Genomic DNA, 71294 nt, shown 5'->3' on the forward strand with positions numbered 1-71294 from the left:
ACCGGGACTGCTGCCCACTCCCAGCCCAGAGCGACTTTTCCAGGTCTCCTTAGGCCATCTCTTCTCGCCTCTTGTGACATCCCCTCTGCCCCAGACAAACACATTCTTGTCTTGGGAGCACTGGTTCAAGAAATGCAAAGAAGTTACAGAGCTTGCATTTTGCAAGCCTTGCTGCTTTCTTGTCCACCAGAAGAAATCCCCACTCAGCACAGTCTGGGGACTATGAAAATTAAGAAAGGGAAATTCCTGTGCCTCTGTTCTGTTCCGTTTCTGATGAAGATCACAGATCTGGGACAGTCTGCGAATGGTCAACTGTGGACCTGCCTCTGCAGCTGCCATTAGGATCTGGGCCCTGCAGGAAGGGGAGAAGAAATTTAATCCTTCAACCCACGCCCTGTTTCATGAAACAAACTGGGTCCCCTCCCTGCACTTTTGTGGTGGAAAGGCTGTCAAGTTGCAGCCGACTTATGGCAGCCCTGTAGTGTCTTCCAGGCATGATGAGACAAACAGAGGTGGTTTGCCATTGCCTGCCTCCGTGTTGCTGTTGGAGTGGGCGGCTCAGCATGCCTGGCCTGGCCATTAGGGGGCACTACATCAGTCTAAGAGTGTATAGGTGTTATCTCCTTGAACGGGGATGCCTCTCCTTTGTCTTAAACTGGGAGCTGCCCTCTGACCCCTCCTCCTTTCTCACTTTGTCCTCTCACTTTCGGTACATGGCCTTCCATGGAGGCACGTTACTCCTCATTAGATTAGGCTTCTTTCTCTTCTCTTGACTGCGACCTGGGTATGAAGCAATTGGAACTAAATCTACGTGAATAAATGTAAGTTTACCCTTTTTTTGCACTATACTTCTTGAGCGATTTATTTACTGCTCTCAGTATCACGCTCCTATGACTGGGCAAACTCTGGCGAAATAGAGGAAGAATTATACATGAAACAGCCACCAGGGTTTACAAATGAAAAGAATAAACATCTAGTCTGTAAACTTCAAAAAGTGCTTTATGGGCTTAAACAAGGTGACCAAGATGCTACTCAGTCAGGATTTCAGAAAAGGTGAAGCTGACCTTGTGTGGTAGACACAAAGATGGAAGATGGACATTTATTTTTGACCAATATTGATGATCTGATTATTTGCCATGAAAATCAAAATCATATAGGACTTAACATCACATAAGCCTTCAAATATTTCTCAAATGTACATCAATATTCAATACGTGAAATACATACAACTGCAATAAATAGGCTGGAGATTTAAAGCAATATCTAACATTTACTATTTGACACTCCCAAAAGAAAGATTTCACAGATTCTCAGTTCACAGTTTCAATGGACTGCAAAATATAATCTTCAAATGTCCATCAAGCAAGTACATCCACTTCTTAAGTAGAACAATATTAAACAATATAAAGTATGTTGTAAACAGCATGTTGTAAACAGCAAGTAGATCCAGTCCTTAAGACTTGAGACAAACAATAAGAAACAGGCTGCAGTCAACTCATCTTCCAGATGAGTTTTCGATGCCTTCATCAGGACTGCAGATGGGGACTCCCAGAGAGGCACAGCCACAGGAACTTCTCAGCCAAAAATGCCTCCAAACTGTCTTATTGTACAGCAATAGCTCAAAACTGCCTTATTTTCCTTTGTTCATGATGGATACGTGTAACCTGATTCTAAAGGTATTCTTCCATCTCAATGAATGTAAAGATGTTAAGTCATATATGATCCATATTTGTTCATCCATGTCCTTAAATTACTGTTAGTTATGAAAGTCAAAATGGCTGTGCTGAGATTATATCCCAACTAAACAAGGACATGGGAGAACCTGAACACTGTGAACCTCAATGGTATACAGAGCTGAGAGGGAGTGTTGGAGTGAGCAACTCAGCATGCCTGGACATTTGGAGGCACTGTATCAGTTTAAGTGTGTATAGGTGTCATCTCCTTGAATGGGGTGCCTCTCTTTGTTTTAACCTGGGAGCTGCCCTCTGACCCCTCCTCTCTCCCTTTGTCCTCTCACTTATTACACATGGCCTTTCATGGAGACAAATGTCTCTGCAGGTCTCTCCTGTGGCTACAGTGCCTTCATACTCCCACACACATGATACTGGCCATTTGCGACAGGGAAATTACTCTTTGGATTAGGCTTCTTTCTCTTCTTTTGACTGCCACCTGAATGTGAACTGAATCTACTTGAATAAATGTAAGTTTACCTTCTTTGCAATATACTTCTTGGGAGATTTATTTACTACACTCGGTACCATGCTTCTATGACTGGGCACACTCTGCTGTATTAACCAAATATCCCAGTAGTAGCAACCCTGGACTCCCTTGGTGGTCCCCCATCCGAATACTAACCAGGGCTGACCCTGCTTAGTTTCCAAGAAGTCAGAGGTCGATTCGGGGGGATCGCAGTTCCCTCAGGTGAGGTGCGGGGGCGGGGCACACGACGAAGCCCCACCCCCTGCTTCCGGCCGCCCCCCTTCCGGCCCTCATTCAGCCAGGAGGAGGCAGGAGAAGAGGGAGGGTAAGTTGCTTCCTCCCTGCCTCTCCCCACCCCTGCCTGCCTGGGGCCAGGGAGGGCCTTGGCGGGGCTTCCTTGCACTCCCGCCGGCCTTGCAGGTCCACCGCCGGGCCCCTGATGTCAGGGGGTGTGGCATATGCTAATGAGTTATGCTAATGAGTTCCCCTAGCTCTTTTTCTACGAAACAACCCCTGCAAGAAGTGATGAGATCAATCTAGTCCGGGCCATCTGGGTCATGGCCCAGCTCCTCTTTGCGGTGGGAGAAGGAGAACAGAGGGCAGAGCTTTGTCCTATGGCAACATTCGTTCCAAGAGGTTCAGATCATTCCCAGGCACCAGTGGTGGCCCTTGCGCCACCTTTACTAGCATTTTAAAGGAGAAAAAAAGACAGCTTTCCCCCAAAGGCATGTGGTTACTGTAGATGCTGGCCACCAGTCCAGGGTATGTATCTAGACTTCCAGCCATTAGGCATTTTCAGGCTCTTCTATGTTCCAGAGTAAATGTGCACCATGTTTCCATTTTCTATGTGTTGTGGAAGCACTCTAGAGATTTGGGGTGTGGTCTTGCCAGGGGCAGAGTAAATCCAGGTTTCATTGTGCGAGCACAGAGATGTTTCAAGCTGCCGAATAATGTTTCCCTTCCACGCGGCCAAGGACTGTTAAATTTTTTGGAGCCAACCCTCCTTTCTCGTGCATGTCGCAGTGTCCGGTTTCCAGGCTTGAGGTCCTCTTGGCCACTCTGCCCCAGTTAATGTGGTGAAAAAGGAATGGGATTCTCACAACCAAACCTTCTATTCCATGTGTGGCTTTTGGCACCTTATTCTGGGCTGAAAGCCTGGCCTTCATTCTTAGGTATAAAGCCTTGCCTTGATTTTTGGCCATCAGATATACAAACATCACTTGTTTCAGGTTTTGTTGGTAATCTGGGTTTCTTGGACTACCTGTATCTGAGCTTGTCAAATGGGGTCGAAGCATTTTGGAGGCATGTTTTGGGATTCCACAGTAAAAGTGAAAGGGGAAGGCAATTCCATTTTTTAAAAAACTTGGCTCAATAGTGCCTATTTTTGTAGACAAACCAGTGATTAAAATAAGGGGATGGAGGGGTAATGAGTCCCTGCAAAGCTGCAGATGATCAGATGAGATTTTAAAACCAGAATTGACATGCTCCTTTTTTCTATGCCTCAGGACATACAGTTGCACAGGTAGGGTTCAGCTGTAGTGCGAATGTTTGTGAAGGAGAAGATTCGCATCACATCTTTTTGCCACTGTCCGAACGGTCTTCACACTTGCCCTTTTCAGGTGCCAAGAAAATAAGCAGTGTTGGCAGGTTGGTGATCTTGGGGGCTTAGGGGCTGGGGCTGCCCAACGCTCTTCTGAAAGTCTGGGTGGTCGCAGAAGCATCATCTCTCCCCTGGCAGCCAGCAGTGGGAAGGCCTCTGCCCTATTCGCCTCCTACGGCTGGAATATGTTTTTGACATTTTCTAAGCTGTTCGGCGTAGCTGACAATTTTTAATGTACTAACTGCCTGGTCCAGTGAGCTGATTAATTGGTGCTGGGGAGATCAATACAAAACACAAAATTAAAACAATTTTAAAGTGATTAAGTAGTTTAACACCTGTCTGCCATGCCGTCAGCGCAAGAAGAAAAATTCAGCAGGTGGCAAAGGGGCCTCATGCAGCCGGGGGGAATGACAAATGGCATCTGAAGGGCTGGCTGGCCCAGCCTGGCCCCTGTTTCCCAGTGGCACAGAGAAAAAAGGCTGGCTCTCCCCACACTGTCCTCCATAGCCAATAAATAGCCCACTTCGGGGTTACTGTGGGGTAAACCCCTGAGGATGTGCCTACTTGCCGGCTATTTTAGATTCCCAAAGCAAGAAGGAAACCAAGCAGGGAGATCAGACCGTTTGCAGCAACTGTCTCTGGAACGTGGGGGAGGACAGATACACATTGTGTTTTCAAAGCACAGCTTCAAAAGGAGAGAGAGAATGCAGCATATGGTTACAAATGCAAGAAGCATGCAGCCAGGACAGCCAGCTAAGGTTGCCAACCCTGGGTTGGGAAATTCCTGGGGATTTGGGGCGGTGTGTGGAAAGGGTAGAATTTGGGAAGGGGCCTCAGTGACATAATGCCACGGAGGCCACCCTCCAGAGCAGCTCTTTTCTCCAGGGATGCTGATCTCTGTAGTCTGGAGATCAGTTGTAATTCCCGGGGATCTCCAGATCACACCTGGAGGTTGGCAACACAAGGGTCAGTGTGGGCATCAGCACTCCACTGTGAGGAAGCTGGGGGATAGGGGGGACCTGATGTTTGCTGTTAAAGAACAAGTGAAAGGACCCCAACCCACCCCAAGAGCTATCAGTTCAAAACACTGCCAACTTAGGTGTCCAAGAGAGTTGCCAGCAAGCTGCATGGCTGCAGCCCCTTGTACACACACACACACACACACACACACACCTTGTTTCCAGGTTGGCAACTGGAGGCCAGATACACACACACACCTTGTTTCCAGGTTGGCAACTGGAGGCCAGATAATGCCTCCCAGGCAGTTGGAGCCGGCCCGTGGGTCATCAGTTTCTGACAGCCTAAAACAAGATGCTGCTGCTGTAAACCTGTGCCCCATCAAGCCAGCGTAATTTCCAACAAGGTCCCAAAGCAGTTGTTATAATTTCTGCAGACTCAAAGCTGGGGGTGGAGTGGGGCTTTTTAATTCAGCAGCCTTGGGTGTTTGGGCCAAGGCTTTAGCATCTCTCTTTTCTAAGATTATTTTCTTCTGATTTTAACGCCGCAGCTGGTTTTCCATTCTGGACCTATGAGCAGAGGCTTCACACACAAATACCTGAGGTGAAGACTGAACCGCCAGCTTATGGTGCCTGCTGAAGAGCTTTGTGTGTTTCTAAAGTCTGTATTCTCTTACATTGTCCCAACTATTTGCACTGCAGGCATTGGAGCAGCACAAAACTCCCCACCTGAGCATGGGAAGGTACTTTTGCTTACTGAACTCTCTTTGCAGGGCGAGACAAAGTTTAGCTACACTGGAAAGGGAAGGTTTGGTTCTCGTTGTGGGTGGTGCGAGCTGAGCGGACAGCCAAAGGGGGTGCGAGAGAAGGAAGGTGGCAGCCGGATGGATGGCGTCTCCATTTCAATTCCACATTCCTTTTCTCCCAGACAAACCCCGTCGGATTTTCATAAATCAAAGCACCACACTCTTTAATAAAAATTTATTGACTTACAAGTGATTATTTATCAAAAGGCCATTAATAGCGGATCCTGGAATGATGGGCTATTGGGTGGTGCAGGGAGACTAATAGGAAATCAATGCCCACAGCAGGGCAGAATGCAGATGAGGGGCTCCCGCGTCCCCCACCAGCCCCGTGGCAGCTCCAGCCGGCCTCTGCTTCGCCTGCCGTCCGTGGAGCCCTCTATTTATATATCATTTACAAATGAAATGATCGATACTTTTAATCTAGAGCTAAATTTATTAACTTTCCCATCGGAGAGAGAGATGTATTGACTGGGTTGTGGGGGGGGGGGCACGGTGGGCAACAGGAGAGTAGGACATCCAGGCCAAGATGGATGCTTTTGTAGTCACCTGTGTGGCCTTGTAGAGTAGACGCCCCTTACCCAAACCGGCCAGCTTTCTGCTTGCTCATTCTCTGGGCATTCTTCAGAGATCGTAGGGTGCTTATCTGAGAGGAGGCGGGAAGGATGTGCTGATACTCATCCAGCTTCTTTGAGGATTGGGCCCTTGTCAACCAAGAAAAGGATGCAGAAGATGGGCAGCAAAACCCATGCAATGAAACAAGGCACTGCAGACAGGCAGTGTTCCCTCTAAGCTGAGTTAGTGTGAGCTAGCGCACAGTTTTTTAGCCTCCAGCTCACACATTGTTTTCTTAGCTTAGGAAGGATGGCTCCAGAGCAACCTAATTTATGCAGCAGCCAAATCACTCACTACTTTAATGCCATTAGCTCACAAAGCAGAATTTTTGCTCATAAAGACTCCACAGCTTAGAAGGAGCATTGACTGCGGGTTAGGGTTTGACCGCCTGTCATGGCTGCCAAACGGATGCTGCTGTAGCAATAGAAGTTCCTCTTACCAAAACTCTCCATGCTGTAACTGTTACCCTTACAATGGCCAATAGCTGGGGTGTGTGTGTGTGTTATATAAAGGACTGCAATGGCCGTGAACCTCAAGGGTGTGTTTACTAGTCTTCATTCTCAAGGAATTCTGGGATTTTCTGGCCATTGAAATAATAATTGGGAACTGCGTTTGCAAAGCGGGTTTTGAGTTTCACAGAACTCTCTCTCAAAATTGATTTTTTTTAAAAAAGGGGGGAGATGAAGGTGCCAGTTCTTCAGTGACGGGCGTAGCATTGGTTGAGTCATCAAAGGGTCATGCCAGGACCAAGGACCCCTTCAATCAAATGCCTTCTGCCATGGGCTCTTTTTGTAGCAGGAACTCCTTTGCATATTAGGCCACACACCCCTAATGTAGCCAATCCTCAATAGCTGGGGTGTGTGTGTGTGTTATATAAAGGACTGCAATGGCCGTGAACCTCAAGGGTGTGTTTACTAGTCTTCATTCTCAAGGAATTCTGGGATTTTCTGGCCATTGAAATAATAATTGGGAACTGCGTTTGCAATGCGGGTTTTGAGTTTCACAGAACTCTCTCTCAAAATGGATTTTTTTTAAAAAAGGGGGGAGATGAAGCTCAGCGAATGGCCTTGAGACAGTTACTCTGTCCTTCCGCCTAGTCTACTTCACAAAGCTGTTGTGACAGATAAACTGGAGGGGAGAACTATGTATGCAGTTCCAAATTTCCCAGAGGAAGTGTGGGATAAAATATGGCAGGCAGAGGAAAATTGTACAGCCGCACTGGAAGGCAAATCTGATTGCAACTGGAACCATTTCACCCATGTCCCATCTCGAGCACATTCAGGGTGAGAATGCCTGATCCAGTCCCAAATTCAACTGACACCTGCCTCAGGATTTTCCCTTCCTGCACCACCCTCTATGGGCTTCGGATGTCACTGAGAACCAGGTGAGCTTTGCTAAAATATTGTCACTGGTCTTCTGGCCACTGCTGTTCCCAGAGAACTCTGGCAGCGGACACAGTTTGTCAAAATACTTGGAACTCTGCAAAAGAAAGTATTGCTAAAAAACCTAAAGCGACAAGGTGAGTGGAGTCACATGGAGGGGGAATGAGGACCCACCTCAGACGAAGAAGGCAGGCTGAACTCTGGAGGGCTGCAAAGCACTTCTGATACCGTGGCAAGCCCATGTGCAAAGCTCATGCCCCTCCACTGCTGCAACTGCACGCATAACAGTGTGCATCATTCTGCCCCCTCTCCCCAAGAACGATTTCAGATGTGTAAAAACGGGCCAGGGCAAGCATTAGAAAAAAACAACAACCCATGGTTCCAAGCCTTTTCCTCTTCCCCCAAGGTCCTATTTGTGAGAATTCAGAAACCGGAGACCTGACCATATTATCTCATGCAGTTGCAGCGATCATGTTGTTGATATATGTGAGGCACACTTTACTAGTGGAATCCAGATCCTTCATTTGTAGAGGACTTCAAAGGATTAAATACATTCTGGAGTGACCGCCTTTTGCTGTTGCTGTTCAGTCGCACAGTTGAGTCTGACTCTTCGTGACCCCAGGACCACATCACGCCAGGCCCTCCTGTCTTCCGCTGTCCTCTGGAGTTTGCTCAATTTCATGTTTGTTGCATTGATAACACTGTCTAACCATCTCATCCTTTGCCGTCCCCATCTTCTTTGACCTTCAATATTTCCCAGCATCAGGGTCTTGTCCAGTGAGTGCTCCCTTCTCACTTGGTGGCCAAAGTATTTGAGCTTCAGCTTCAGTATCTGTCCTTCCAGGGAACAGTCAGGGTTGAATTCCTTTAGGATTAACTGATTTGATCTCCTTGCAGTCCAGGGACAAGCTTCCTAATAGCTATTATAGTTAAATGGAACCTCTATGTGCAATTTGTTGTTCCACGTGTGTGTGGGAGGGGGAATAGCAGGAGCTGGCTGTTGCCTCCGTGCTCTGCTTCTGGGCTTCCTGGAGGCATCTAGGCATGCTGGGTGAGATGGACCTCAAGTCTGATGCAGAAGAGCTCTCCTTCTGTTCTCAAACAACCCTGATGGGAGTGCTTAATGCTGCTGGCCTTCGTTTATGGAATGCAGCTCAGATGCTTTCCTCCCTTCTACAAGAGCACCCTCCACCCATTGACCAAAAGTCAGTGCTGGAGAACATTCCTTTCCCAGCCTGTTTACCTTGTGGGACAATGGGAGATGCCAAGGAACTGGGTGTGGGGGTTATGCTGAACTGCCCCTTGAAGAAGCAAGTTTCCCCTTATCAGCTCTGGGCAAAGTTCAGGGCTGAGTACACACAGGAGGGAATAAACAGGCTGGGCTGTTCCCCAGAGTGGTCCTGGACAGAGTTCTCTTCCTGTCTCCAGGAAGTGGCAACCAAGCCAGAACCTGCTGTGGGTACAGGGAAGACCTTTGCCCCATCCTTGGGAAAGCATATTCAAAAGAGGCACAGCCCACCACCACAGAGACCAGAGAGACAGAAATTTTGATGAGAATAATCTGCAAGCAACAAGAGAAAGGCAACAATTTGGGTGCATGGCTGACTCAAGGACTGGGGGAGGGCACAGTTGTTGCAAGCCATCTTTGGCGATCTTCTTTACCTCAGAAAAGGCCAGGCATACTAATTAAGGCTGCTCCCACTTTGCTTCAAACTTTTTTGAGCGGGCTACAGAAAGCAAGAATGACGGTACTGTTGAAAAGTGGACCCTCGACCAGTGAGAGCTCAGCTTCATCATGTTCAGCTGTCCGCCCCAGGGGGGCAGAGCCCACCTTCAAAGACACTACAGGCATGAACTAAAACCTGAGTTTGCCTCCACTCAACAGGACCCAGAAGGATGCTGCTGAAAAGGACTGGGAAATTCAGCACGTCAGACAACTTCCCATCCAATGAGGTAAGGAAAACCTAGCTCTGCCTGATCGCTACCTGTATACAGGGAAATAGGAAGGGCAAGGCAGTTCAGACTGGGGTTGGTGTTTTACATCTCAGGCTCACCATTAGGGATGTGCATTCGGTTCATCCGAACCGAATGCACCCCAAAAATTGCTCATTCGGGCTCCTTTCAGGCTGCTGTGGGCCAATTCAGATTCTCTGATCTGAATTGGCTTGCCACCGAAATTCGGCAGCAATTCGGCCTCATTATATCCTATGGGCCATTGAAGTCAATGGTGAAAACATAGGGTATTCTGGGGGCTGGAGGGAAGGGAGGGGGTTTGAGGGAGAGTCTGACTGCTGGGTGCTGCCTGCTTGCCTGCCTTAAATGCTGCTGGCTGAGTTTCCCCATTGGAAACAATGGAGGTAATGGGGGTAACCTGTTTGGGTGCCCATAGAACTGAGCCCACTGGTCCAATTGCTTTGGGACATGGGGGTTTATGTGGGGAGAGGCTCCCAAAGCTACCCTGAAAATTTGGAGCCTCTCCCTCAAACCCCCTCCCCCCCAGAGCCACTAACAGCATCATGGGAAAAAGTAACTTTTCCCCCACCATAGAGAACAATGGAGGGGATGGGGGCAACCTGTTTGGGGGCCCGTAGAATTGGACCCCCTGGTCCAATGTTCTTAAAACGTGGTGGGTATCTTGGGGAGAGGCTCCAGCAGCTACCCTGCAAGTTCGGAGCCTCACCCTCAAACCCCCTCCCCTCCAGCCCCCAGAATATACCCTAGGTTTTCGCTATTGACTTCAATGGCCCATAGGATATAATGGGGCTGAAATTGACATTCGTCTGGCCAAAGACTCCCAAATCTCCTACTGACGAAACTGACATGTGGGAGTCTTACTGCCCCCGAAATTGATTCTGCCTGATTCAGCCAAATCCGAATCCGCCAATTTTTTTTTTTTGCACACCCCTACTCACCAGAGGTATGCAAAACCAGCACAGCTCTGAGCTGAGCACTTGTGTGTGCTGGCTGCCCTACATGAGGCAGCAGCCTTGCGTGTGGGATCTGCCTATCATAGTCATTCACTGGACAACATTTGAAGCTCACCCAGAAAAGTAAACAAACTCATTCAAAAATCTACAGGGCTGCAGTCACCAAATCTAGCAATCACTGCAGAATCCTGAGATTCCCCCCTCCTTTAAATGCCAAGCTTCTAGGCGACACGGATGTAGAATAACATTCTTTTTGCTATATGCTTAAAAATAAATGACCTGGTAGATTTTACAACGTTTCAGGAGCATTTCTGCATTTCCACTAACCTTCTGCATTTCACCTTGGTTCCTAGAGCTCATAGGCCTCCTCTCACATTATACAGTGACAGATGGTAAATGTACTTGGGGATAAATCTAACCCAAACCCTGAAAAAAACATGATGAAACAGGCTCTGTGTCCTAGCTGAAGCTGGCTGTGCCAGGGAAAATGACAAGTAACTCCTGCTACAGCAGAGGCATGCATACAGTTGGGAGAGCCACTGCCAGAAGATACAGTACTGCGCAGGGTAGACCACCAATCTAACTCCCTGCAAGGCAGTATCTTCAGCTCAATACCCTTTTCTGTGTTTGGGTAGAAAGTGCAATGCCTTGAAAAATGACAGCACCTTCCTCTCACTTTTATTCCAAGTAAGTATTTCATTTTTTGTCTAGATGGTTCAAATGAACCCAGGAACAAAAGCTGAGATGGCTGTGGGTGCATTCATTTTGATCTGCTTCTGCTTCGAGGGGTTTTAGTGTCTTCTTTCTATTGTGCCCAACTCTGGACTGAAGAAATGGGTTAGCTTAGAACGGTATAAGTATCAGGCTTGGGGAAAGGCTGAGAAGAAGCAACTTTTAAGTGGGGGAAGGTGGAGACACCAACACCAGCTGCCAAGATCTTCCTCACCTTTGGACACCTTAAGGTGGCATTTATTTATGGTTGCCTCTCCCAGATGGAGGGCATCTACCACATTTTCCAAATTCACTGCTACATCTTGCTTTGTGGCCAGGCCACAATGACACACAGCAGTGTGGGGAGGGAGCCCTCCAGCCCACTAAAGAACTGGACAGGGCTAAAGACCAGAAAAGCCCCATCTAACATGCCTAGCTGTGCTTCTTTTACGGGAGAGCTCTTCCTGCTATGAGCAGCATAGTTTTGTTCCAAAGACACCAAGGAACATTCAACACAAGGCTTCTGTTCATATTGTTTAATTATAAAATGCAAAGTGTATCCATGCATCCACTGTCAGTTGGGGGGGGGCAGGGGAAGGAAAGGGAGAGAAAGGAGGCAAAAAGGTTTTTGTGCCTTTCCCCGAGACTGCAACAGGGGGAAATCTGCAGGAGGCATCTGTCACTGGCAGTAGGGGCTTGACTAGTCCAGCTGTGCTCCAAGCCACACTGGAGAAGCCTGCACACGCTCACACACACACATTATATAGATATATACACACAGGCATCCTCCAGCATGCACACACACACACAAATACGGGCAGCCCAAACATGGCAAAGAATCCTTCGATGCTGCTGTTTGGGCAACAATGTTTAAGACAAGGCCTCTTTCTCCATGGCCCCTAAGCAGGACCACTGGGGGGCTGCTGAAGTCAAAGACAGCCAGAGCCTGAAGAAGAACCTGCTGCTCCAGGGGGGCCCTGGAAAGACAGGGCTGGAAGGAGTTCTGAGGCAGTGGGTTACGTAGCCAACCATCGGCCAGGATGCTCAGGAGCGGCTTCGGTCCTCGTGGTTGCCCACAATCATCTTGCTGTAGAGCTTCTGCTGCTCCTCCTTGAATGTGTCCTTCACCTTCTCCCTCTTTAGACCTCCATCCCTAGAAAGGAGCGGGGTGGGAGGGGGACAACGGAGAACAATGAAATCCTGGATAGAAAATTCACTCAAACTCTGTTGGGAGAGGCAGGCAGGGTCAACACTCCACCCTCCAGCCCAATAAAAAATGTGGCAAGGACAGACAGAGAGGAGGAGCTTGCACTTCACTCCCATGGCCCAGCTGGTTTCAAAAAGGTCTCCTCCCACTGTGAGAATCATAGCTCTACAGCATCTTTGAGCGGTACAGCTGAGCCGGCCAAGAACACTGGCACAAGAGGAGGGGTGGGTTATTTGTGAACGAGAAATAGTAAAGAAATATCCAGGGGAAGCTGGGGTGGGTGGGGCGGAGGGAAGAAGCAGAGATGCTGAAAGAGGAGAATGGGGAACAAAGACCTTCCAGCCAAATTTTAATGTCTACACAATGGCAAGATCTCATTCGAACAGTAATTTCATTTTATCCACCCCGTACATGAACCTCATGCATGCATTTTCACCTCTGATGACATGGGATTTATGGGCTGTGTACATGTACACTGCAATCAGGCAGAGATGGCACGAGGGGGGGGCGGTGAGGGGGGGGGGGGGGGGAGATGGGCGGACCATGTGCGTGATTAGAGTACAGGTTCTCTATTTCTTCCATGCCCGACAATATCTTCCATGTAGAAAAAGTATTCAGGTGCAAAGCAATCTGCAGCCTTCAAGCTTCAATGTGGTATTCAGGCCAGAGACTTGTCCTAGTGGCTGTTCCCATTAACAGATTACAGTTGAATTCCAGCTCCTGAACACCAGAAGCTGCACCATATTTAAACCCCCTAGGTTTGGTGAAGGGTAGAAAGAAATGGCCTCCTAGATGCCACTGGCAACTCTCTTACCTTTCCAAGTTTAAAACTACATTTAGTGGTGGTGGTGTTTCTAAAGCCCCAAAGCAGGCTGCATCCAAACAGAAGAAATGTATTTAGGAAGAGGCTGCAGAATACTTTGTCCTCCTGTCTTTTTTCCCTCAGAATTTGCCTCCCTAAGCTATTTTCCCACCTGCAGGGGGGAAGGGGAGATGCCGGGTTCCAGTCGCTTCCCTGTAGCACTCCCCACCCACCCACTATGGGGGGGGGGGAAGAAACTTGGGGAAGATAACTTTGAACTGAAATAACTCGAGAACAAAAAGTTCAGCAGACTTTTTCCTACCCGAATTTTGTTTGCTCAGACACAGCCTGGTTTGGGTTTAAAAAGAAATGCAGAAGAAGCAAAGAAACCCTCCGGATGTGTGATATGAACAGGAGGATGCCACAGGCCTAGGGTTGTGCTGACCCAACAAAACTATGGGATGGCTGTGGCTCAGAGGCACAGCACTTCCTTGGCATGGAGAAGATGAATAGGTATAAACACAGGAATGAATGGACCAATACTCTGATGGAGCAAGCAGCCCAAGGACTAGGAGTTCAGGGAACCTGCCCCCTTCCAGCCTCCTCCCCAGAGAACAGTCACAAGACAGCTTTGCTTGAGGACTCACCATAAGAGATCCACAAGGCCCCCCTGCTGAGCAATGGCAGACTTCACCCGGTTGGCAAACTGCACAGCATCCTCATCAGCCTGAGGGAGAAGAGAGTCAGTCAGCACTGGAAAAGGGGGGGGGGGGGAAGGGCATGGTTGCCAAGCCACCTGCTCACCCACCATCAGCCCAATCCCAGCCCAGTTCGCTCACCTGCCGGGTCATCGGGGGCAAGTACCAGACACTGCAGACAACTGCCCAGCTGCTCATCATCCTGAGCAAATAGGTCACCATGCCATATTTGCTGCTATTAAAAAAGGCGTCTCCAAACTGGGGGTCATACTGAAGGACAGAAATAGGGGGAGCAAGACAGTGAAACATTCTGACACCGACCAGGGCCACGCCCAAGCCGAAAGCACCATCAAAGCTAGAGGGATTCTACACCTCCCATCCTCTATGGCCTACAGAATGCAACAAGAAACATCCCGTTAGCAACTGCCTAAAAGAAAGCGTTCCAATCGATGTATTTGAGGTATCTGATGTGTACTGTACCCTTTCTTCAAGGAGCTCAGGGCAGCAGACCCTATTTACCCCACTGTAGCTTCACAACAACCCTGTGAGGTAGGTAAAAGCCAGCTGCACAGAATGCTGATTGCTGGATCCCTAGGGCAACTTTGACGCCCCTACCCCTGAGCAATGCTTCAGTTTAAAAAACAACCCAGATCAGTGGAGGTGCATTAAGGGCATCACATCGACATTTATCTGTTTAAACACGATGGGCACCTGAAAAGGGTAAAAAAAGAACACCCAGGCCCGTCCAAACCATGGAGAGGCAGAAATATGTGCTGTAGCCAGAGAGGGGTATGTGGGTCAGCAGAGGAGCAGGAAGAGTGAGAACAAAAGTTCACCCTCCAGCCTCCCCCCCCCTCCAGCTCCTGGAGGCAGACACGCCCCCATCTAGGATCCACACCCATCTGCCCACTGTTCTTGAAGAATCTGAAATGGCAAATCAGAGCCATGTTTTTCGAGGCATGTCTACTACCATGAAAGACAAAAGTGTACTTTATTTTAAGTGGAAGCTGAGATTACACACACACACACACACACACACACAAGTATGGAAGGCAAACAGTTCTTGAACAGAACTAAAGGCTGTGGAAATCTGCCCAACCATCCGCACCTAAGATCGGCACACAATCTTTCTTAAAAATCCCAGGACTCTCTCCTAAATGTTACATATCTAGGCTTGTGTGGCTAGAGATAATATTTTAAAATAGAAAGCTGAGATCTGGGCAGGTTTCTGGTGACTCAGGAGACATCAGAAAAGCACAACATGAAAGGCAAGGAAAGGATTTATTGAACAGCTCAACACAGTTCAAGGTGTTTAAAGAAATCTTTGGGGTAAACTCAGCTAAGGGAGGGGCAGGGACCTCTTCTAAGATTGTACTTGTACAGCAAAGTGAAACTGCTGATTACCCACTCCCCATGCACCATCCTGAGCACGTCATTCTGCCCTCAGGGATTTATCTCCACCCCTCCTTCTAGTGTTTTCGCATTCATCTGAAGTACTTCCACAAACTATTCGCTCTTGTGTGGCTCCCATTCATTTTGACAGGGCTCTTGCAACAGAACTTCCCAATGGTTTGTGTACTTATGCTGGTCGATTTTCAGCTTCACATAATTTGATTCTTCAGAGTACCAGGGCCTGGGTTTCATACTACAGCATTCTAGAACCCTTGCCCGTAAGACTGCATGATTTCTCCATGCTGGCCTCAGAGAGATTCTGCTCTCCAGCTCTACCCAGCAAACTTCAGGATGCTTTGCTAAAGGGTGACTGTTTCTCACCTTGATGGCAACAGGATAAACTGTGGCACCGATCTCAAAGCTCCCTTTCTTGAACATCATTACGGATGTGTTGTTGATGCAGGTGCCTGTCGAGAGAAACAGTGTCACTGCAAGACCCGTTATCATTGGTGCAGCACAGCACGGAACAGAATGAGTCCTCAAAGCTATCAATAGCAGGGAGTGTTTGCATGAAGGCAATTTAAGTCCAGGGGTGCCAGTCTCGATGCAGTCTGACTGGCATCTTTGGTTGCAAAGGGCTTTCACCCTAGAGGTGTGGCTCTCCCAAACTCCATCATGGTCAGGTTTGAATGCAATACCCAAAAAATCAGGGTTGTGAATTCATTCAGTTCTAGGCTTTAAATTCCCAACTCCCATTTCCATCCATCCATAAACTGGAACACCATGGCAACATGGAATGGAGCCTCACAGGAGTGACTTGTCTGCTTCAGTTCCTGCTTACCTTCTGGGAAAATCAGGATGGGTAATTTGCTTTTATCCTGAGCATGCTCCGACAGTCTGCAGGCAGAAAGAGAGAGACTCAGTCTGTGCGCATGTTACCAATTACCACATCTTTGGCTGCTTCAAAGGGAGATTCCACCAGTGAGCCTACAAGGTCCTCCCACCAACCAGTCATCTTTATTTAGAAGCCCACCACCCACACCCTGAAAGCGCCATCTTCCTGCAAGTGTTCGCTAACAATTCCCTCTACCTAGACCGAGCACAGGGGGGACTGTGCCCATACCTTCTGGCTACTAGATGACGATCCTTAACCTCAGAGCGTTCAAACCACACATGGGGACATGCCTTCACCATGGCCCTCTGGATCATCCCCATGAGTCCTCCGTGAACCTGGCCCACCTAAGTCAGAGAAAAGATTGTAGTGCTAGACGGAAGATGAAGAGACAGCCTCTTGCCTTCATGGGCAGCTTTAGCCCCCCCCCCCCCCCATTAAGACAGCCTTCCCAAACAAGAAGTATTTTAACTTACAAAGAGGTTCATGCATCTTTAATTGCATAAAAACATGCCAGGTTGCAGGGCATGGGACAAGAGGGTTAACTTTTGTCACCACCTCAGTGGTTGGGGTGCCGGTCTCACAGAAAACGGAGGGACTCCCCCCTTCCTTCTTCATCTGCAGGCATGGGGGAGGGGAGGCCCCAGACAGCACTGAGAAAGAACACAGTCTTCCTTTGACCCATGTGATGTCAAGACAGCAAACTGTTCAAGTGTGCGTCCTCCTCCAGAGAGTGGGAAGGGGCGGAGAAGCTCAGTGAACCTCAAGGAGCATCACCCCCACCCCATAAGACTGAGAGTGTGTCCCTGCACTCACCATGGCATAGTAGCCATCACTGGCCAGAATTATGACATCAATAGGAGATGTATGGTTAGCCACACAGATCCCTCCATTGCGGGGTCGGTTTTCCCTGAAGATGGGAGGAAAAGAAATTAGCATGAAAGACCAAAGGTCAAATGCCATTGGCTCTGGAAGAGAATTAGAGAGAGGTTCTCTCTCAGGTGCCACCCCTTCCTAAGCATCCACCTTCCCATGAGCAATAACCCTTCATGTCCAGTAATACAGATGGTGACCCAGTTAACATACCAAAGGCATGCCTGTGTGCAGTTTGCACAAAACTGACATTACATTCACATTGCTTAATTCTGTGACCTGTGATATGAAAATCAAACTGACTGCATTTTTTCTTGGGTGGAGGAAGGAGTTATTTGGAGCACTGAAGCCCCACCCTTTGAACCCTGAAACCTGATCCATTCACTCTGAAGTATGTGAGTTTTCACTACTACTGCCCACACAGTTCTGTGTGTTGCTTTGCAAACATAAAGGACTACACACTAGAAATTAAAAAGAAGAAGCTAAGATACCTACAAATGTGTCCAATATACCATATTTTGCAGGGTTTCCCATGGAATGCACAAGACTAATCAGTGTCAACAATTATCTTCCTCGGGAAAATCAACCATACCCTCCCACCCAATCCCCTGCATACCGGTGGTGGTAGGTGATGATTGCTGTGAGGGCTCGCACACAGATCCGATAGCACATCAGGTGGACATGCCTGCTCAAAAACTCTTTGCACCTGAAACGGCAAGGCAATCACCTTGATAGGTAGCCTCAATCTGAGGAATAAATTCCTTATAAGTTTAAGAAAAAGATGAAAAGCCAGGCCACATCGCAGGCAACTTCTAGTGGTTCTGGGAGCACTCCACAGGACAAGTGAACTTTACAATGACCACTGCTGGGGTCTCTCTTCCCAGCCCATCAGGAGAATGGCTCTGAAACAGAAAGCCTCTTTCCAGGTGATCTGGTCACAAGGAATGACTCCGAGTCCAACCTGCTGATACCCAACAGTAGAGATGTAAAATTTCCGGAAATTTTGAAGCTCGGAAAAAAACCCGGGGTTTTTTCCGGTTTTTTCTGGGGGAAAACGGAAATTTTAGGAAAAATTGAAAAAATGCTACATTAGCATTTCTTTTGTCTTTTCTAGATTGAAAGTCATTCTGTTACTTTGGGAACATAAAATATGACTATGGACATTTTTACTTGGCATGAAATTATCACAATTAGCATATTAAAAATATAGTGTATCCAAACAATTATTTCAAACAGAAAAGCAAAACTGAAACTTTTTTATTTTCTTCTGACAATCACACCTCCTAAAGGAAGAAATGCATCTTGTTCTTGCATTGGAGGGTTCAGTTTGTAACCTAGGACTTGCTTGTCCTCAGTGCACAGAAATTAGATCAATCTGATACCATATATATATATTTTAGAAATGATTTGAAAAATATTTGAACACCTTGTCTTAAAATATTTTATTCATCATGTTAAAATAAAACGTTCCATAATCAATTTTTTTTCTTTTTTCAATTTTTCCAATTTTTCGGGAAAAAACAAAAAAATTTTCCGTTTTTTTTCCGGGCCTTCACATCTCTACCCAGCAGACTCCAGTCCTTTTTCAAGCAGATTTCATAGTAGGATCAGGAAGGAGGATTCTGTGCTTTCCTGGGATGGCACCTCCTGTGTGAAGTGGCCAAGTACAACCCTTCCTTGACAACAACCCTGTCAGGTAGGTTAGGCTGAGAGGTCACCCAAGTAATGGTCACATCTGAGAAGGGAGGGGGATCTTTGCAGCAGTCCAAAGGCTGAGAACTCACCTTCCATTGGGCAAGTAGCCCACCACTGTAGTGCTGGTTATCAAGAGGCTAATGCCAGTGAAAGCCAGGGCTACCCTGCACAAGGGAGAAAAAGACAGGGAAATGAAGCACAAATTTCAGAGGAGATGGAGGAGGGAGGACTGCCACTGCACTGGTCCCCAGACATATCAAACAGTGGAATGATTACTATGATAAAATACTGCCCACTTCTGCTCTCCAGCTCCTAGCCTTGTTCTCCTACCAGGGCAGAGAATGGGTAACACAAAATGCCTGACCTGGTTTTTCCACACACCTTTAATGACCTGGTCATTCCACAGATCTTTATTGGTGTTTCTATTGGGAGGCCCTAAGCAATGCTGGATCTTACCGGAGTGGCAGCAAAAAGCAGTAGCGGATGATGACGCCCAGCCCCCAGAGGACTGTGAGCCGCAGGCTGATGTAATGGAAGTTGTAGTTGGTCCTGCTCAGCAGATTCCAGGACGCCAGCTCTTCAGCCGAGAAGCGCTTGGTCACCTCGTCATCCATGATCGTCTCCATGCCCTTGCGGCAGAAGTAGAAGATGTCGGAAAGCTCAAACTCGGAGGCATCCAGGGCCTTGTTGCTATTGCTCCGTCGGATCTCCTTGATCTCCTCCTCCAGTGAAGTGGGCTCCTTTTCAATGATACCTAAAGCAAAACACACCCTGGGAGTTCCAGCCAGACACAGTGAAGGGACGAGGGACCCAGTCTGCATCCCTCCTTACCCCGGGAGAAGGTGACATCTTACCATTGGCATAGGGCTTGTAAAGTGGATGGTTCTTCTCTTTGGCACCCCGCTCAATCCTCAGTGTTGCCCACTGCAAAAGATGAGAAACTAGATCCTAACACACAATAAACTTCTGTTACCTCTCAAAAAGTGCCCTTCTTAGTCTGTGTCAATGCCAGGAATAAAATAAGCCCCGAGCACTGATCCATGGAGGAAGTTTCCAGAAATGATTTGAAGTGTCTTGGGCTCTAAAGGCAGACTCAAGACTTGTAACACCCCATTTCCTGTACAACTACTTCATAAGGACCCACTGAGCCCAACTGCTCTTCCTTCCCTCCTCAATGACAAAGGCCTCAAATCATCCCAAACTCAGTAATCTCCCATTCAGTTTACAACACGGTATTATTTGCCCTGAAAAACTTTACTGCACCTCACTTCCTGACAGGAGTGAGTGCAACAGAGTGTACGACTCCTTCCTTGGCTCGACAACTCTCAACAAGCACTCTGGGGTCCAATATAAGAACCGGTAATGACCTTTAACACCATAAGCGGACTGGGGCTTGTGTACCTGATGGAGCAACTCCTCAGGAAAGGGACAGAGCTCAGCAGCAGAGCATCTGCTTTTCACATACCAGGTCCCAGGTTCAATCCTTGGCATTTCCAGTTGGCAGGACCTCAGGCTGGGATAACCTTCTGCTTTTCAGACCTCAGAAAGCCACAGCCAGTTTCAAGAAGACAGTGAGTCAAGAAGCCCATGGTCTAACTCTGCGTAGGGCAACTTCATGTGCGCTTTTCCTTTTTTTTCTCAGGCCCACGGGGGAAATCCTGCTCGGCATCCTTTTGAAAGCACTGAACGTACAGAGCTGGGCTTGCACCCATGCTATAGCATAACTTACCTAGTGGGGTCTCATTCAGCCCCTACTCTGCCAGCTTTTCAGTGTCAAGCAAAAACCTGCCCCTTTCAAAAGGCTTTCTCTGCTGGCTAATTGGAGGGTTTCATCTGCTGCTATATTTATTAATTCTTTTCTCTTGCAATGGGTGATTTATTTATTACAAAGGGTATGCTGGGGTTGTTCTTGACTTTTCTGATTTCAGATTATTTTTGTTTCCCCACTTTGGATAACGTCCACCAGAAACACAGTCTCCATATGCTTAAATAAGTAACAGAAGCTTCTCAGTCTAATCATAAGGAAGGACGTGGGATTTTACTGAGAAAACAACTTCAGGATCTGGATTATAAAAACCAGTAGCTTGATTTCCAGCCTGACAGACAATAGCTCTGCAAAACAGGAAAGGGCTGGCCAAGCCTGAGAAAGACCTCTGGAAAGCTTTGGTGGAACAGAGTTGCCAATCTGTGGAGGCTTAGGAGAAAGAACAGCCCCCCCCCCCTCACTGTCTCGAACTGACCTTCAGGTGACACAATAACTGGCAGGAATCCCCTAAACAAGGCCAAGGGCAAAGCTCTTTTTTTCTTTGCCAGATGTTCTTGCTGCCAGTATATTGGCTTTTGCCTGCCTAACCTTTGTCTCTCGCAGGAGACAGGCAGGGGGGCTCTGCTGAAGCTGGGCGGAGGGCCCTGGGGCTGCTGGTCCTGACGTGATTAGAAGCAGAAGATAAATTTTGAGTTTGCTCATACAGCCCAGCTGGGGCAAAGCTCCGCCCCCACCCTGCCCCCACCACAATAGCTGTTGCTTCCTTTGGCTCAAATTGTTTATCTAGCTGTCATCAGTGGTATTTTCCAACCCCACCATATAATCCAGAAGGATCTCCAAAGCTGCTCACATAAAATAACAAAATATTATAATTGAAACTGGGGCTACCTCCATTCTCCCCAACATACTACTTTGCCTTGGGGAGGCAGCCCCTCCACCCGATTATCCTTCATCCCACCTCCCTCTCCCTAACTGCTGGCACTTGGGTAGTCTGTCGCCTGGCCAGCTGCCCAGCCATGCACTCCTGGCTCCCTTCCCCAGAGGGCTGCAGGTCTTTTGACTATCCCAAGGCAACAGGGGACGCTGCCGGGGACAACAGCTGAGATGCTGAGCAACAGACTATCCGTGCCACTTTCAGGCAGTATGCCAAGGGCCAGGCTTGCCTCCACAGTACGCTAAGGTCAGCTTCTTCTCTCAAGGGCACAGCACACAGGCTTGTTTTCAGATAAATTGGCTTATCTCTCTCTCTCTCTCTCTCTCTGACAGCCAGTGTAACACGGGCTTCCACAACAGACTCCTAAGCAGGGATGAACACATGATGCAATTTTGTGGAAGTTCCTAACGTGGTGTGAGGCAGCGTTCAGCACCCAAGGAAAGAAAAAACAAACAAAACCAAGTCTCTATCCCTTATGACTGTGAAGACTTGCTTGAATACATGTGGGCAATGCCTGGTGAAGCCTGAGAGTGTGTGCACATGTATGAGAGTTCCAGGATGCAGGGCTTCAACACCTCACATGATTTCTTGTCTTCTTTCTATGATAGTGAAATCATAATACATCTTGTAAAGCTGTACAAGATAAACAGGGCACCTGAAGTTGCTCAATTTGTGTAATTTATACTGATGAGAGCTGAGCTTGTTTGGGAGGACAAAGCACAAGGTCTGTTTGCAAAGACAATGTAAGGACAGCTCCTCCTCTCTCAGTGTCAGTCAGACAGAACAGCCCAGGGGAAGGCAGAGGACAGGAGAAAAAACTGAAAGAGGACTGAAGTTTTGCTCCTCTCCTTAAAATGACTTCTAGCATTGCCAAGTTGTAAAATCTATGGGAGCTCAACTGAAAGCTGCCAAGGAGAAACCAACTCCCACTAACAAAGACAGCTTGGCTTGCTTTGGGATAGGAACATTTGACAGAAGTCGCTACACCTGCAGCGTGCAGGCACATAGGAGACCTTGTTTGGTTAGCAACTGGCCAAGGGAGAACATAGACAAGTTTCGTACATTTGCATGGCAGGGCCAAACTCCCTCATCATGCAGCTGCTCTCTTTGCTTATCTCCAATGGAGGAAGCAAACCACAGTGCTTGCCCTTATCGGAACAGCATGGCACAGATGGATGGTTTACTTTCCCCAATGCTCTAAAAACAGGAATTCTAAAGCTTGACTATGACACGTTTTTCCAAGATCCAGAAAACATAGTTTAAAGCTCTCCAAGTGAAGCTGAGATAAAGTCTGGACAGTGATGCTCATTCAAAATGGGGTGAATGTGTTTGTAAACCAACCCAGAAGCAGGGTATGCACTCGTCCTGCCTTCCCACTGCCCCGTCCCTTTTACCTGTAAATCAAGCATTTTATAAAACCCACTTGGGTCCATGGAGAATTAACTTGGTAGTAATGGAACCAAGTTCTCAAAAGTGGATCAAGGAAAGCTCCTGTGCTTGTTTTAAACCAGGTTCAGAACCTGGCTCCAATACTACCAAGTTAATTTCCCTTCATTCCCCTGTTCCTTCTCTGTTTTTTATTGCTTATTAGAGTGTATACCTGCAAGAAGGGCCCACCTTTGATGTCATCTGACTTGTAACTCTTTGATATGAAAGCCCTTCTTTTAAAAATATTGTTATTATTCTTATTGTAATCCAGGTTGGTGACAAACCCTTGCAGGAAGGGGAAATTCACACACCATTCCCAAAAAGCCACTCATCTACATGTCTGTACCACCCCTCAGGAAAGAGCCTGAGAGATAAATAAACAGAGGGGAAACTGGTTCACAAAGGCCCATTGCAGGCTTTCAGGTTGCTAGGAAGGCTGACCTTAAACAATCACAGAAAGGTAAAAGCATGATCCCCCCCCACACACACACACACTTTCAATAAACACAAGACACAGTGTAAGAAGCATGCTTGTACTTCTCCCGGTGCCTGCACTTTCCTAGGAAGGTAGATCCCATCCTCGCCCTTTTTATAAAAACACGATCTTACAAACTCCCAGTTCTCAGAATCTAGATGATTCCAACGTAAAGTCTATCTGGAACTGCTACTCCCTGATCTGGAAGCCCACCGCCCTCCATCTCTGGCATGTGGGAAATCTCCGTAGTTATTTATTCAATAGTAAAAGCACACTTTGCATCAGCTCAGGATCACCTTCTTTTGTTCTTCAGCTAGGCCTCAGCAGTTGAAACAGATGGCAGAACAAAATACAAGTCTACTAACACCTTAGAGCAGTGTTCCCTCTAAGCTGAGTTAGTGTGAGCCAGCTCACAGTTTTTTAGCCTCCAGCTCACACATTTTTGTCTTTGCTTAGGAAGGATGGCACCAGAGCAAACTAATTTATGCAGTTGCCAAATCGCTCACTCACAACTTTAACACCAGTAGCTCACAAAGTAGAAGTTTTGCTCACAAGACTCCACAGCTTAGAGGGAACATTGCCTTAGAGACCAACCCCCCCCCCCCATAAGCTTTTGAGAGTCAAACCTCTCTTTGTCAGAAGCGAAATGAAAGCTTATGCCCGGGAAAATTCCGTTGGGACTCTTAAGCCACTACTGGGCTCAAATCTTGTTCTACTAACACGGCTGCCTCCCTGAAAAGACGCTAGAACGGAACCCTACTACAAATTAGGCCTGGAGCAAGACACATCTGAAGCTGAAATAAGCACCTACACACACACACACCTAGCAGGGCCAGTTGTTCAGAAGCTCTTTAGGGCTGTGATTCATTGCTTCAGCTCTGCTACCGACAGAGCCCACACCCCAAAGTACATTCCCCCACAATAACATTAAGTAGCCTGACTCACCTGGAATATCTGCAACAGGGTTTTCATATAAAGCCTACGGATGCCAAAGGAAACCCCAAAGATGGCTGGCACGATAATGAAAATCAACAGCAGAGTGAAGAGGACAGTCAGGGAAATGCCCAGCAGGTTAACCACCAGGCTGTCAAAGGGCAGGAGTGGAAACATGATGAGGGGGAGGGGGACAGGCAAGGCCAGCACTTTGCAAGACCCTGAGGCAGGCAGGAAGAGGCTGCCTGGGGCAGTTAGCCAGTTCTCCTGTTAATCAGCAGCCTTGTGCATATAGGTCCCTGGCCTATTATAGGCTCCATTTCTAAGTTCACACCTTTCCCACAGAGGGCATGGAGTGGCCAAGAACTCCCATGATCCAGACTGGAAACAGGCCACAGCACAAACAGAAACGGTGAGGGCAGGCAAGCTACACAGTAATGGTTGCCCGAAGAATACCAGATTAAGGAAGCAGAGAAGGGCTTGTGCACAGCTTCTGGAAAACCAGGATGATAAAGTCTCTCTGAGTTGTCAAGTGCATAAAATTCTGAGTTGAACTCCGTTATCTTGCCCTGTGTTTGAGCAAAACTCAACTGCCTGCAGCACTACAGTCTTTTCTGGGACAGAAGGACCAGCTCCAAGTCTCTCATGCTGCTGGCACCAAGTGTTGCTCTGAAGGTCTCCAGTTCTTGTCTGCAGAGCTAAGACAGGTACCCACTTGGTAGATTCTCTGGAGAGCAAGGGAATCACATGTCTCAAGTGCTAGGGTAAGAAAGAGAAAGAGTCAGGTATACTATTTATTCATTTAGAAAAGTTCTTGGCCAGCTATCCAGCAAATCTGCCTTGAGGCAGCTTACAAAATAAAACTTTGGTAATAAATAAAGCATTATGGAAGGTTTAATTAAAATCCAGCATTAAACACCCAGCACAAGTATAAAAGACAGAACACACAGAGCAGCTTAACAGCATTTATTTATTTATCAGACTTATGCCCTGCCCTCCCAGCAACGGCTTAAACATTTATCAGGCTAAAAACAGACTACAAAAAGATGTTTTCTAAAAATCAACCCCTTAATTAAAAACATGAGTAGAAAGAAACGTTTTGGCCAGGTTTGTAAAAGGGAATAGTGAGGGTGCCAGGTGAGCCTCGGGTGGATGGGAATTCTACAGGTGAAGTGCCACAGCTGAAAAGCTCTGATTCTCAGTACCACCCACCTCACTTCTGAGAGTAGGTGAGCAGAGAGAAAAGGCTTGTGAGGAAGATTTTAGCTGACAGGCTGAACAGTACCTCCAAGCTACAACCCTGCTCTTTCAGAGGAAGCAGACCCCCTCCACAACAGGCTGACTCTGCTATCCTTGAGCAGATTCTCCACTGATCAACAGCACCTCAGTCGTGTCCAGATTTCCTGTTTTGGGCCTGTTCAGGACTTCCGCCAGCCCACCTGAGTCAGCTTTTAAAGAGAAATAGAGCTGGGCATCATTGATTGGACCTTACTCCAAATTCCCTGAAGATCTCTCCCAGCAGTTTCAAGTAGATGTTAGACAGCAAGGGGGACAAGATGGATCCCCGCAGGTCCCCACAGCATAAATGTAGTAGTCCCCCAGCACCACTTTCTGGAATTGTTCAGTCAAAGAAATGCAGAACTACCGTAGCATGGCATACTTTACTCCCATCCCAGTCAGTTTCTCCAAAAGAATATGACCGATGGTATTGAAAGCTACAAAGAGATCCATCTGAGAATCAACAGGGACAAACTCCCCCATCACTTCCAGTGAAGGTCATCAGACAGGGCGGCCAAGGCCATTTGTCCTTGGTCTGAATGCAGATTTAAATTGATCCAGATAATCCATCTCCTTCAAGGCTGCCTGAAGTTGTATAGCCACCATCTCCTTAAGCACCTTGCGCAAAAAGGAACGTTGGCCCCTGCGCAGCAACTGTTCGCGTCAGTGGGGTTCAGAGATACCTCCTTCAGGAGAGGTTTCATGATGGCCTCTTTCAAAGCCACTGGAACTACACCATCTTGCGGAGAGGCATTTATTACTTGTCAGACTCACTTGGCCAGCCCAGCCAGGCTGGGCATATCTAACCAGTGACAACAAAATAGGGAGGACTGTTAGCTCTAGGACAGCAGAAGAGCACATGCTTTGTATGCCAGTGGCCCCACATTCAACTCCTGGTGTCTCCAGATAAAGGACATCAGGCAGCACATACCGGAAGAGATGCTTCTCTGCCTGAGTCCTTCAAGAAACACGGTCAGCCAGAGAAGATGATACTGAGCTAGATGGACCAATAGTCTGACTTGGTAATACTGGAGAAGTCCCCAAAAATGGAGAGAGGGAGAAAACCAACTCATCCTGCTATAACAGTTCACAATTTTTCTCAGCCAGCCAGCCTGCCCACATGTACCTATCATTTTTTTTACCTTCAAAGAATTTTTTCTAAAGCCCTGAAATCTTCTCTGCTGGCTGTTTAGAGGCACAATGTTCTTTACAAGCCTGGCATATCAACGTGTTTTATACTAACTTTTTAAACAAAAACCTATGACAAAGAGTATCAATTTAAAAAGCAACTCCAGAGCCTATGAACAGTCTAGAGAATCAGACTGTATTGCCAATTTTAAGGCATGTGGAACACCAGGAAACCCAGGCAACCTCCTCCAAGCTTTTCCAAAAGCACAAAGCACACATACATACTAGGGGTCGAGGTCTCTCCCCCCCCCCCAAGCCTTGAGTGAGGCCTTGGGTTTGCCACTGTTCTTGTCCTCCCTCGTTTTAGATTGGAATCTGATTTACCACAAGCAGCCTGGTCAAAGGTGCTTCTTGCCTAGGATCCCCTCTGGGCAGGAGCTAGGAGACCCAGAATGGCCCTCCCTATCTGGAACCCATTTTTACTAAACAGGAGCCCAGAGGAAAATAGCTACTTACAAGCCTGGTCAATGCCATGAAACATTACCCCCAGGTTCTGCAGAGACTAGAATTCTCTCAGAATTCTTGCTAGATCCAGACAAGGCTTTGTTGCTTTCCCCACATATTACTCACTGTAAGCAGAAGCTGAGTGAAATCAAGCAGGCAAGCAGGAAAGAACCGCAGCTGTAACCTACGAGACGTTCTGTTATGTTCTAGATAAGCAGGGAGAAAGCCTGAACAAGAGGACGGAACTCCCACTGCTCTCAGACAGATCTCAGCCCCGGCAGCCCCAGCCTTGCATCACCACTGGAATGAAGCAGGAGTTGAGTGTGTGTAACCCTGTTGGGATGTTTAATCACTACAACATGTTCCAAAAGATTCCAGCATTCATGCTGGAAATGATGAATCAGCTTCCTCCACGTGGGAAGCAACATGTCAAAGTCATGAGAAGCCACTGCCTGAGGGCACCAACCTGATTCTGAGGAGCAGTCCATATTCCAGAGCAGCTGCCTAGTCCCCAAAACCAGCAAATGAAGCAGAACTTTGCACGTAACATAAGCAGGCCTGGAATTTTCCAACAAACACATGACTACAATGTTATTACTCATAAGACAGCCAAGCTTCATAATTCCAAAGACAGAAGAATCAAGGAAAATAATTAGGTTTCCAAAACTTGACTTAGGTTTTACAAGTACAGAACTCTTCCACAAGCAGGTACTGTAAAAATTCTGTGTAATTCAAAAGCTAACAAAAAAAGAGAGTAAACAAGACAGTCAAAATGCTAGGGGGAACATCTCAGAATGTTTGTACAGAAAGAACAAAATATGCAATTAAGTAAATTAACACAAGCAGATTCCCTTCAACCATAATTTAAATTTTGGGTGAGCGTGATTGGATTGTTTTATAGCAATGCATGCTATAACATTTATTGGGTTTTTTTAATATCACTATCTAGAGGATGCACTGCAGTCATAACATGCTATGTTGGCACGATGCTGCATCCAGGATGCAATCAGAACTCATTAAAATAATAGTTATGGTAAGTACAACTACCGTGGTTGTATGACATGTCTGATGCAGATAACCTACCATGTACTGAGTTCCTTATCACTGTACCCATCAAAGGAAGCCTTTTAAGTGATAAAATTATTATTTGAAAGTTAATGCAACATTTGATTATGTTAACTGGCCTCAACATAAGCAAGACAAGGTTGGTACTGCCTGACAACAGATTCAGGTCAGATGAAAGGAAGTGCTTCCTCATACTATGGCTAATTAACTCATGGCACTCACTATCACAAGATGTGGTTACGGCCACCAGACGACTGTAAAACAGGACTAGACAAATGCATACAGAATAGTTGTATTTGTGGCTGTTAGGCATGACAGCTAAATGGAAAATCTTCACATTCAGCAGGGCATATATGTTATTTGAGAAGAACTATTGTGACTATTGTTCCTTCTTCACAGACCTTGGGTTGAAGCTAACATAACAGCAGCTTGCCAAATTTAAGGCCAACTAGTTTGGTCCTAGAAGAGGTAACATCCAAACTAGGGATCTTCCTGCTTTACATCTCCATTTTTTAACAGTCAGAAGAATGAATCAAATGTTCTGTCCTACTTCATCAGAGCCCTGGGCCCTTACTCAGATAATTCCAGAGCACTCTAATACGGTATATAAAGCAAGCTATGTGCATTGTGCATCTTCCCGTTTAACAAGAGTTAATTCTCTAACACGGAATGTTAGTAAAATGTGTGGTGTTAGGGGGACATGAAGTGTAAGTACCTTAAGTACTGCGAGGACTCCTTGGGTACACACCCCCTGCAGGTTCACTGTCAGTGAAAACAAATCACTCACTGTTAGCAACTTTTTTTGCTCTCACTGCACAAGTGTCCCTAGTGCAGCATGGTATTTCCCACAGCAGTGAACAGTACCACTTACTTATATGGGAGAATTTAAGGGGCGGACCCCATGACACTACAAAGGCAGGAGCTAAAGTGCCTCCTGTCACTGGTGACCCCAGTCACTGAGCTTCAACCCTGCTCCACCTGCACAGCCTCATCTTGGGTTTGGCTTTCTGGTCATGTTAAAGTGAGACAGAACTTCATTTTTACACTTACACAAGTCAGTAAGTATGCTGTGTTTCTGCTTTATTTTTAACCCGCAACAGGAAAACCCAGGCTGCAAAGAAGGAAAAGATAAAACAAAACTGGAAGTGTGCATAGGCAGCCCACACACTAGGAATTTTAAATATTGTTACAGATTTGTTCCGGATTAGCATCTGATGTGGGTACATTAAGAATCTGAAATATTTTTCCTAGTCCCACAAAAGGGGACTGTATGGGGTTTCCAGTGAACTGCAGCCAGTTTGTCTGCATGTTCCTGCACTCTTTCCTCCCTCAAGCTCTTCTCCTTTACACTTTCTCCACCTCTCCACTCCCTTCTTTAAAAAAGAAAATCTGCCCCACTTTATATGAGGAATCCAGGATACTGGTCTAGGGGAGTTTTTGTTTTGTGTTTATGACACTGACCAACGAAATTTCAGAATTACCGAAGTGAAGTTATCCAAGCCCCAAAACTTCAGCAGAATGGCCACCAAACTCCCTCATTTTAAAAAATCTATAGTCTACAGAACACGCATGTTAATGAGAAAAAGTTCATTTATTTATTGAAACAGTTTACTTAGAATTTCGGGACTGCTGGAAATCTTTCAACACAGAAACCCAGAAAACCCTTGATTATGAGGCAGATGTCCTTCTGGATACCTCTGCTTCAGCCAGTATTTCTGGGCTTAAATTCAATGGTACATAATTGGAGAACCTGATTTAGATAATCTGCTCATCCTTAGAATTTCTTGGATTCTACGCTTGCCATTTCCCAGCAGCAACTCCTACTGGCTATTAATGGTTAGCTGCTGCTACAATGATATAAACTTTAACTAGAGTTTTTTTCTTCATCCAGAAATCATTGACAGCAGGGGAAAATCCTTGTTTGAAGAACCACCACAGCTAGAACATTGCAAATTCCAGATTCATTCAGCTTTTCAGGTAAATACATAACAAAAGTATACAGCTGTATGTGGTCTCCAAGATACCCAAGGACTAAGATACTCTGGACTGGCTACCAAACCAACACATGGAGCGCATAACGTAAAGAGTTGCAGCCACACAAGCTGGGCCTATCAGGGAATCTCCATATGTTTGTCATGGAATCTCTGAATACTATAGAGGAACCGGGGAACTGTTCTGGTATGTACAGTTTACATGAGACACAAGATGGCCTTCACTATTACAAAGTGTAAGCTCACAGTGTGAACCAGAACATTATGACTCAATAATGCCTGGGCCCCTTACAGGAGACACTCTGTCTTTCAGGAAGAGCATTTGCTATTATTGAGTTTTCCACTGAGAAACTCTTCCAAGGAATCCCAGAGTTCCCTGAAGTATGGTTTGAAGACTACTGATTTTCTTAAGTGACTGAAAATGAGATATAGGCTTCCTTTGGACAATGGCTGCAACACTCAGATGTACAAAAATGAGCCAGGGACAGAAACATGTACAAGATTCGTTTTGTAATTCAAGAAGAAAGAGTCATTCTTCAAATGCTGTGAGCACAGGCAACAAGCTGCTTCAGCCCAGCTTCTAAATGTTCCAGGTATTCAAGAGGCCTGAGCATTCCAGTGCAGTTCTGAAATATCAACGGGAACTCTCCTTCTTTGGAGGTTTTTAAGCAGAGGCTAGATGGCCATCTGACAGCAATGCTGATTCTGTGAACTTAGGCAAATCATGAAAGGGAGGGCAGGGAGGGTTGCTTCAGTGCTTAGTTCTCGTGGCCCTTTCTTACATGTCCAGGGAAATGCCAATCATCACTTTGGGGTAAGGAAGCAATTTTCTCCAAGCCAGTTTGCCCAGGGATCCTGGATGTTGTTGTTTTTTGAGGTCATCTTCTGGGCATGGAGCAGGGGTTACTGGACATGTGGAGGAGGAGGTAGTTGTGAATTTCCTGCATTGTGCAGGGGGTTGGACTAGATGACCCTGGAGATCCCTTCCAAATCTATGATTCTATGGAAGTAGCCACTGGAAAAACAAAAACAAAATAGAACTTCACTTCAAGGTAGCAAGTGCACCTTGTTGGATTGGAGAACTACAGCTCTGAATATTTTACATATACAGGCTATAAGTAGTCCCAGTCTGTAGTACCCAAACTATACTGTAGGCTACACTATGGTGTGTTATATGGGTTATGCCAGTCTAAGAACTTGCTGCACCCAAGCAGCAAGGTGAGCAAAAGGCTGTCTTCAAAATGATGATCAATTCAACCCAGTACCTTGTTACATTTTCCCTGTATAACCACATCTCGTTAGTATTTTCCAGTTTATTCTGGTGTTATGTCAAATGGGGCCAAGAGGACTCAACACAACTTGATCTCAAGACCATCATCATAAACTCAGCCTTCTCTGATTTGCCTGCTTGTACAGTTTTCTGATCTGCCTATGTCATTTTTTATTCATGCACTCCAGTAATAGCAGAAACAGTAACAAAAGGTAACTGTCATTCACTGATGTCTCATCAAGCTGCTAATGGAGTGGGAAGGAAGAAGGCACCTTAAGCAGATAAAGCCAGTGTGGTATAGTGATTATACTATTGAGGCATAATCCAGGAGACCCAGATTCTAATCTCCACCTGCCAGGGATCTCACTGGGTGATCTTGAGCCAGTCACTTTTTCTCATCCTCATTCACCACATAGGTAGTAGAGATAAAATTGGGTGAGAATGTTCACCACCCTCACCTCCACAGAGGAAAGGCAACATAAATTTTTTATTTTTTATTTCATTGATTTATAACTTGCCTTTTGTAGCTTACATCATTCTCCTCTCCATTTTATCCTCACAACAACCCTGTGAGGTAGGCTAGGCTGAGGGTCTCCCAGCGAGCCTATGCAGAACGAGTGGGGGTTCAAACCTGGGTCTTCCAGATACTAGGCCGAGACTCTACCACTAGGCCATACTGGCTCCCTAAATGTAGCAGACAGATTCAAGAAACCTCTCTATCTATTCTAACAGGCAGACTCTCTTCACTGTCTTAAGGAAAGGTATTTATTTATTTATTATATTTATAACCTGCCCTCCCCGCAAGCGGGCTCAAGGTGGCTCATATTTCCCAGCTCGATTACTGAAAACCTTTAACTGGAGATGCCAGGGACTGAACCTGGAACACTCCACATACAAAGTGTGTACTCGGCCACTGAGGCCCACACAAAACTGGCATACAACTACAATGAAAGTCACCTCCTCCAGTGGAAGGGAGCTGTTCCTTATTCATTTAATTTAAATAACCCATTCTTCTGTTAGAAAGCTCAAAGCAGCTCTCATGGAGCTCAATCCATTCTAATTTTGCAATGAAGATAGATTTAGGTGGAGTAGAGGTTCTGTTCCACTGTATCTGATGAAGTGTACTTGCACATGAAAGCTTATACTGTGAATAAAACTTTGTTGGTCTTAAAGGTGCCACTGGACCCAAACTTTGTTCTGCTAATTTTGCAATGTTATAGTCAAACCTTTCAGGGAAGATTATTGTGTAAAAAAACCCCTCTGAATAAAGTTAGTATTTAAATGAGGGTATGCAGTCTCATCACCAACTTCAACTCCATAAACAATAACACGGACATACGTATGGGTGTGCATTATATAGGTCATGGCTCTTTAATGGTGGTTACATCCTACTGACTGTGGGTCACACAAGCAACACAACCACAGTTTAAGCTTCTAAGCTGTATTGATTTTTAAAGGTGAATATATGGACAAAAGATAAAGACAAATCTATATAGGAAAAAAAATTAAAAGCAAATCTCATGCTGCGGCTTGTATGTAGGGAGTCATCCTGGGCCTGACAAGGTGATGACCACAGATATAGGCAGAGGGTATGTGTGCAGGCCGAGCGCCTTCAGCAAATGCCACCTCCTATTCCACCATCTACAGGTCACAGACATTTATATGGCACTCAAGTGAAGAAACTGACCTCATGACAAAGGTGTCTTGCTGGCACTTAGCAGGCTTCTTCATACAGTCTTATCTATACCCTGCCTATCTCCCTGATAGGTGGCTAACATCATTAGGTTAGGCTAGGGATCCAAGGTTATACAGATAATTTCCATGGTAGAGTGTAGAATTTGAACCTGGGTCTCCCAGATCCTAGTCTGACATTCTAATCACACCACACTGGCTCTCTTAAGGCTTTATCAGTACAAACTGATATTCTGACATGTATTTATATGTTACAGGTGCATGTTACAGCTGTCACCCGCTTCTAAGAAACTATGCGTCTCAATTATTTGTGTTTATTCAGAAGTAATTCCCACTGTTCAATGGAGCTTACCTCGAAGTAAATTTTCATATGATTGTACCTTTAGTTGATTAAACATATTAATTTTAATTGATCAGTTAAATCTGTCCAAGTAAAAGCAATGTTACAAAGGAAAAGGCATACTCTCTCTTTGGGAACAGTCAGAACCTTTCAGCCTAACCTACCTCACAGGTCTGTTGTGAGGTCACAAAGACTTTGGAGTGACGTGTGCTGCCTTCGGCTCCTTGCAGGTGTTCTAGAACAAAAATGCAGCAAATAGGTTTCAGTGTGAGAGACGGAAATACATAACTTAGTGCCAGCTGGATCGTGCCTATTACTCTTAACATTTATACAGCATAATATCCATATTCACCTATCCCTATAACTACAGTGGTATGTATGATAGGTAACAGCATAGACTCTCACATCTACAGTAGTGTATGCCTGTGTGTCTATAGTATTCTCACACATAGATGTCTGCAATATATATAGATAGCATAATATAAATCAAAGGAGCATTGATCCTTATACCTATATATATGTTGTTCTGTGCATTCATAGCACACAATATACACTTATAGCTGTACAGACAGCTTAATATCTAGCACAGATACATTTGTATGTATTATACTATCACTTTGTCCATGGATGTGCAAGAGAAAAGAAGCATACATACCAGAGAATCTGTGACTGAGGCACACAATATAAAATACCTTTCTAAACACAGACACATCACAGGCTTGTAAAGCATGTTCACATATCTTCTTGTGGAATAGATTAAGTGGGCTCTAGTCCATGAAAATTTACACTACAAAAAAAACCCCTTGTCTTCAAGAGGTCACAAGATTCCTGTTTAAATCTGCTACAACAGACTAACACAGCTACCCTGTTTACATGCTACACTGAACACATCTGCATAAGAGTCAACATATGTTCACTTTGCACACGGACCCAGGGACTAGTCCCTGGATAAACACAGGGTTTCAATCACAGGTTCAGGGCACAGATGCACTGAATGTAACCGATACTCCCTCTAAGCTGTGGAGTCTTGTGAGCAAAAATTCTACTTTGTGAGCTACCGGTATTAAAGTTGTGAGCGAACGATTTGGCTTCTGCATAAATTATTTTGCTCAGGAGCCATCCTTCCTGAGCTAAGACAAAAACCTGTAAGCTGGAGCCTGGAGGCTAAAAAATTGTGAGAGCTAGCTCACACTGACTCAGCTTAGAGAGAACACAGAATGTAACGTGAGAGCTAGTCAACACGTGTATGAAGAATAATCAAGAACACACTGAATACAGACTATATGTACGTTTAACGTCACTTGTGAACAGAGCTTATATCTAGACGTCTTTAGGCGCTTGTGCATCATTCTCACACCCACCCACGTGTATCTGCGAGGGTCGGGTTTCCTCTCACCCACTCACAGGCGGAAGAAGAGATCCGTCAGCTACCCAGCCAGGCCTCTCGAGAGTCGGAGGGGAGAGAGGAAAGGAGGCGGGCCTTCCTCAATCCGCCAGACCCCTGGGGGAGCGCGGGCGGAGCACTCACCTGTCGCCTCAGCCGCTTCCCCGCCCCTCCCCCACCGGCCGAGGGACAGAAGGCGGCGCCAATGCCGAAGAAACCGCGTCTGCGCACCCTCGCGAGCACGCGCACGTCACCGTTCCTTCAACGTCAACGCGTCGAGACCAGGGCCAAACCGCTACCGTTGTAGGACCCGCGCCCACGCTATCGATCCCCGTCCCTCTGAAGGCCCGCCTTCTCCTCCCTTCCCGCAGCCAATCGCCGCCCGCCTTTCCGGAGCTCAGAAGAGGCCAATGGGAGAACTGTTTGTCGGTGACTACCGCTGCGCGTGCGCAAAGGGGCTCGCCTGTTCTCCAAAGAGACACGTCGCTTTTCCGCTGCACCTGCTGGAAGAAGGAAGTCGATGGATACGGACTGCCTCCTCCTGGAACGGCAGCACCACGTGTCTTTTGAAAAGCACGCCCCTTTAACCCCTGATTGTGCTCTATGAGTTGTTGATAGGTTTTTAATAGGGGAAGGGTGTGTTGTGCACGGTTTTTCAGATAGAATGGCTTTTCAATTTCATACCCACTTGAGCCAACGGCGGGTGGAAGACGAGAGGAGCCTGGAATTTTAGTCGAGCAACATATTGGGATCAAGAACAAATTCCAGAGGGTTTGTCAGTTGTTGCGGCAAACATAAGAAAGAGTAACATCCATTAGACCTTTTTGTTAAGGTAAAGGTTTCCTTTGCTCGAAAGCCAGTCGAATCCGACTCTAGGGATGCGGTGCTCATCTCCGTTTCCAGACCGAAGAGCCAGCGCTGTCCAAAGACGTTTCCGTGGTCATATGGCTGTTATGACTAGATGCTCAGGCGCACGGAGCGCTGTAACCTTCCCATCTACTTGCAATTTCTTGCTTTTCGAACTGCTAGGTTGGCAGGAGCTGGGTCCAGAGACGGGAGCTCACTCCGTCATGCGGCACTCGGGTCTCGAACTGCTGAACTTCCGGGTCCTTCCGAAAAAGCTAGACTCGGGTTTCTTCTATCTGATAGAAACCCCAAAATTACCCACCAAGTAGCCAGTTTCTGTATGGTGATACTCAGATCACGGAAACTCTAAGGTAGCTAGTTAGATATAGTTGTTTGATATTAGATTAAATTTTAATTTGCTTTAAATGTGTCACTGATGTATCTTAAAATCTTGGAATATTGTAAAGGTGTACTTCTTTTTGTATGACTGGTCTAAGGACTGTAGAAATAAATTGAAATTGAACTGCTGAACTACCGACCTTCTGGTCTGCAGTTCAGTGTCTTAACCACTTGAGCCACCGCAGCTAAGGTGCAACAAAACTCTTTTAATATGTATGCAGGGTTTTTTAAAATTTAAAATGCTATGACATCTAATAGTAAAACTGTGTAGTTCATGCCACCACAAAAGCAGCAAACCCCACATGCACCCAGGACGCCTCAGCTATGCAGAAAATTACAAGAAGACTTTGTAAATTAATTCATATAAGACTCCCTCCCCCCATGGTCTGATGAGGACTGGCCATACCCCAGGAGGCACAGAATACGCAAAGTTAAAGGAACAATAAAGAGAAGAAGATAAAGAGATTGGCTAGCTCAAGCCACTAATAGTTTATATATTCTTGGGGAGGAGGATTTATGGTAGAATTAGAGCTTCTGATTGACATCGTCTAATAAAGGAGAGACCACCACTCTTCTATTGTTCCACTGTTGATCTATTAGTGTAAGTTTTTCTGCACATTTAACTGCAATGGGACCACCTGTCATTTATGATCTAGTGTTGCCCCCTGGAGCAGCAGAGAAGTAACTGCTGTCTTCTGACAAGCTGTCAGGTTTTTGAAGACCACACACATATTCCCTTCAGCTTTATTTAGGCTAAGCCTCTCTTTGTAGGAATTGTTTTCTAGAATCATAACTAATTTTATCCCTCTTCCCTGAAGCTGTTCCAATTTGTCTACACCAAAACCTCCAAAGAAAGTTTAGAAAACTAGTAAGAGGCCAAAAATTAAAAATATCAATAATTACAGACAAAAGTACACGTGTTTATTTCAAAAACAGTTAAAAACTTTGTAGGGGCCCAAGTAAAACCTCATGATATAGTCAAGTGACAAATGCACAAAAGAAACCATATATGACCTGGCGCGTTTCAGCCTAAAAGAGCCTTCTTCAGAGGTCAAATAGTACAGAATACAACATACAACAAAGCCCTTATTACACGTGTAAGTTAGTAAACAATCAATATAGGCCCCAAACAGGAATGTTCTAGTCTGAAATTGATTGGCACAAAAAGATACATGAAGCCACAATTGTATCTGGCCTTATGTCAGTGGCAGTTAACATATAGGAGAAAATGATATTGCTAATATGTACCTTGAGTGGTGGCTCAAGTGGTTAAGATGCTGAACTGCAGGCTGTGGAAAGTTAGTAGTTCAGCAGTTCGAGACCCAGGTGCCGCAACGCAAGACGGAGTGAGCTCCCGTCTTTAGTTCCAGCTCCTGCCAACCTAGCAGTTTGAAAGCAAGAAATTGCAAGTAGATAAATAGGGACCACTTCGGTGGGAAGGTAACAGCGTTCCGTGCGCCTTGGTGTTTAGTCATGCCGGCCACATGACCACGGAAACGTCTTTGGACAGCGCTGACTCTTCAGCTTTGAAACGGAGATGAGCACTGCAACCCTAGAGTCGGATTCGACTGGCTTTCGAGCAAGGGAACCTTTACCTTTTACCTTCCAGTTTAGGTCCTAAGATTAGCAGTACAATCACCTTATTAGGGTCAATGAAACATCAGTATGTATCAGTCAGTTTGTCTACAGCCTTAAAAGGTGCAGGACACAGTATTCCAGATGAGATCTGTCTAGTGCTGAATAGAATGCAACTATTATTTCTTGAGGCTTCTGTTAATAAAGGCTAAAATCACATTAGCTTTTTGTGAAGTCACATCTCATCTGCTGACTCCTGTTCTGCTTGTGATTGGCTCGCATGCAATCATCAGATCCTTTTCACAAGCACCAGTGCTAAACTAGGTTCCCTCTTCCCGCCTACACTTGTGCACTTGAGTCTTTTTGTCTAAATGCAAATATTTGTACGGTATGCATTGAATTTCATTACCCCAGCATTCCAACCTATCAAGATGATTTTGAGTTTTACTTCTGTCTTCTGAGGTGTTAGGCAATCCTCCTCGCTTTGTTGCCCCTTCACTCCTTCACCAAAGTAATTGATAAAAATATTGCAGCATCCTGTGCCTGGGACTGAGCCCTACAGCCCCCCACTTGAAACCCCTGTACAGATTTATGATTGGTTGTCAGCTATGCTGCCATGATGTTTATGGGCCAGGGTTCCTTTGCTTGACCTGTGTACCAGCCGCTGCTGCATTTCTTCTTTGCTTCTGTACTGCTTTATTATCAATGACCTTGGAGATTGCCGGTGTGGTGTCTAGGCATCACGTAGCCGTGGGATCGCTTTCGATTCCCAGCCTCGGCTCTAACGGTCTGGGGCCCCTTCTCCCACACGCGGGAGTCAGGCCAATTGGCCTATGGATGGGTGTGTGTGCATACGAATACCCTATATCCCATTCTGCTTGTAGAAACATCGCCATTCCTAACAGTGACCATGTTACTGCATCTATAGCTCTGCAATAAAATATAACCTTTCTGACAAGCGTGTACTCAGTTGTTGGCTGTGGAACCTGACATTGGTGAGCACTCGAAGTATGGTTCTTAAAACAACTGTGATGTGATACTGTCATCTCGCTCACATTTAAGCAGTTTGCTAAACAAAAAAGTTATTGGGGACTTTGTCAAATTCGTCGCTGAAATCTAGATACGTATCATGAACTTGTGGAAGGGGGACCCAAGTGGAAACGTTATTGTACTCTCAAGAGCCAAATAGAACTAGAACTTGAAAACACTCATGCTAAGAGGCTGAATCCAGAAACTTCCTAGTATAGCAAGCCAGAGAGCCAATACATCATTTATTATGTCCAGAGCATTCCCATGGCCCACTAAGCTAGTAACCCAATCTGAAACAGATAAGATTAGTCTGGGAGGATTTCTTCTTGACAAATCCATTCTGGCTTCTGCCAGTCACTGCATGAGACACTTAACAGACTGATAGCTTTACAATCAGTTCCAGTATCACCCCTCATACTGAAATCAGACTGACCAATGTTTTCCAGATTCCTCTTCTTCCTCTTTTGAAGAATGGGAAAACATTTGCCCCTCTACAAACTAGTGGCCCATCACCACCCCTCCAGGATTGATCAGAGATGAGAGAGGCTCTGTGACTGCATTAGCAAGTTCCTGTAGCACCCCTAGGACACAATTCATATAGTTCTGAAGCCTTGAACTCATGTAAGGTAATTTAGATATTTTCCTTTCCAGCTCCTTCTCAATCTTGTGCTGCAGTCCTGACCCTTCACAATTCATGCTTCTTTTACAAGGCTGCACGCAGCTCCCCTTTTGGGAGAAGGTAGAGGCAAAAGAAGAGTTGGGAAGTTCTGCATTATCTTAACCATTTCACAGTCCTCCCTAGATACCAGGTTTTCTGTTTCTTCCCTCCTCCTTCAAACATAGCAGGAAAAGCCTGTTTTATTAGTCTTAGCATCACTTTCTAGCCTCCACCCATTTTTTTTTATTTACTTCATTTATTCCAGAAAGCATTATACATGTCCTCTCATTGGTTGGGCAGTCTGTAGTAGATGCCAGCCACAAAACTCCTTTTATTCCAGCTGTTAATATTTACTCAGATGCTAGCAACAGGACTACCATGTGAATTCTTCTGAATTTCTCTGCAGGTGTATACATTTTTTTTTACATATAACACTACTCCACTTCTTTTGCATCATGTGCAACAATTCATATTCCATTGCTGCATTCCAATCACGGCAGTCATCTCTCCCCAAGTTTCAGAGACAGCAAGATCATATTTACTTCCCTCCACTAGGAGTTCAAGCTCACTGTGTATTGCCCCTCCCCCCGTGCAGAAATCCTCACAGCAACCTGGTTTGCTAGTTGTGATTTTATATCCTAATAAATATTTGAATCAATCCATTGGCATTTAAGAGATATGCAGCCCATCTCTTCCTTACTCAGAAGTAAGTCCCACTGGGTTTGGGATGCATACAGACGACTGGTTCACTAAATCACTAAATCGAACAAAATAAAATTAATAATGATAAATAATAAATGATTTCCCCTGTACCACTGCTGGAATGGGAGCTCAGATCCAGTATCGGCAGACTCATCCCTAAGTGAAAAAAATTCAGAAACGGCAGGTGTTCCCAGTGTGGCTGCCATGCTGCTGCTGGTGACAAGACACTGAGAGCACATCTCCTGTTCTGTGATAAGGAGCCACGAATCCACCGCCTTGAGCCATGAATCCTCTTCTGCATTATCAGTACTGGCAGCCAGTGTTCCCCCTAAGCTGAGTTAGTGCGAGCTAGCTCACAGTTTTTTAGCCTCCAGCTCACACCTTTTTGTCTTAGCTCAGGAAGGATGGCTCCAGAGCAAACTAATTTATGCAGTAGATCACCTGCCCACAACTTTAATGCCAGTCGCTCACAAAGTAGCATTTTTGCTCACAAGATTCCACAGCTTAGAGGGAGCATTGCTGGCAGCCCATTCGTTTCTGAAGTGAATTCAAAATGCTAGGTACGATCTTGAAAGCCCCACAAATGTGCTGATTTTATTACAGGCTGGATGGGGGCGTGGGTGGAACTGCGTAAAAAGCATTTGTTAAGGAGTTTTCATTCTTTTCCTCATGTCATTTTCTAGACTGCTTTATCTTGATAAACTGTCTACAACTTTTCAGACCAGCCATGTTCAAGGATCGTCTGCTCCCATAAAATCCCACCCCTGCCCTCACTATCAAAAACACACTGGGTGTCGAAGAGAGGGGTTTTTCTTGATAATAGTGCAGCAACTTTTGAAGCCCTTCCAAGAAAAGTTTGCCTCTCCCCCCCCTCTTTTGGACTTTCGTTGTACACAGAAGGTACTTTTTGAGAGAACTCTGGACTTGAAATCACTGCTTAGGCTTTAGCTAGTTGTGTTTTATAGTATGTTGTGTTTTATGGTACGTTTAGCTAGTTGTGTTTTATGATGGTACGTAGGTTGCTTTTGTGTATTTTACTGTATTTATTGTTTTATTGCATTTTAATGTCTGCTCACCGCCTTGAGCCAGTTCGCCTGGCAAGGCAGGATACAAATTGAAAATAATAATCATAATTTTTATTGGTATGTGAATTTGCTGGCTCATTTTATTGTTTTATCTTTTTTGCTGATACATGCATACAGAGAGTATGGTCTGTTTTATGATCATTGTATGTTTGTAATGGTTCAGATTCACTGTGCTCTACTGTGGGGGCATTAGGGTGGAACTATGCAGTAGAAATATGGTTGCCAATCTGCAGGTGGGGCCTGGAGAGTTCCCAGAATTACAATGGATCTCCAGACAACGATGATCAGTTCCCCTGGAGAAAATGGCTGCCTTGGCATGTGGGCTGTATGGCGCTATAGCCTGCTGAGGTCCCCTCCCCTCTCCAAAACCCACCTTCCCCAGGCTGCACCCCCAAATCTTCGGGAATGTTCCAATTTGGAGCTGGCACCTCTAGTGGAAAAGGTTGTAATAAATATTTGCACTACTGTAAATGGACAAGAAGGTTGTGTAAATGGACAAGAAGGTTGTAGGTTGTGTGTATAAAAGGAGGCTGACCACAGGAGGGGGGAAAGGCCCTTTTGCCCTCATTTTCAGTGCAGCCACCTCTTAGTCCCATAAAAAATGGACTGCAAGGCAGGATACAAATTGAAAATAATAATCATAATTTTTATTGGTATGTGAATTTGCTGGCTCATTTTATTGTTTTATCTTTTTTGCTGATACATGCATACAGAGAGTATGGTCTGTTTTATGATCATTGTATGTTTGTAATGGTTCAGATTCACTGTGCTCTACTGTGGGGGTATTAGGGTGGAACTATGCAGTAGAAATATGGTTGCCAATCTGCAGGTGGGGCCTGGAGAGTTCCCAGAATTACAATGGATCTCCAGACAACGATGATCAGTTCCCCTGGAGAAAATGGCTGCCTTGGCATGTGGGCTGTATGGCGCTATAGCCTGCTGAGGTCCCCTCCCCTCTCCAAAACCCACCTTCCCCAGGCTGCACCCCCAAATCTTCGGGAATGTTCCAATTTGGAGCTGGCACCCCTAGTGGAAAAGGTTGTAATAAATATTTGCACTACTGTAAATGGACAAGAAGATTGTAGGTTGTGTGTATAAAAGGAGGCCGACCACAGGAGGGGGAAAAGGCCCTTTTGCCCTCATTTTCAGAATGAAAGTGCAGCCACCTCTTAGTCCCATAAAAAATGGACTGGTGAAACTGAGCACCTCAGATTCTCCAGGACTTTTAGGATAGTCAGTTTCACTCTTTCTGTGAAGGGCCTGGGTGGATGTGCTTAGGACGCTTTTATGCAATGCTTTCAATATAGTTCCAGAAGCATTCTGGGTGATGAGTGCAATCATGAGCTTTCATGGGTATCCCCATAGCCAGAAATTTTGGGTTGGTGGGGCAGGGAGAAATTTTGTGGAGCAGCGGGGGAGGGGGGAAGGAGAGGGGTGGCTACATGCCTTCTCTGAACTCCAAGAGGTGATTTTGCCACTTGGAGTTCAGGAGCGGGCAGCCCCACACTAGAAAAACTGCATTTAAAGGTATTTGCACTACTGTAAATGGACAAGAAGATTGTAGGTTGTGTGTATAAAAGGAGGCCGACCACAGGAGGGGGAAAAGGCCCTTTTGCCCTCATTTTCAGAATGAAAGTGCAGCCACCTCTTAGTCCCATAAAAATGGACCGGTGAAACTGAGCACCTCAGATTCTCCAGGACATGTAGGATAGTCAGTTTCACTCTTTCTGTGAAGGGCCTGGGTGGATGTGCTTATGCAATGCTTTCCAATGCTTTCAATATAGTTCCAGAAGCATTCTGGGTGATGAGTGCAATCATGAGCTTTCATGGGTATCCCCATAGCCAGAAATTTTGGGTTGGTGGGGCATGGGGAATTTTTGTGAGGGGGGAAGGAGAGGGGTGGCTACATGCCTTCTCTGAACTCCAAGAGGTGATTTTGCCACTTGGAGTTCAGGAGCGGGCAGCCCCACACTAGAAAAACTGCATTTAAAGGGAGGGGAGGGAGAGGGGCAGCTGCAAGATTTAAAGGGCCCTCCAACTGATCGGCAGGCCACGTGCTCCCACCAATCAGCTGGAGGGCCCTTTTAATGTCACGGGAGGGGAGGGAGAGAGGCAGCAGCTGTTGTGAGGCATGCCTCACATTTGAGCCCTGGAATGTCGCACTGTAGCTATGGGCCTGTTAATGGGTAAGTATGTATTTATTATTTGTTTACTTCATTTATACCTTGTCTTTTCCCCCAGTGGGGACCCAAAGCAGCTTCCATCATTTTCTCCTCATGACACCCCTTATGAGGTAGGTCAGGCTGAGTGTGCATGACCCCAAGGTCACGCAGCAAGATTCCGTGGCAGAATGGTGATACGAACCTGAGTCTCCTAGGCCAGTGATGGCGAACCTTTTAAAGACTGAGTGCCCAAACTGCGACCCAAAACCCACTTATTTATCACAAAGTGCCAACACGGCAATTTAACCTGAATACTGAGGTTTTACTTTAGAAAAAAACAACTCATACATTAACTTAAGATGATCCAAGCAAAGTAAGGAAAGCAATCCCAAATGCTTTCATTTACTTAAAATTATTTGGCAGAGAATTCGACACTTTAATGATGGTCTGGGCCTGGCTGGGGTGATGGCACGCATGCCCACAGAGAGGGCTCTGAGTGCCACCTCTGGCACCCGTGCCATAGGTTCGCCATCACTGTCCTAGGCCCTAGTCTGATACACTAACCACTATACTATGCTGGCTCTCCAAAACTGTATATATTCGTGTTCCAGCAGTGTCTGTCAGCCTTCTGGGATTTGTTTTCAGCTTTTCCAAGGTCCATCTTGAAGCACTACAGAAAACCTGCAAGATCCATTCGTAGATAACTGTGGCAGGACGCACACACAAAACGAAAGAGACATATTATATATGCAATAATGGAAGTACTGTCGTACCTATGTAACAGCCAAGGAGTTTTATTGTTGATGAGACTCCAATCAGGTCTTTCAACCACTAGACAGTCCAGCATGGCCAGGAAGATAAAACGCTGTACATTTTGCAGAGGCATTCCTTCCTTATTAAAAATCTCACATCAAGCTCTGCAGCAGCAATGTTCAGAATTTTTTTTCTATTTAATGTGCATTTTTGCAGACCAACAGTTTTTCGGCATCCACTTGTCACATCACAGAAAACATCTAAATTACGTATTGGAGTCATGTTTTCCATTCCAGTTAGCAGACAGTGTTAATCTTTACTTCTCACCTTGCTGACCTCCTCCAGTTTGCCTCACTAGGATAAAGCTTTAAAATCTGCTTTCAGTTCCTGGGCTAAATCGTGGAATACGTGAAATGATAACTGGAAAAGTTCTGTGCATGTGTAGAGTACCTTTAACACTGGATAATTTGTTGGAATCAAAGGCACAGTGTCTCCAGAGCAGATGGCAGGATGGATCCCAGGCAGTTTATGTTCATCCCTCTCTCTTTTTTAGGTGTTTACCAATTTATCTGCACATAACATTTCCCAATGCAGCAGTCCATCCACTACACCACAGTGAATCTTATGTGCAAGTCTCAGAAGCCTTTCAAGGTCAAACCTGTATATACATTGGTTACACATTTGAAGATTCTTTAAATTTATTTTTACTTCATTTATACCCAAAGTGGCTTACATTGTTCTCTCCTCCTTTTTATCCTCACAACCACCTTGTGGGATAGGTTGTACTGAGAGTGTGAGACTGGCCCAAGGTCACCCAGCAAGCTTTCATGGCAGAGCATGGTGGGATTCGAACCTGGGCCTCCCAGATCCTAGCTCATCTCTGTGCTCTGCAACTCACCTGCCATAGATAGCAGCACTGTGTTGGCTCTCCTCTGGGTTCTGTTGCTGCAGAGACAAAATCCCTGGCCACACTCTGCACCAAAGAGGCTTTCTTTCTAAATGGACTCTCAGCTTAAGAACTGCTGCATGGCCAGTTTTAGTTTTCAGCCTTCCCTGTCATGCTGCCTGCTAATCATGCTGGCAGAGAACACGGCACCTAACAGGATTTAAGTTCCATGACGCAAGCACAGGAAATCCAGGTGTCGTGGGCCAGGTTAATTCACCAGCCAAAGATGGAGGTGCTAAGAAGGGAACAGGGAATCAAAGGAAGTCCTGCCAGTGGCAATTTGGAAAGCGCTGAGGGGCCACTTCCCCTTTTTTGCAAAGGTGACGACCTCCACCAATGACACAATTTTGCTTTACTGTGTCAAAAATAAGAAAATTAGCAATGATTTATCGATGCCCATTCTCTAACAAAAATCATACTGCCTTTGCAGAGCTCTGTCAGGACTCTCTCATAGCCCACTAGGATCCATTCCTAACCTGCCAGGTTTTGATCTGGCTTAATGCCAGCATGGGATAATGCCAGCGATCTGAGTCAAGAGTGTCAGACTCAGATCGGGAAACCCAGGTTCAAATCCCCACTCTCCCATGGAAACTGGCGGCACAGCCAGTCATTCTCTCAGTCTAATGTTGTGAGGATAAAACAGAGGAGGAGAGAATGATGTTGCAGACAGCTTTGGGTCCCCACTGGGGAGGAAGGCATGGGATAAATACCTAAATACAGATTATATCGTGTAGATTATTTCAGCGATGCTTATAAGACCCTGTTGAGATAAGGGTGTGTGTGTGAGGTGCCATCAAGTCGCAGCTGTCTTATGGCGACTCCGTAGGGTTTTCAAGGCAAGAGATGTCCGGAGGTGGTTTGCCATGGCCTTCCTTTGCACAGCAACCCTAGATTTCCTTGGTGATCACCCATCCAAGTATTAACCAGGGCCAACCCTGCTTAGCTTCCAATATCTGGCTAGCCTGGGCCATCCAGAGCAGGGCAAAAAGAGGTTTACTCTCTTGAAATCCAGGCAAGTGGCAGAATGGTACAGTGGACTGTAACGCTGCAGGTCACACCCTGCTTGTGTGCTCCTGGGAAAACGTCTGGCAGGCCACCATTAGAAACAGGAGGCTAGACTAATTAGACACTGTGGTCTGATCCCGAAGGGCTCTTCTTGTATCTTCACCATCTTTTGAATGGCCTTCCCATGCCTGCAAGTAAAACAGCTAGCACATCAGGATCTATCCCGGCCCATTTCCTGCCATGCTAACTTTCTACACGCAGGAATTGTTTAACATACAAGAACGTTAAAAAAATGTGACCGCCATGCAGCCTTCAGGACCTTTTTATGTAGCATCCAGAATTCAGCTCTCAGTGGCTCCTTTCATTACACAATAAAAGCTGCTGCTGGAAGTGCAAATAGTCTAATTTTGCCTGGAAAACTATGAGCAAGAGGGGAGTGGACTTGTGGGCACAATAATTGATAAGATTAAAAAAATATGTTCATTATCCTGTTCATATCAATTGCTACCATCTAAATCCTGAGAATATGCCCAGCAATCTACAGGGATAGTGGCTGGCTCCTGCCGAGATGTGTTTGGATGCACAGAGAGGAGCAATTATATTGATTCTCATCTGTAGAGTCTAAGAACCAGCTCACTCCCCCCCATAAGCCAGTGGATCATGACTCACGAGGGCTGGCTGACACGTGAATGCTCGTTACTTGAGCACTACCCCATCCACTGAGAACCTGAAGAAGTGAATCAGCAATACATTGCTACAAGCTTGGACTGGACTGGCCCATTCGCCAGGAGAACACCCACTGGACTACTGTTCTGGTGGGTGAGGAGTGATCTAGCTGAACTGCGTCCCAGTGGTCAGAGCTAAGCAGTGTTTGTGGGGCTGCCAGTACTACTGGGAGGGACTTGGCTGAGCTTGCCGCTGGGGCTTCTTTAATGTCTCAGTCCACCAATCACACATACGGGTGTTCTATAACCCGCTGTCATCTCCAGCCCGGGGTTATTCCATCTGTCGGTCCCTGTGTTCAGCAGAACAGGAAAAGGCAAAAAAGCAATTGGTGCAGTGGGGAAAAAAAAATTCCAATAGACCTGATGAGCCCTACATCTTTTGCCTACAGGTAGTCCTCCAGGCCAGCATTTCTTAGAACACAACCCTTGTCCCACAGACTTGACATTTGGGGCTATATAGATCAGATCGCCATGACAAAATGTCACTGAAAAAAGAGGCAGAGTAGATTTTGAGAGTGAAAAGCTCTGGTTGCTAATGGGTTAAATTAAAATTTGGGGTTATTACTGCTTATATGAGATAAAAACCTCTTTCCCAGTTATATGCTTTTCTTTGATGCTTAGCTGCTGTGGGAACTTTCTGGCAACATTGCTGTACAAGTTAGCTGAAATTTATCTTGCTTTAATTTATCCACATCTCTCTTTTTAAAAACTATTATTCCAATAGCATGCATCCTATAGTTCTTACAATGGGCCGGAGAAGACATAGACGACAATTCATGCAATGTGTACGAGATATCAATTAACTGTTTTTCTCACATTCTCCATTTTTACTGTCTTTCCAGAATTTGTTCTTCAGTGTGTTTTAATATCTGTGTGTATTGTCTTTGAGACTTGTCTGCATTTATATATGTTTACAGATCCCCATGACAAAGCACAAGCAAAACACACAGGGATTGTCACGTCTGATAAAATATTTGTTCCTGCTGTACCAATCTTGCCTTTTTTTGCCTTCTCTTGTTTGACATGATATTTTGAGTTTGTATTCTTAGAGCCCCGTGTTCAGTGGCCAGCCTTGAGCCACTTGGTGTAATGTACGTAACGTAAACCAGCATCATGCCAGAATCAAGGCAAGGGAGTAATACTCAAAGAAGAACGAGAGCGCTCTGCAAACTGCCAAGAGGGGAGGCCACTAGCAGGTGCTTGTCCACCAGTGGAGCCAGAAGGAGCTTAAACTCACGAGGCCTGCCAGTCTCTTTTCTTCCATGCAAAGAATTTCACAGCTGGGCCAAAGCCAGCAGCTGCCAGGTATTCTGGGGATCAGGTGCCCTGCAGGGTGGGTTTTCTGGCCCCAGTTGGGTTTGTAATGCCAGTCAGCACGTGGGCCTGGCTCCAAGTCAGGGGCTACCTAAATGCAATGTCAGCACCACGATGCATCCTAGAACACAGACGTGTGCAGCACAGCCCGCCAAGAGAATAGGTCAGACTGTGCTGCATGCTAGAACACAGACGTGTGCAGCACAGCCCACCAAGAGAATAGGTCAGACTGTGCTGCAGTCTTCCGGTGCCTGCCATTTTCACTCTGTCCCCTGGGATAACAGCTACTCTCAAGTCCTAGCTGGCTGGCTGAAAAGCCACTGGGGGGGGCTGTGGGGGCAAACACGGTGGGCAGCTAAAAGGCTCTGTCTCACTCTTTGGCCCACCAGCCACCCTGTTGTTTTAAACCACTCCCCACTATACAACTGTGCGCACAGGTCTGCCATCACCCTATCTAGTTAGCTCCTGGTTCACAAATGCTCAGTTGCATTACAGAAACCAAGGGCTAAAGTGCAACCTGTTTCCCACTCTGGAGGTTCTCAGCACAGATCCACAGCCCAGGCTGGTGTTGCGCTGAGCTGCTAACATTGCACCTGTAGCAGCTTTGCATGTGTAGCAACTCCCTGTTACACACCGTACTAAGCACAAGCAGTGTTGCACAGGTCCAGTCTTGTACTCCAGACTCACATAAAAATTGAGCCTTAGCTCAAGGATAAGTGGGTTGGGTTTGCCAAACAGGCAATGAAATCAGATCACCGGGGATGTAATAGCTTTTAATAACTTTTATATAGTGCCATACTCCTTGAGCCTGTGGACGTTTACTCAGAAGTAAGACCTGCTGAGTTCAAAGGTAGATATTCTCAAGTAATTGCAGAGAAGTCACCACATTCGGCCATTGCAGCAAAAGCAGAAGCCCGACAAAATTTATTTCAGCATTATATGTTTGTGAGTCAGAGCTCCCTTCCTCAAATGCATGCAGTGTACATCCGTAGGATGGTGAGGACAATTAAGAAACAAGAACCGATATAAGAGAATCCAGGCCATTCAGAGTGGGTGAGGACCACTCCCAACTGTAGACAGATGTATATGGATATACCCCCCATACGTCTGATGAAGTGCACTTTGACTCACAAAAGCTTGTGCTGAAATGAAGTTTGTTAGTCTTTAAGATGCCCCTGGACTTCTGTTTGACAATTCTCTAGTAAGACTATCCATGACTGCAGCCTGAAGAAGTGAGCAGTGACTCATGAAAGCTCCCACATATTTTGTTAGTCTTTAAGGTGCTACTGGACTCTTGCTCTTTTCTACTGCAGCCTTAGAAGCCTTCGGAGCTCTTCACAGGCCGTTTCTTGCTCAGTCTTACAACAGCCCTGTAAGACAGGACACATTATTATTATTATTATCATCTCTATTTTTGCAGATGGGGGACTGAGGTTAAGACAGAGAATGTTACCTAAGGCGAGCGAATGGCAAAAGCAAAATCTGAACCATGGTCCTCCCAGATCACAGCTCTGCCTCCATGTCACTATGCTACTCTAGCTCTTGGGAGTTTTGCTAGCACACGCCAATAAAAACCAAGTTCTGCCAAGCCCCTTCCTGTATAACCTTCCGACTCATGTTTATGGTGATGTGACAGAGGGACCAAGCTCTTCCTTCATTCTCTTAGGCTTGCGCGTTGCCTGCACATGAATGCAGGCAGCCACTGGGTGGCAACATCTCCGCTAAAGCACGTTCCAGTTTTCAAGGCTTCTTCAAGACACTATTGCAAACCAAAGATCATAGTGCAGGCTGCCAAACTATTAACTTGGCATGTGGTATCGACCACAGAACAGTCCTCACCAGAGCCACCAGCTGGCACCTGGGAAGAAATGTCAGAGAAGTACAGGCAGAGTGTGATCCAAAAACCTTCCTACCAATAAGGGTCACGGATCTCTGACCGCCGCCAGGTCTGCAAGCGAGAGAGGACCAAAGCTGCAGCCCGAGAGGTCCCCAGAGGCTCCCCAGCCCCAATAGTGCTCTTTGCCAGCCGCGAAAGGGCACCGGGAGGGGAAGCAGCCACCACCTGGCGTATTCTGTAGTTCTTCCCTTGGTTGTTGTCCCAGTAGACTTTTGGGCCGGACTGGAAGGAGATACAGAACTCAACAGACCCGCAAAGAACTGGACTTTTGGGCAGAGCCACCTCAAAGGAAAATGCATCCGTGTCCATATAGCCGTATGTATTGTGCAGATACTGACAACAGATGTCCTGGAAAGTCTTCCAGGAGTCAAAGGTGATCCGGATGTACACTTTCTTCTCGTAACTAATGTTTCTGACTTTGACAGTCCCAGAAAGGGACTTCTCTTGGATCAGGCAGCTTTCCAAGGAAACCAAACTGCTCTGTAGGCGACTGCGAAAAGCGGAATAGTCAGCAGAGGGTTGGGAGAAGTCCAGCACGTACTTTATCATCTCAAGCCGGGGGGCCCGACACTTGTTCCGGAAGCTGGTCAGACTGGACAGGGCGTGGTGCAAATCACACAGGTCTTCCTCGATCTTGGAGAAGATCCGTACGGCTGTGAGCGAGAGGCCCTTCATGTCAGCAAAGACCACCTTCTTCTTCTTTTTGGCCCGGCAGCCCTTGGCGCCCTCCTGCCTCTCGGGTTCAACGCAGAGGCAAGACCTCAAGGGCTGGTGCCCCAGGCCGCCTCGCAGCTCCTCATAGGAGTCCAGCAGCTTACGGATAGGAGGAGGGTGGCTCAGGCAAAGCCGCATGGCCCGGTCTCCTGGCGTGGCTCGGGGCACAATGGCCCGTGTACTGAGCACCTGGAAAAGGCTGAAAGCAAGGAAAGGGGTTAGTGGCCACCTTGGAGATGCCACGTAAGGACTGGAAATGACCTGCAACTTAGGGCTGCTGCTTCACATGCGCCTAACTGCTCCAAACATACAGAAAATCAGAAAAAGTACTCATCATATCATGCCAGCCTCCATGTTCACTCCCATCCTGGAAAGCTGATGTACGCAAGGGCTTTTCCATACATGCCTCAGTGACAAAATAGCACAGAGGCAAATACATACATTCAAACTACAGTTTAAATGATCTTCAAGGGTGCATGTGTGCATCCTTTTATTTGGAGATGCTGGGGATTGAACGTGGGACTTTCTGCATTCAAAGCAGATGCTCTGCCAATGAGCCCCACCCCAGCCAAAATTTACTAACAAGGCAGCAGGTTATGCTCATTGCTTAGCCAAAATTTACTAACAAGGCAGCAGGTTAAGGGCATGCTCATTGCTTCATTGGAAGCTATTCTGGTTCTCATGCTTTACTGTAATAGGAAATGACAGATGAAAGATTAAAGACAGCCATTGTTTTAATTTTTTTTAAGGCTACTCCTTTAACAAGTGATAGCATCCATTTATTAGGTTGGACACATCATTTAATAAGCGTCTTTCAGTACTTGACAAAAAGCACCTACACTGAGGTTTGGATAACAGATCTGACTAATTGATTAATCAGTAAAAAAGCAGGTAATTCAATTAAGTAAAAGTTCTTTAAATTGCTGGCAGCCTTGCAAAGACAGCACATGCTGAGTACAATTTGCACAGCCGGTCCTGTTTAAGTGGTGGGCTTCCACCCACTTATTAAAGTGGAGTGCAAACAAAAGGTCAACCTAACAGACGTTGATCCTAGAATGGGAAAATCCAAATTCCCTAGTGGAAAGCTGGCTACTTGAGCCCAGGCCCATAGCCATGGTGGGGCATTTGGAGGCAGAGCCCTCCCACACCCCAGGAGGATGCTAGACCCCACCCTACCTCCCAACTGGGGAAGTAAAGGGAAGCCGCCCTGCCGCTTCTGGTCTGCCCCCCCCCCAAACATTTTTCTGGCTACAGGGCTGCTTGAGCCCCATTGAAGTAAATGGGAGCTGTGCCAGTGCGCCAACCCCACACTCTGCTGCCCTTGCAACACCTGAAAATTACCAATTCTGGGCACATAACCCCTGATATAGGAAGGGGGGGATTTTGAGAAACCCGATACCTCTATCCTGCTGGATCAGAGTTCCTAACTAAAATTAGACGCCAGGAACTGAAAGCAAGACTTTCAACCTGAAAAGCATTTTGTTACTGAGCCAAGACCTCCTCCCTAGCCAGACTGCCATGTACCACGAATGGGAAACAGGTGTCAGTGTTGGAAACCAAATCACATATGGGCCTACTTCAGGTGGCACCAATGTTATCCTGCAGCTGATAAAAAGTAGGCCATCGCGTGCCTTGGCTAATGCTGTGTTCACAGATTAGTGGTTGTCATCTGAACAATGCAGGTTGTCTTCAAAAAGCTGTGTGTGTCTGCCCCTACTTTTGCCATCAGACTAAGAAAAAGCAGACAAAGGAAAAACAGTGTAGCTTGCTCTTGTGCCTTTTGCAACAGTTTGATTGGCAGAATACCACCAATGAAACTTATAGCTGCCCAGAGATAAATATGGGCACTTGCTAATACCAGTGTGCCCAGTGCTGCTGTAGGCAAAACTACAGGGAAGCTGCCATCCCTGCCACAAATCCTACAAACTATGTCCTCAAATCTTTGCAAATTAACAACCATCTATCTGTCTGTTCATCCATCCAGCCTCACCCCCCCATCTCTATAGCACATTCTCAGCATTTGATCCTCCATGATAACAGCCCACAAGTAGGGTTATAAACAGAGAATCCCGGATAGCTCCATCTATTCTTTTACTGGCTTAACCCCCAATTTATTGTTAGGGAATTTTCACTGAGATGGACCAATACAACAGAAAGCAGGCTCCCCCGCACCTCGCTTAGAGAGAGAACATAAGGATCTTCAGCAGGTCCAGGTTTTCACGTCCCTGGGGCACTTCCATGAGAGAAGCTGCACTAGATAAAATTCTCTTATCTACTGATGCCATATCTGCTGTTGCACAGGAGCACACACACACACACACCGCGCGGCAGGGCTTCTGCATCTTTAACATTTGTACAGCATGGAGAAACTCAGCCGGGAAAAGGCGCCCCTCCCCCGAGATGCTGGACAACGGGAAACTTCTCCGGCTGAAGCTCCGCCTGCCACTCAACTGCGTAATGACACAGGGGTCCGGCTAGGGGAGGAAGAGCATGTGGGCGCTGTCTAAAGCTAGCGCTTATTTCACCCAGCAGAGATAAAAGAAGGACTGCAGCACGAGAAAGTCCTAACGCGGCCCCCCTTCCCACGCGCCACCCAAAGCACTCACTCGCCACAACTCATCGCGCCGGCTGCTGTCCCAGATCCACGGCGCCTCTTTGAGTGAATGAATGAATGAACAGCCGAAGCCAGAGCGCGGCACCTACCTGGCCACACCCACGCAGGCGACCAATCAACACCCGCGACACACACACACGCACACCCGCCCAAACCCGCCACATGCTTAGTACACCCCAAAGGCTACCGCGGGAGGAGGGGCCTGAGATCAGCCGGGTTTTGCAAGGACTCATTCTTGGAATTTGGAAGGCTAAGGCTCCTTGAGCGTATGCAGAGTGCACTTCTATTCACCGTTGCGGAATTGCATGCAATGGGTTGTTCCCAAGTGGAGAAGGAGAAAGCTTTCTGCCTCCCCAAGTGTCTTGACTCTTCCAGGGAAAGGTATGTGCCCCGACAACTCTGTGTACAAATTAAACCATCCCCTATTCCAGATCTGCTGTGTCTCTCTGGCTAAAAGCTTTAGATTTGACCATAGGAGATCTGAGTGCTCCGCTATGGATCCTTAGGCAAACCACATTCTCACTCCCAGCCTCAGCAGCACCACATGCAAAATAGGAATATCAGTAGACTGCCTCACAGAGGTGTTGAGAGAACAAAGACTTAAAAGTACTTTAAGCATTCAAGGCTACCTAAGGCTTTTATCTCTGAATTTAACGAGGCTAGGATGGATGAGAACACATTCCAGGAGATCTAACAGTAAAAGAGCCAATTGCCCATGGTTTGCTGGAAAATCCAGCAACACTGTAATAGTAAAAAATGCGCAAATAAATCTAGCGAGCAAAGCTTCCCCCCATTGCCTCTTTTTTTTGGTTGGGCTACACCAGTTGAATTTTTCCCTCTTAGGCAAAAAGAAAAGAGTTGGCAATCCGCTTTGGAAGCTGTTTGGAAGCACAAATTAAACCATCCCCTATTCCAGATCTGCTGTGTCTCTCTGGCTAAAAGCTTTAGATTTGACCATAGGAGATCTGAGTGCTCCGCTATGGATCCTTTAGCAAACCACATTCTCACTCCCAACCTCAGCTGCACCACATGCAAAATAGGAATATCAGTACACTGTCTCACAGAGGTGTTGGGAGAACAAAGACTTAAAAGTACTTTAAGCATTCAAGGCTACCTAAGGCTTTTATCTCTGAATTTAACGAGGCTAGGATGGATGAGAACACATTCCAGGAGATCTAACAGTAAAAGAGCCAATTGCCCATGGTTTGCTGGAAAATCCAGCAACACTGTAATAGTAAAAAATGCGCAAATAAATCTAGCGAGCAAAGCTTCCCCCCATTGCCTCTTTTTTTTGGTTGGGCTACACCAGTTGAATTTTTCCCTCTTAGGCAAAAAGAAAAGAGTTGGCAATCCGCTTTGGAAGCTGTTTGGAAGCATTCGTCAGCACGGTGTAGTGGCTATAATGCTGGAATTAGATAAACATATGGAACAGAGGTACATCAGTGGCTATTAGCCACGAGGTATGGATAGGAACTCTCAGTCTGGGGCAAGTGATGCTCTGTATTCTTGGTGCTTGGTGGGGGGGCAACAGTGGGAGGGCTTCAAGTGTCCTGGCCCCACTGCTGGACCTCCTGATGGCACCTGGTATTTTTGGCCACTGTGTGACAGTGTTGGACTGGATGGGCCATTGGCCTGATCCAACATTGGCTTCTCTTATGTTCTTATAACTAGAGTCTCAGAGAATCAGGTTCAAATCTCCATTCTGCCACAAAAGCTCATGAGGTGTCCCTGGACCAGTCATACACTATCAGGATAACCTCCCACACAGGTTTGTCGAGAGGAGAAAACAATGAGCAGTGTGGAGAAAAGCAGGGCATACATATCTAATTTTTAAAAAACCTAACTGAAATTGCAAAAGTGTGGGAAAGGGAGAGGTGAAAAAAAAATATGAACAACCCTGTGAAAGCAGAGTCCTTGGCCTTTGGGCAACAGCAGCAGTTCCCTGGCTGATTAGAATTAGCCACATGGCTGCTAATCCAGGAGACAATGCATCTAAAAACAGCATCTTGTAATTTGCCTGCTGCCTCTCTAATCAGGGTCATGGCCAGACAGTGACTCACACACCCTGGGCTGCCGCCGGTCAGAGAGACTGCACGTGTCAACTGGTAAGTTCACAGGCAGGGAGAGCAAAGCAAAAAGCGATTCATTCACAGACGCACACACAATCCATATCCAACACAAAGATGCAGGTGTTGGTCTGTGGGAGAAACAAATAACCACACGACCACAAAGGAGCAAGTAGTGAGCTGTCAGGTTTCCCCACAAACTCTTTTTAAATACAAAGATATGGGGGGAGGGAGAGAAGCCCTTTGTTATTGTTGTTGTTCAGTCGCACAGTCGAGACTCGAGTCTGACTCTTTGTGACGGTCAAGTATTGACTCAACGCCGTTGTAAGTAAGTGATTCAGCTTTATTATCAACAGGAACATCAGAATAACACACCACAACAGTGGAGCATAGCTCCCTTTTAAACTATCCCAGGCTGATGTAGCCACGCCCTAGAATAGTTAAGGACCAATAGCATTGTAAGGATAACAACCAGTCAGGTCTGTTCCCTCCAGTACAGTTTCTCTGGCTTCTGATTGGTTACCACTATACATTAGCCAATAGGATTGTTCCAGCTTAGAATCCTGGCTAAGGTCTCAAGCTTAACATTACATTTCATACAGTGAATACATAACCGTGACCCCATGGACCACATCACGCCAGGCCCTCCTGTCTTCCACTGTCCTCCGGAGTTTGCTCAATTTCGTGTTCACTGCATCGATAACAGTGTCTAACCGTCTCATCCTTTGCCATCCCCTTGTTCTTTTACCTTCAATCTTTTCCAGCATCAGGGTCTTCTTCAGGGAGTGCTCCCTTCTCATTTGGTGGCCAAAGTATTTGAGCTTCAGTTTCAGTGTCTCTCCCTCCATGAAACAGTCAGGTTTGATTTCCTTTAGGATTGACTGATTTGATCTTGCAGTCAAAGGGACTCTCAAGAGTCTTCTCCAGCACTATAATTCAAAAGCATCTATTTTTGGTGCTTGGCCTTCTTTATGGTCCAACTCTCGCAGCCATACATTACTACTGGGAATACCGTCCCTTTAACTATACATACTTTTGTTGGCAGGGTGATGTTTTAATTGTATTATTTAACTGTTGTACACCGCCCTGAGCCCATTTGGGGAGGGCAGTATTTAAATCTAATAAAATAAAATAAGTGTCTCTTGGATCCCATCTTGGCACAATAGGTTCTTGCATTCAAAGTGAGCTACCATTTCGTACATCAAAGAGACACCAAAAGAATGGGAAGCTTTCAGTACCCCAGGATTTTGAGGTCCCTTTTCAGGACCTGCTACCTGGGATCCTTAGCTGGAATTTGAACCTTTGTCTGACTGCATGCTCAAAGTGTGCTCTGCTACTGAGCCATAGTCACAAAGCTTTCTTACACTGATTCAGACCAACTTAGAACGGCTATGTGCACCTGCTTTCCCAAATGGTGAGGGGTTACAGGCAGGGGCTAACGCTTACCCAGGTTTGTTCCCTTTGGAGGATAGGGCACTGGGGACTTAGGGCATTTGGGGAATACTTGCTTTATTTTCAAATATACAAGCAGGATGTACAAGAAGGCACATGGCTCTGGTTTCTCTGGGCATGGTGTGTTAGGCCAAACCTGCAGAGTAGAGCCATTCACACACCCACCAGTCTTTTTCGGCCCCGGCCCCAGCCTGGTGGAACTCTTCCAAGTGAGATCCAAGCCCTGCAGGACTTAACTCAATTCTGCAGGACCTGTAAGACTGAAATGTTCTTCCGGGCATATGGTTGAGGACAGCAATGGTCAGAGATCAGTGGCCTCCCGGGTTTCTCCCTCCCCCAATTCTCTCCTGGTTAAGATCCTCCCCATGGGTGGAATATGGATTGTATGCCAACCACCCCAGCTATCTGTGATGCCATCAAACAGTAGATCAAATTGCTGAGTAGTACTGGAGCTTAATTGGACTGCATCTATTTTATTATGTATTGATGTATAATTATTCTATGTATTTTATGTATAGATGTATATACATATTGTACACCACCCTGAGTCCTGCTTGCGGGAAATGGAGTGGGATAGAAATTAATTAAATAAATAATAAAACTATTTGTTATTTATGGTCCGCCTTTCTCACATTGACAAGGCGGATTACACATAGTGAGTCAGTACAATCAACAAGTTGGGATATTCAATAATTAAATGCATTAGGATATTAGAAGACTGGAAACCACCAGAAAGAACAGGAGCATAGCATATGACATATCAAGTCTTACAGAAATGACATAATAGGAACCTGGGAGGGGGTGAGTAATTATAGACCTGTTGGACACCTCTAGATTGAGACAATGCTTACCCATCCTCCTCTTTTGAACTGCAGAATCCCTAACACACCAGCCATTAACCTCTTGGAGGGTTAACAGCCAAGTACATAGCTGTGCTTTCCCCCATACAGAGACATTTGTTCAAAATTCAAAATGTTATGGGTTTCTTTCCTTCAAAGTGAGCTCTGTCTACCAAACACTGGACTTCTATGTTTGTTATTGGTCTTCTCTGGGGACTGACCTCCATGGAGGTCCACCTTACATCATTCATAACAGCAGCTCCGCTGGATCAGTCCAGCACCATGAATCCCTTGGCAGCCAACCAGATGCCTACATACAAGGCACAGAGGCCAAAGTGTTCTGTTGTGATTCCTCCCCTACAACAGATATTCCGAGGTATGCTGTCTCTAAACAAGGAGCACCTATTTAAGCCATCATGGCTCATAATGATAGACCTGTCCTGCATGAATCTGGCCATCATTACATCTTTTGGCAGTGAGTTCAACTAGTTAATTATGTGTTGGGAAATCTTTTATGTGCAGAGCGCTTTAACCAGCTAATGGTGGAAACTGTCACAGAGCAAGCTAAAGATCACTCTTGTCAAATACACCTATTCTGGGATAGCAGAAGAGAGACCCACCTTCCTCCCCTACAGAAGGTTTGTACAGAGGTCATGCCTGCCTCTTTCATGTTCTCCAGCAGCAGAAGAGGATGTAGCTTTGCCTCCTTTTTCGCGGCACTGTTCTCATCAGCCACCCTCTTTTCAGCCATCTTACACCTGACGAGATTGATTTGTTAGATCATGCCAGGCCACCATTCAGATCTTCAGAGTGGCTTCCAAATACGTTTCAACAAAGTTGTTGGCAATTCCCCATCCCCAAGTTGGACTGAGGCCGGTCCATCCATCCATCCTTCTGTAACCAGCATGAAAAAAGAATCTAAAAAATGTCGTGTTCCATGCAATGAAGCCCTGAAGCTGACACTTATTTTAATCATTAACAGAGAAGGCAGGGACGCACATTGCCAAACTGAGAAAAGCTCAGGGGTAACCAGTTTGTTTCAGGAAAAGCTAGCTGTGCAGAAGGTTGGCAGTCTGGCTCTTATGGCACTCGGGATGCCACCTCTTCATCCAATTGTGCCACAGGCTCATGGGGTGGGCAGCCAGAGCTGCTCCACCCTCCCCATCCAATACTTTAATTTCAATCATTTAGATGGATGAACATACCAGACTAAAAACAACAAAATCATTGGTAGGGGGACGTGTGTGTGCTGAAAAATCAAAGTAGCAAAGATAGGGAGGAGCAGAGCTTGTCTCCCCAGCAGACACTCACCCCTGTTCCTAGAGGGGAATGTCTCTTCATACTTAAGAGGAGCCAGCACTGTATAGATGGACGTTCGGCGTATTAAGCCAGGGCTGGAGAGATCCAGGCTCGAGTCCCTGCTCAGACACAAAACTCAACGTGTGACCTTGAGCCAATCTCTCTCCCTCTGGATAAAATATAGGAGAACAGAACCAGGGGTGCAGCTCTGATGTCCAAGAAGGCTGGGATAGAAATAGCACAGAGGAGGAAAGTCTATGCGTGTCAGATTGCAACCCAGAGATTGCCTGCTTAACAGCTCTGCAGCAACAGATGGAGCTGCAGTTTCTTCAGTCCTTCTCTCCTTCCATGGGAAGAACTGCAGGGAAAGTCTTCAAGCCTTATCGGAGGCCTGGAAAGAGGGTGGGCGATAGGGACAGGGTACAGTGCAAGAGAAGAGCAGGCTGGATTCTCTTCATGTTGCTGCAGAAGAGGCAAGAGGCCAAAGGCACATTCCTTCAGAAGAGGAAGGCAGCAGTAGTGCTGAACAATAGTAGAAGAAGTCCTGCCTTTTACTGAGTCAGACTAGGGCTTTTTTTGTGACAGTGCTCACTGGTAATATGTGTGTGTGTGTATGGCCTTTGCAACTTGCCCACCAGTTAAGACATTCTACAGAGGCTAACTCTGTGTCCTCACCTCTCAGGTGACTGGCAACCAAAGAGAGGGCCTTTTCCGTAGGGGCACCTTGACTCCATAGTTCCCTTCACCACAGCAGCTTTATTGACAGGGATGAGGGAAGAACAGCATCTGGTCTTTTACTGCTGTTTTAAATCAGCAGCAGCCTTTAATTAGAAATCATTACAACTCTGTAATGAGCAGTTTGGTATATTTTACATGCACACGTTTAATGACTGATACTGGGAGGCACATTGGACATTTAAAAATGGAGAACACTGTTTATTACTTTAAACTTATTTATAAAAGCAAACACAGGGCCTGCAAATAATGCACCTATGGTCCTTTGTTTCTGGAGGCATTCCAGCAACTTTTTGTGGCATGCAAGTGGCAGCTGATATTTTGTTGTTGCTGCATGTGTGAAAGGACATGGAAAGCAACAACGTTCATATAGCAAGGTAAGGAAGGCCCAGACATCACAATACCATGCACAGGAACAAGCACAATTCACCAACACCTGCTTGCACTGGTGAGAAGGCACTCATACGGAGCCGGTTTGTAGAACTTGACAGCCTTGTGCAAAATGGTTGTGGTGTAGCACTGCCACCTGCTGGATATCCAACAGAACACTGGATGTGCTTCTCTAGCCTCGCCAAAGGTCAGCCTCTCCCCCACCCACCATCCTTTCTTTGATGACAACAAAGTCGTCTTCTTTGCAGCCATCTGGGCAAGTTTCATAGGGATGGTGTGTGCCTGTGAGCAAAGCAGCCCTGGTGGTCCTTCGGCTTGGCACTTGCGGAATGCGCAGGGGTTTCCATGATGTTTAAATGAGATTAACTGCCCCCGAAGCCACTAAAGGAGCAATCGTTTTGTACCGGATCAGGTGCTGAGAGTCTTCATCCAGGTCAATCACATATTCTCTGAAAGAGAAAACAAAGAAAAAACACTGGCTTAGGGCTACAATCCTGTTCCATCTTTCTCAGGAGCAAGCCCATGATGCACTGTGGGATTTAGCTGTAAGTTACAATATGTATGACTGGGCATGGTACATTTTCAGTTATTTAATTAATTCCATGTAGGGTTGTTAGATCCTCCCTGGCCACCGGTGGGGGATGGGGGTTAGGGTTGCTTGCCCTCTCCAGGTTAGGAAACTCCTGGAGATTTGGAGGTGGAGCCTAAGGAGGACAGGGACCTCAGTGAACATACATGAAGCTGCCTCTTACTGAATCGGACCCTTGGTCCATCAAAGTCAGTATTGTCTGCTCAGACTGGCAGCAGCTCTCCAGGGTCTTTCACATCACCTCCTGCCTCGTCCTTTTAACTGGAGATGTAAGGGATTGAACCTGGGACCTTCTGCATGCCAAGCAGATGCTCTGCCAGTGAGCCACAGTGGGGTACAGTGTCATAGAGTCCACCCTCCAATCATCCATTTTCTCCAGGGGAACTGATCTCTGTAGTCTGGAGATGAGCTGTAATTCTAGGGGATCCCCAGCCCCCCCCCCCCCTTGAAAAAAAACAGTTCCCTGCCTGATGGCAAACCCCCCCCCCCCAATTTGTAAGTCAGTCCTTTTCAGGTGGAGCCCTTTTAAGCTTTCATTTTTCCAACTAGGCACTCAAGATGTCACAGTCTACACTTGCCACAATGTCAAGCCTGAAGTACAGCTTAAACAGTGAGACTACGGTCATCATTACAGTCAAGATCCACGTAACCGGCAAGACCTCCTTGCTCAAGCATATGTTGAGCAGCCACCTAACAAAAACCGGAGCAGTGCTGGTGAGCCGCTCACAAGGACCAGGATGGGGGTGGGAGAAACTCTGGTGTGGTTCTCCCAGGAGATCTCTACATGCCACCGTGGGCCAGAAGGGGTTTAATGGGGAAGGGCACCGAGAACTCCAGCCACCCCTCCTGAGCGTGGAAACATTCAAAATGTCTTTCCTCGTGGTGCATCCGCACTGCCCGCAATTCAGAGCGGAAAGACAGTGTAGTATAGTGGTTAGAATAAAAACGGAAAGACCTGCCTTTAAAGCTTCCTGAGCAAGGTGAGGTCAGCCACTTATCTGAGTCTAACCTACCTCCACAAGGCTGCTGTGAGGGCAAAATGGAGGAGGGGAGAACAATGTTGTAAGCCACTTTGGACACCCACTGGGGACAAAAGTAGAGTATAAATAAATAAATAAATAAATAAATAAATGTCACCCTTTATACTCTGCTTCTTACCCCTAAGGAGGACCGGCAGGTAGCTTATGATATCGCTCTCACTTTATACTAAACAACTCCAGTCCCACTTTGATCTAGTGAAGCTGCCAAGCAGGTAAGCTGGAATGGCCAGCAAGATGAGCTGGGATGACCAAGGTAAGAGGTTCACCTCAAACACATTTTCTCATTTTTCACCTGCCCATCTGCAGCACAGAGATAAACAATGGCCCACCTAATAAGGCTGCTGTAAGGATTACCGAGAACACAGGCACGTTTCTGGCTGAGGCAAGTTTAGAACTGGGGGCTTCCCAACACATGCCAGGCACTAGTATGCTGATCAGCATCTGATGTCTCGGCTTTCACCACTTCATTGCAATTGTTTCCACGGCATGCTGATCTTAGTCAGTATAATACACATATATAATCCCAGTTCATCTTTGGAAGATTAACAGGAAGTCCTCGGAAAACTCAGAAGCCTGGCAGGATTCAAACTTAATCAAGGCAGAATGGAGCTGTTTGGTATAAACAGATTTGGATGATAACAGAAATAAGATGATTAACAATGCAATCCCAAGCAGAGTTGTACCCTTCCAAGTCCATTGAAATGAATGGGCTTAGACGAGATAACTCTACTTCGCACAGCACTGCAAGTAAATCAAAAGAGGACAGAAGCATCAAATACCCCGGGTCAGATTCTCCAAGGACACTGATGAAGCACAGAAAATTGATTCCGTAATTCACCAACGATGCAGGAAGAACACAGCCCATCAGGTGGGTGGAATCATAGCTGTATGTCTCCCTCAAATTACAATCCAGCCTACAGAGCCAGTGTGGTGCATTGGTTAAAGGGGCAGACCAGCATCCAGGCTCAAATCCCTGCTCTGCCATGGAACCTCCCTGGGTGACCTCGGGCCAGCCAAACTCTCAGCCTAACCCACTTCACAGGGCTGTTGTGAGGATAAAAGGGAGAAGACAATGATGTAACCCATTTTGGGTCCCCACTGGGGAGAAAAGCAGAGTATAAATGAACTAAATATAGGGCACTGTTGTACGAAGACCTTCCCATGGATCATCTTCTCCCCCTCCCCCATATTTTATTCACATACTTGTTCATTGACTCGGCAAGCACAGTTTTCAGTTATCTGTACAAACTCCACTTAGGAACCTGTGATCAGATCGAGTGACATTTTATTTAATGTCATGAACAGGCAACTAGGGACACAGGATTTGGACCAGGGCTGTGGTACTGGGGCAGGGGAAGGGTTAATCCCTTCCTGCATGCTGCTTCCCCAACAGAAACTGACCAGATGCCCACAGTGGCCCTCTCTTTCTGCCTTGCCATGACTAATCTACAAGCAGGTAGGGGGTTGCAGTACAAATAAGCTAAAAGAAATAGAACTACTGCAAGTATGCAATTAGTGGTTGTAATAATACTAGTCTTCCAAGCGAGTACAACATTACAAAATACACAGTAACAGCAACATTTTGTATTCCAGATAATATACAGATGGACGAAATTCCCCGGAGTTGGTGTTCCGTTTTTGATGACTTCCTCACACATCAAAACTCATAAAGAAGTGCCCTCACACAGTCACAAATATTCCAATGCAGGCTCAGATTTACACTTTGGTCTGTTATACAACAGGAATGAACACTACAAACATTTAGGACTGATGAAGAATCCATTTGGAATATTGCTGTTACTGTATATATTTTGTAATTTTGTACTCGCTTGGAAGACTAGTATTATTTCTTCTTGCCATGACTAATGGCAGCTGCAGAAGAGGAGCACACTCCATCAGGGAAGCAGCACAGGGGCAAAAGAGACACCCCTCCCCCCATTCTGATTACATGATCTAGATTCAGATTAGCCTCCCATTCCACCTACTGGCGGTCTTTAAGCAGCATCTGGACAAACAACTTATCAGGGATGCTCTAGGGCTGATCCTGCATTGGGCAGGGGGTTGGTCTAGAGGGCCTGTAAGGCTCCTTCCAACTCTGTGATTCTATACACATTAACCATTTTCACCCGGAGAACAAACATAGCTGCAGCATCCCCTTCCCTACCTTTGCTCATCTGTCTCCGGCTCCACCAAGATGTTCTCCTGCCTCTCCTTCACCCGCAGGAACACAAAGGAGTCCAGGTTCGGTTTGGCAACTGCAAAGAAAGACCGCAGAAGACCAGTCTGCTTCATGCCCCTGTAGTGGAGGGAGCTGTGGTGCCCGTGTGGCACGCATGCGGACGGTCTCCAGTACAGCCCCCGTTAAAGGATCTTGGGTAGCTGATGATTTTGGAGAAGTCTACTTGAGAATATTTGGATGGATGGATCAAAAGCAGTGTCACGATTTACTGGCAACGGGTCCACAGCTTAGGTGGTAGAGCACATGCTCTGCATGAAGAAGGACCCAGATTCAATCAGCTGAGCAGCCAGGGTGACAAAAGGCCTCTTTAAAGGACCCTGGAGAACCACCACTTGTGGGAGCTGGCTATACTGAGCCAGATGGGTCAGGCACCACAAAAGGCAACTTGCTCTGTGCTGGGTTCCACAGTGGGCAAGGAGGAGAGGATATACTTCATTCAATTCCAGCTTCTGCCAGGGTTCAGCTCTCAGCCCTAGCAGCTGTCCAGACATGCTGACCCGGACGCCTGTCTGTCAGATGATCAACCCCTAGTATTAAGGGAATATTCACTACCTAAATTCAGATTGCCAGTTTCTTGGAGCAGGGACACAACTATCTGCACACGCACAACTCTATAAGGATCTAGATGGGGCCAGATAAAGTCAGGCCTTGCTTACCTGCCTTCAGAAGGTCCACCTTCTGCAGGTTGGGAGGCATGTGCTTCAGAGCCATATTCCGGAAATGTGCCTCAGTGTTTGCCATGTACCTGCAAGCAAGGAGCAACAGCCTTGGTCTTTACCTCGGAAAGGAAAAGGCCTGGAAACAGAATGGCTGAAGCTGGCCAGTCACCAAACATGAGCAGAGAACACCCTGTGGAGGACTTGAGTCTTTGCACCACCTAATGTCGTGTAAAGTAAAGGTAAAGGTTCCCTTGCTCGAAAGCCAGTCGAATCCGACTCTAGGGTTGCGGTGCTCATCTCCGTTTCAAAGCCGAAGAGCCAGCGCTGTCCGAAGACGTTTCCGTGGTCATGTGGCCGGCATGACTAAACACCAAGGCGCACGGAACGCTGTTACCTTCCCACCGAAGTGGTCCCTATTTATCTACTTGCAATTTCTTGCTTTCGAACTGCTAGGTTGGCAGGAGCTGGAACTAGAGACGGGAGCCCACTCCGTCATGCGGCACCCGGGTCTCGAACTGCTGAACTACTGACCTTCCACAGCCTGCAGTTCAGCATCTTAACCACTTGAGCCACCGCAGCTCCTAATGTCGTGGATAGGACAACAAAAGATTGTCCACTTTTCTTGACTGGTCCAACTCCATGTCTTTAAAAGAGGAGCCCGATGCAGACACAGTAAGGAAGGAAACCTTTTCTTGGCAAGAAGATAAACCTTCACCCGATCAATTTCCCCATGCCGTGTTGCAGTTAAAGGCATAGATGTGGCACCTGTTAAAAGTTGGTCATAATGTAATTACTGTGCATGCTTAGCTATTTTGCATGCTTGTATTAATCACAGGGCAGGGTGGAAAGTTTGCAAGGCTCCCTGCACCCTAGATACCTTTGCTCAGAGACCACTCTGCCTCTTAACTGTCACCCAAGTCTCTCTTTATAAGGATTTTAGAAACCTGCTTCTTTTATTTAAAAAAGGAAGTTGTTTTGAATGCTGAATGGGAAGGAGTTCTGACTCAGAGGCAGATTATCTGCTTTGCATGCTGAAGGTCCCAGGTTCAATCCTTGGCATCGCTAGTTAAGAGGATCAAAGTAGTAGATGATGTGAAAAGACCTCTTCCAGAGGACCTAGAGAGCCAGTTGGAGTAGACAAGACTGACCTGGGCAGACTAGTGGTCTGACTCATGACAAGGCAGCTTTTTGTGTTCATGAATTTTGCTCTCTGTACTAATTTTAACATTTGCTGAGTGTCATGGTTTCATCCCCTAGACCCTTGGCTCTCACCCAGGCTGGAAGTTTGACTCATGCTCCCATGTGCAGCTGGCTGGGATGAAAGGTTTAAATTATTTCTACTTGCCTATCTGAAACAGCAGCTAGAACGGAAAAACATTTGAACAGAGTTCTCTGCTCTAATTGCCTTAATTGAAACTGCAATAATTTATCAACAATACAACAGCTTGCAAGATTATAACAACAATACAATAGCTATAATAGCTATTTTACCTTAAAGAAACATTTTCCTGTAGCTTACTCACAAGTAGGATGGATTCAACAAAAAGAAGCAAGAGAGCTAGAGATACAGAAGATACAACTCCTCTTCCAGTAAGTAAACAGAAGAAGATAAAGGATTATTTTGTAACCAAGGAGACTAAAGAAACCCTAGTTTTTAATATTCCTATATCAAACAGATATGCTCCTCTTGATCAACCTGCTACCCTGGAGTCCACTTTGAATACGCCTCCTGATTTAGCTACTCCAGAGTGTATCGTGGATACTCAAGCATTACAACAATTATCTACGAAAGCAGGGCTGCCTGACAACTTAGGGAAGGATTTATGTATGTTAACTGCAAAGACAGTTAAATGTATATTTGAGGCATTACGTGAAATAAGAAGCAACCTTGAAGGGATTACTAAAGTGATAGCTAAACTTGTGAGACCAGCGACACTTCCAAATGCAGCTGGCAATGCAGCTGATGTTTTACACACAGGCACGACTCCAAAAGATGACAGCATAGGACAAAAGCTAACTCATAGCAAGGGACTTTACAACTTGACTTTACAAGCTCACAAGGTCTGTATTACAGTGACCCACTACAGGGGTATGATGCCTAACTGGAAGTCTGTAAAACAGGCTGCTTTACATCTGAGATCCCTTTTGCCAGAGTACACTGCTGCAGTTGACCTAATCTCATTAGAAGTATTACCTAGTCCATACCATGCACAGAGATTACTGCTGAACTTCAAGACTTCCAAAATGCCCACATTGATCCTGAAATATAGGAGCTACTTGTCGTCAAAAGGAGTTCTACCAACTAGGGTTTTTGTCAACACCACCATCACTCCCTTGTGTCCTAAAGGAAGGTTCACAGGTTCTACAGTGACAGACATAAGGGCTTATGCCCATAAGTCACCAAGCGTTGACATGCACTTTAAAAGCACCTCAACTGGAACACCTATGGACATTGATAACAATAGAGGTTGCTCATTCCTGGAAAACTCAATTGAAGGGGACTTAATTAAATCCTTTCCAAAAATGCCTGAAGAGGAACAAACAGACATCATATAATGATTGGACTGGCTAAAAACCGAACTTTGGAAAGCTAAAGAAAATGAGACATCTCAAAGACTGCCCTTTGCTACAGAAATTGATACTGTGGCATCTAACTCAAGTGCTGCAGTTGAAATCCCTGCAACTAGACAACTGGAGGGAAATCCTAGAGATAGTCAGGGACGGCTTCCTTGTAAGCCAACAGGTGGACAAAGGGCTACTGGTGGGCTACCTGCAAATGGCTGTATATTCTTAGACCCTGAGGATAATCTAAATAAGATAGAACAAGAAGTCTGACAACTAAAGTTTCTGTCTTGGAAGCTTGGGGGGTGGCGAAATAAGCTTCACGACCCTGATTTTTTAGATTTCCTGCAAGGTTATCATATAATTTTTCTTCAGGAAACTTGGAGTCAGGATCTAGAACAGCTCTCTATTAAGGGTTACAGGTCTTTACAAGTTCCCGCAGTTAAAATTCATTCAAAAGGCCGGGGTTCTGGAGGTCTGGCAATTTTCATAACAGTAGATCTGGATGTTGAACTACAAGTACTTGCCTACCTTCAACTGCACCATGCAGACGTTTTACTTAGTTATCTGTCCCTGTGCCTTTAACAGCACCTTGATCTGAAGACAGCTGGTCTTTATTTCTATAACATGAAAAGCTTGTCTATTTCCGCAGATTAAGTGGTTGTTAAACTCACAGGAGCCAGCCAGGCCCAGAATTCTCTGGTCAGCTGGCAATCCAAGAGAACATTCACAACTGTACAAAGGTGACTGATGAATTTTGGAATTGCAGTGATGCACGCATGTTAAGCTATGTGTGATTCATTTACACGGGTAGTATACGCTGTGACAGTACACTTGTGCATTCTGTTTGTGGGCATACAGCAGACTTTTAGACTCACCCTTCTACCCCCCCCCCAGCCATCCCTGCCCCCTGTTTGCTAACTGTTACATTAACCTTTGCTGGGACTTGTTAGGTAGATTACAGCGCCCTCCAGCCTCCTGAGCGACTAGAGCCGTGCTCTGAGAGAGAGGGGCAGCAAAAAACGCAAGATGAAGGCCAAGATGTTTTCAGCTAGATTCAAGTCCAGTAGAACCTTAGAGACCCACATGATTTTGGAAGCACAAGCTTTCCAGAGTTCAAAGCTCCCTTGCTCAGAAACGAGATCTTTGGCTCTCGGAAGCTCACACCCTGAACATCTTGTTGGCCTCCAAGGTGCGACAGGGCTCAAATCTGGCTGTTCTACTGCAGGCCAAGAGGGCTACCCTCTGAAGACATTTTCAGGGTCACAGGAACATGAGAACCAGGGGTCATTTCCTGCAGGAGCGCACAGGAGCGGAGCTCCGGCAGTAAAGAGCCCAGGGGGCGGGCACATGCAACAAGCCCCACCCCCTGCTCCCAGCAGTCCTCAGTCAGAGCAAGAAGCAGCCAGGTAAGTTGCAGAAGCCCCCCCCCCCTCTGCAAGAACAGATCTGCACGTTCCCCCCCCCCCAGCAATAGCTACCAATCCAAAACAGTCCAGTGGAGCCTGAGCGGTGGGTGTTGCTTTCTGGCACACTTCCAGTGATGTCAGGGGTGTGTGGCATATGCAAATGAGTTATGCAAATGAGCTCCTGCACCTCTTTTCCTACTAAACGACCCCTGATGAGAACACAAAGATGATGCACACTGCATCAGGTTAATCAAATAAAGAAATTTGCTTTTGGCCATCTTCTCGCTTTCTTTGACTAGATTCCAGGAATCCCACTTCTGTCAGAGGTCTGATTCAGAACTGCACATTTTGTGCAAAACCGCTTGCCAGCAACTGCCCTGTGGCAACCCCAGTTACGTACACAGTTTACACTCTTGCTAGCTTTGTAGTGCATGCATCTTTGTCCTTTATTTCAATAGAAATAAAGGGCAAAGCGACCCCCCCCAATCATCCCCCTTCCCCATCTACCTACTCTTTAGCAAAGGCAAACTCTTCCGGGGAAAGGATGGATGGGTCCCCCTCGGCCCGAGTCTTCTCCTTCTCCAAGATGTGGGGGAAATATTTCTCAATCTGCAAAAGGAAAGACACAGCATAAGAACTGCAGAGCCATCTGTATACGGTAAAGTGCTCTAAAGAACTGCAACAGTGATGGCTGCCAAGGACCGGAGAAAGGCTCTAATGAAACCCAAGACTGATCCAAAACCTCCCCAGGAATGTGAATCTTACAAAATGCTCCTGCCCAGCAAAGCATCCCCTCAGATGATGGTGCCTCCCATTCTCCAGGCTTAACGTGTGCCACAGCAGGGCACAAGGAAGGCAGAGAGCCCCGGAAGCAGCCACATTAGCCAGGTCCCCCAGCACAGCAGATGCCATTGTCCAAAAGCCACTCAGCACATCACTTCCTTCTACTCCACTACTTACGGCTCAACTATGCAAGATCTATGCATGGGAATTCCATCAGCATACACTTGATCAGTGGGAAAAACAATTGCTCCCCCAGGGCTGCCTCAGGTCAGGCAGAAAACGTGCCAGGGAGGACTTAAAGCCCTGCTCCCCCCAGATCACAATCCTGTTATGAATCAGATCCCACACACTTGGTTTTCAGAGGAAAAACTCAGTTCTGATGAGTAACGCCACTTCAGTTGTGAACAGGGCAATCCATCTATAGCAAATGGCTTTCAGACGACACCTTGAGGAAATCTAGGGCTTGTCAAAATGTTCTCACAACTCCTCATTGAGAAGGCCAGTAAGTGTGGACAACATTCTCAGAAAGGCTTGTCATTATTTATTTAAAATATTTATACCCTGTCTTTCAGCTAAAGCATTCCCACTGTGTCTAACCAAAAATTCAATTCCAAAATTCAATGAAAAATACAGAGATACAAAGCAGCCAACAGGTTCCCAACGCCATTCAGTCTCCTCCGCCCGCCCTCCAAAGGATCAGAACTGTTTTGCATTCACTGTGACTGAATTACATCTGTTTATTACAGACTGTTTCCTTTTACACAGAATGCAGCCGTTGCAGTTTATAGGAAGCAAACAGGACAGAGAGTGGCTCTTTAAAACCCTTTTTACTTCAAGCCATTTTTTTCTTACTGAGAATAACGTCCCATGAGTTGCTTTCTTGACCGACCATTACAAAAAGGATGCAAGAACTAGATAAGAACATTATACTTCCACCCTAAAAAGAAGAGAGAAAGGGACCCCCCCCATGGTGTTCCTCAAGAAAGGTGCTTCAAAGTCAAAGGGTCACCTGCCCGCCACTCTTCTCCTCTCTAACAGAGCACACCCAGAGCAGGACTTCATAGACCACCTCCACAGTCGTCTCCTGCAACATGCAGCTTCAGAGCCCATTTCAGGCCTGGCAGATGCCCCGTGGAAACTGAAAACATGCCCTAGGAAGGCATCCCAGAATTCTCTGCAACACAACAAAAGCCAGAATTGCTTTCAGAATCCTATCCAGAACTGAATAGATGCCACAGGAGAGAGTTCTGGAAAGGGAGGTTGGGACCATTTAACAATTCTTGCTGGGAAATACAAGAAGTCTCTGGAGAGATAATGGGGCAGGTGGCTGGTCCCTGAAGAGGCAGCCCCTGGCAAGCCTCCATGCAGAACAGCTTGTTACATATGCCAAATGGGTCAAAAGGGGGCCAATACCTTTCGGAGCCGGCAGCGCAAATAGCTACTGAGGACGTAGCGGATCCTCTCGACCTCCATGCGGTGAATGCCAACTTTCAGATCGCCTCCCTTGGCACGTCCCAGGTTCTCTTCCTGCAAGAGAAGAGCCAAGGGGCTTTAATTACAGAAAGGGCTTCAACAGTCACCAAGCATTTTTTGTTCGTTTGTCTCTGCTGAGGGAGAACCCAGGACCAGCATCGCATGAAGTTGCCTAACTTTTCCATTCACGGGCTGGGTCAGGATTTTAGAGGATTTCCCCAAGACTTAAATCCTTTAACAGGAGATGCTTGGGATTGAACCTGGGATCTTCTGCACATCAAACACATGCTGTGCCTCTGAGCCATGACCCCTTCCTGGTCATCACCACTGTTCCCTCTAAGCTGAGTTAGTGTGAGCTAGCTCACAGTTTTTTAGCTTCTGGCTCACACATTTTTG

The 71294-nt window shown here is 46.3% G+C and overlaps 3 protein-coding genes across 6 annotated transcripts in view; all 3 read right to left on the reverse strand.

The window, feature by feature from the left end:
* Positions 1–11740: 11740 nt before the first annotated feature.
* GPAT4 (glycerol-3-phosphate acyltransferase 4) lies at positions 11741–35288 on the reverse strand. Of its 4 annotated transcripts, none has more exons than XM_015408158.1 (14): positions 35084–35288; positions 33720–33790; positions 24300–25046; positions 19607–19676; positions 19209–19506; positions 18842–18916; positions 17674–17763; positions 17001–17094; positions 16416–16531; positions 16134–16189; positions 15674–15759; positions 14042–14170; positions 13850–13929; positions 11741–12346 (listed from the first exon to the last, which is right to left on the reverse strand). In XM_015408158.1, exons 3-14 carry the CDS (start codon positions 24462–24464, stop codon positions 12238–12240), a joined length of 1368 nt encoding a protein of 455 aa, XP_015263644.1. In that variant the 5' UTR covers positions 24465–25046; positions 33720–33790; positions 35084–35288; the 3' UTR covers positions 11741–12237. The 4 variants fall into 4 exon arrangements, with proteins under 4 accessions (XP_015263644.1, XP_015263645.1, XP_015263646.1 ...); XM_015408159.1 differs by having other exon boundaries at positions 34960–35288; XM_015408160.1 differs by lacking the exon at positions 35084–35288 and adding an exon at positions 34917–34988.
* A 14759-nt stretch (positions 35289–50047) lies between these two features.
* Positions 50048–50887, reverse strand: LOC107107832 (protein phosphatase 1 regulatory subunit 3C-B-like). The gene has a single exon (XM_015408181.1). The coding sequence runs from the start codon at positions 50885–50887 to the stop codon at positions 50048–50050; it is 840 nt and encodes a 279-aa protein (XP_015263667.1).
* An 8542-nt stretch (positions 50888–59429) lies between these two features.
* GINS4 (GINS complex subunit 4 (Sld5 homolog)) overlaps positions 59430–71294 on the reverse strand; it is a 15008-nt gene continuing 3143 nt past the window's right edge. Inside the window, exons 3-7 of the mRNA XM_015408176.1 lie at positions 70839–70952; positions 69154–69251; positions 64669–64757; positions 63938–64028; positions 59430–60593 (exon numbers count right to left, since the gene is read on the reverse strand). Coding sequence (XP_015263662.1) covers positions 60497–60593; positions 63938–64028; positions 64669–64757; positions 69154–69251; positions 70839–70952 — 489 coding nt within the window. The 3' untranslated portion in view covers positions 59430–60496. The remainder of the gene's footprint in view (positions 60594–63937; positions 64029–64668; positions 64758–69153; positions 69252–70838; positions 70953–71294) is intronic.

The sequence above is a fragment of the Gekko japonicus genome, unplaced genomic scaffold (genome assembly GCF_001447785.1).
Source record: "Gekko japonicus isolate JY-2015 unplaced genomic scaffold, Gekko_japonicus_V1.1 scaffold139, whole genome shotgun sequence".
In the NCBI taxonomy this organism is placed as follows: Eukaryota; Metazoa; Chordata; class Lepidosauria; order Squamata; family Gekkonidae; genus Gekko; species Gekko japonicus.

Excerpts from the sequence above, each read along its gene's own strand:
- GPAT4 (XM_015408158.1), bottom strand. The coding sequence starts at position 24,464 with ATGTTTCCACTCCTGCCCTTTGACAGCCTGGTGGTTAACCTGCTGGGC. Across the intron at positions 15,760-16,133 it reads CATCCTGATTTTCCCAGAAG|GCACCTGCATCAACAACACA; the intron begins GTAAGCAGGAAC and ends TTCTCTCGACAG. Across the intron at positions 12,347-13,849 it reads GGCCTTGTGGATCTCTTATG|GGATGGAGGTCTAAAGAGGG; the intron begins GTGAGTCCTCAA and ends GCTCCTTTCTAG.
- LOC107107832 (XM_015408181.1), bottom strand. The coding sequence starts at position 50,887 with ATGCGGCTTTGCCTGAGCCACCCTCCTCCTATCCGTAAGCTGCTGGAC.